The 71,933-nt window shown below is 43.6% G+C and overlaps 4 protein-coding genes and 1 long non-coding RNA gene across 11 annotated transcripts; 2 read left to right on the forward strand and 3 right to left on the reverse strand.

Annotated features, from left to right (window-relative positions):
- The first annotated feature begins 376 nt into the window (after positions 1–376).
- LOC138921998 (uncharacterized) lies at positions 377–1,940 on the forward strand. Its single transcript, XR_011435084.1, has 2 exons — positions 377–554; positions 1,287–1,940. It is a non-coding gene; the product is annotated as an uncharacterized lncRNA (long non-coding RNA).
- Positions 1,941–6,803: 4,863 nt separating this feature from the next.
- On the reverse strand, positions 6,804–29,263 carry ZNF182 (zinc finger protein 182). Of its 7 annotated transcripts, none has more exons than XM_070258600.1 (6): positions 29,119–29,263; positions 28,708–28,894; positions 27,530–27,587; positions 15,094–15,220; positions 14,688–14,783; positions 6,804–9,759 (listed from the first exon to the last, which is right to left on the reverse strand). In XM_070258600.1, the coding sequence occupies exons 3-6, from the start codon at positions 27,542–27,544 to the stop codon at positions 8,126–8,128; spliced, it is 1,872 nt and encodes a 623-aa protein (XP_070114701.1). In that variant the 5' UTR covers positions 27,545–27,587; positions 28,708–28,894; positions 29,119–29,263; the 3' UTR covers positions 6,804–8,125. The 7 variants fall into 7 exon arrangements, with proteins under 7 accessions (XP_070114701.1, XP_070114705.1, XP_070114703.1 ...); XM_070258604.1 differs by having other exon boundaries at positions 6,804–9,756; positions 14,688–14,780; positions 29,119–29,257; XM_070258602.1 differs by having other exon boundaries at positions 14,688–14,780; positions 29,119–29,257.
- Positions 29,264–34,000: 4,737 nt separating this feature from the next.
- Positions 34,001–36,631, forward strand: LOC100061578 (sperm acrosome-associated protein 5). The gene is made up of 4 exons (XM_023634050.2): positions 34,001–34,210; positions 34,660–34,818; positions 36,275–36,353; positions 36,457–36,631. The coding sequence occupies exons 1-4, from the start codon at positions 34,066–34,068 to the stop codon at positions 36,566–36,568; spliced, it is 495 nt and encodes a 164-aa protein (XP_023489818.1). The 5' UTR covers positions 34,001–34,065; the 3' UTR covers positions 36,569–36,631.
- Positions 36,632–38,715: 2,084 nt separating this feature from the next.
- On the reverse strand, positions 38,716–49,050 carry LOC138921776 (zinc finger protein OZF-like). Its single transcript, XM_070257130.1, is given in 5 exon segments — positions 38,716–39,034; positions 39,037–39,557; positions 41,153–41,244; positions 47,398–47,679; positions 48,886–49,050. Coding segments are annotated over 5 exon segments (1,296 nt in total). The 3' UTR covers positions 38,716–38,798.
- A 424-nt stretch (positions 49,051–49,474) lies between these two features.
- On the reverse strand, positions 49,475–49,630 carry LOC111771492 (large ribosomal subunit protein eL39-like). The gene has a single exon (XM_070258639.1). The coding sequence runs from the start codon at positions 49,628–49,630 to the stop codon at positions 49,475–49,477; it is 156 nt and encodes a 51-aa protein (XP_070114740.1).
- Positions 49,631–71,933: the final 22,303 nt, after the last annotated feature.

Here is a 71,933-nt window from a genome sequence, read left to right on the forward strand (position 1 = left end):
TGGTTTGTGTGGACACTGTGTCTGGCCTAACCCAAGCTTTCCTGTGTCACTATACAAACCAGACTACCACCACTAGGGGATTTGAGAAGCTGAGTACTATGGACGAATACCCTTGTTGAACAGACAGTGATCAGGGGTCACATTTCAAAGGTCATGATGTGCAAGACTGGGCAAAAGAACATGCCACTGAATGGAGGTTCCATCTCCCCTATAACCCGCAAGCAGCAGGGCTGGGAGAAAGGAAGAACGGAACGTTAAACCAGCAGATTAAATTACTAACAGGTAAAACCACCTTGGCCAGGTGGACTAAAGTACTGTCCCAGGCTTTAATACACTTGAATGATCAACCAGTAGGGTCTATTGTCCCATATGCCAGACTGGGGACCCTTGCCGAGACACTCAACACTGTCAAGGTATGGAAGTCGCAGGACATAGCCACTGCCCCGACCCTCACTGTGGATCATTGTGCTATGCTGCTGAGAACACCAAGCCCCATCCCGCCTGGGAAAGGCATTAACTACTGGAATTTGCAATAGGACATCCCACCGGGATGGGTGAGTTATTTCACACCCCTGGGTGAGGGGAACTACTCAATCCCCACTGGGATCCTGTTGTCTTGGTGTGAGCCAGACCTGTTGAAACGCACTCTGCCTGGAATGGAACGTGCACCATAGAAAGAGGGGAGAAGGCAGGAGTCCTAGGCCATATCCTCACACCTGACAGTGCTGCCTCCCCTGGCATGTATGGTGTGCAGAACTGGTCAAGTTCCTAATGCCCCCAACCTCCCTCTCCTCGAGGCCATATGGGCATGTTCTGTTTTCCACTGATACAATCATTTGGCTGTCATCTTTATCCCCTCCATTGGCCTGGAGGATGTCACAGCACACATAGAAGCCCTAACTGAATCTGTCCAATAAGCCTTAAATGATAGCCAGCAAACTCTGTCCTTACTGAACACTGAAATGTCTCTAAAAGCTGTCCTCCAAAGTTGGATGGCCTTGGACATTATTACTGCCCCACAAGGAGGCACCTGTGCCATTATCCAAACAATGTTGTGTGTTCATACCTGATGAGTCTGCTAATGTATCATCTTTACTAAATCACATGAGGCCACAAGTGAACGCCCTGGGGGATCCAACCCCCAGCCTAGGGGGAATTAACAAATCAGTGGTTTGGATCATGGGGCTCTTGGTGGAAAAAACTGTTACTTGTTTTGAGAATTATGTTAATCTGTGTTTCTCTTACATGTGCCTATACTGTTGCTGGGGCATCTGCCTCCGATACAGCCACATAACCTCCAAATGAGCCACCTATGCTCCATGAAACCCCTTGCTGACTGCTCAAGGCACATGGCAGAAGAGGGGAGCGTGTAAGATTGTAAGAGCTGGTCATGAGGGGTGGAGTATTGGAGGTCATGAAGAGGATGTGACCACTGGTTGACCCATGAGCTGGACCTGGACAATGGAAGGCTCCTTACCCCCTCCCCTGTCCTTGGAACGTACATTCTGCCCATCCCAAGGATGCAGCCTTGAGAGAGCAATGTGTTGCTGAGACCATCTGGATGGTGTATGTGATTGAACCAGTTATGGCCTCTATATGAACTTTTAAGATTCTGGCAGGCGGGAGGTAGAGATCTACTCACCTTGTGGCCGCCCAGGACAAACCTTATAAGTAAGCTCCTTTGCTTATTAAACCTGCCATCCAGGGGCCGGCCCCGTGGCTGAGTGGTTAAGTTCGCGCGCTCCGCTTCGGCGGCCCAGGGTTTCGCCAATTCCAGTCCTGGGCGCAGACATGGCATCACTCATCAGGCCACGCTGAGGTGGCGTCCCACTTGCCATAACTAGAAGGACCTACAACTAGAATATACAACTATGTACTGGGGGGCTTTGGGGGGGGGAAGGAAAAATAAAATCTTTAAAAAAACCTCTGCCATCTACCAATCTGGAGTGGTCTGCCTCTTTCTTTGGTCTCTCCTTCCCCTCCATATATGGGGGGCAAGCTTGCAAACCAACATCATCCCTGGGTGATGAGGAAAAGATGTATGGGATCTTCTTACCTCTGAAGAGCTGAAAATGTTCAGAGGTGAAAGATTCCTCATCCCTTTTGGATGCTGAAGGAAGTATTTGTTCTCTCACCTTCCAAAGGAAATGGCCAGACTTCACCAGGATATAATTGGGCAGCTTCATCGTGTAGTCCCTGAAGCTGCCCCTTCCTCTGTCTTCAGAGGCCCTTAGCCCAAGCAGGTGCCTTAAATCCTGATTCATGTCCTCTTACAGGGTGTCAAGTTACCAAACCAGACGTGATCTTCACGTTGGAGAAAGAAGAGCCTCGGATGGCAGAGAGAAAAATCTCAAGTTGCATAGGCGAGTGAGAACTAGAAAGATTGGGGATGGTGGATGGAAGATTCCAGCTGGTGAGGGGGAAGTTCCTTTGACATGCCATTGGTATTCCTTAACGGAGAGGAGGTAGGCCTCTGGTGGTTATAGGACATGGATGTGAGCTCCTCAGAGTAAATGACCTCTCCACATATCTCCTCCCATTCTTTGCTTAGCTTTGAGGAACAATTATGCCTGCCTTCTTTGTCCTCAGGATCTGATCCCTGCCTCCTTCAGCTGGAATGAGCCCTTCTAGGTCATTCTCCCTTTCCCTGGCCTTTTCATTTTCCCTTCGTCCAGTTGTCTTCAGTTCCTTTCCTTATGTATTCAGACATTTATAGATCTGTCCTTAGCTTTGTGACTTGTTTCTTTTATTCCCTTCTCTCATCCTTGTGAGAAGCCTCAGGGTGTTTTCTCCCTGTGTTTTACAATTGGCTTCCAGCCACATTTGAACTCCTTCTTTCAGGGATCTCTGTTGTATGGCCCCATCAGTTGTTTCTCTCTGTTCCCCCAGATTGAAGCTATGGTGTCTTTGTTTTCTAGTTGTTTGTTGTGTGTACAAAGAAAAACTTCTGTATTTGAGCTTATATTTAACAATCTTGCTAAATTCACTTATTCTAACAATTTATCTATAGATTCCTTTGGATTTTCTGTGTACACATATCATCTGCAGAGATTGAGAGATTTATTTATTCCTTTCCAGTCATTACTCCTCTTCTTTTCCTTGCTTTGTTTCACTAAACCCTCCAGTACAGTGTTGAATAGAAGTGGGCATAGCAGCCATCCTTGTCTCATTCCTAATCTCAGGAGGAAAGCTTTTACCATGTCGCCATGAAGTTTCACTATGTCTTTTTTTAATACACCCTTTATCAGACTAAGGAAATTGTCTCGTATTCCTAGTTTACTAAGAATTTATATTATGAATGGGTGTTGAATTTTATGAGATCCCTTTTTTCTGCATCTGTAGATTATGTAATTTTTCTCCTTTATTAATTACGTTGACTAAATTGTCAACTTTATTGGCATAAAGTTTTTTCATAATTCCCTTATTATGCTTTTAATGTTTATAGAATCTGTGGTAAAGTCCACTATGTCATTCCTGATTTGAAATTTTGTATTTTTTCTTCTTGATCAGTCTAGGGTTACTCACTTTTATTAATCTTTTCAAAGAACTTCCTTTGATTCTTCTCTATTGCTTGTGCTCTAGAGGACAGGAAAACAAATGTGTTGGAGGAAACCCATCAGAAGCATTAAGCATAGATAGTGAGTAAGCTAGGAGCTTAAGATATGAGCAAAACTCAAGACGTGTGAAGTAGAGATAATGAATAAGCAAGCAGCTTTTGAGACACAGGCAGAATTCATAAGGTGTGTTAAATATAGTCAACAAGGTAGCAGCTTGTAGGATACATTAAAAATAAATAGAATAAATGGAGTATATGAAGGAACAAACAAGAGTGTTACTTAAACATAGAAAGGAATGCAAAGATCAAGTCATAAGGTATCTTACCACCTGAGCCATCAGCTACATTTTATTCAAATCAGCCACCAATTGGTGACACTCAGTATTGTTCTATTGACCACAGATAAAACCCGTGACTGTGCAGGAGGCTAATTGGTGAGCTATAGCTGAGGCAAGTGGGGTGTGTCATTGTCCTGGGCACCTTCAGTCTGATTGAATCCCTTGTTCAAACCTCAAGTCTGGTCCTCGTAACCAATGAGGCTGATGCAACAGAGAGAGAGAGAGACACAGAGGGAGAGAGACGAAGACAGGATGTTCGAACATTACATAACAAAGGATTCAAGAAATGGGGCCCTTCGGCCTGTTTGCACCCTCTCCTAAGTGTGTTAACTTACCTCATCTCTTTCCCTTTGCATCTTGGTGGTTTTTTTAAAATATATTTTGTGTTTTTAAATTGATTTAATAAGCCACATGACTTGAGCATTTTATTTTGGTCTGTGAGCCTTTCTATTCTGAGACCTCTGGAATAGCTTGCCTGGTAGTATATTGCAGTCCATCAATATATCAAGGGAATTTTTCATATCAGATTCATAGTTTGAAGATTTTTCCTAAAGAAATAAGACAATAATACAACATAAGTGGTTAAAATATTGATGTCTCAGTACTGATCTGGATGGTTATAGGACCAGTCAAGGGTCACAGGGCTGAACTTAGGGATCCCAGGCTAGTCTTGAGGGTCCTAGAGAACAGGTCGAAGAGGGATCATAATGAGTATCACTTTAGAGGTTTTAGCTAAAGCAGTAAGACTCATAATTGGCAGAAATAATGGGGGGCAGGACTTGGGGCCAGCCTACAGGCACAACAGAGCTGATTTGGGGGAGGTATCAGGGACGTACTTGTGGTGGGACCTCTCCCTGAGTGTATATAAATAACGACAACAGGAACATGGAACACAGAGGGGATGTTCATTGAGCGCTGTGTCCCGAGCACAAGCTGTCTCATCCTGTATACCTGTGGTCACCGCGGGGTCCTTGGGGCAGCTCCTCTTTGTGCAGAAACCCAGTGACTACCTCCTGCCTCCTCCACTCACTCAGTCCTCACCAACTCATCGCCACCACCACGAGATCCTGCATCGCTGAGACCCCGAGACCCAACAGCCCGATCCCTGTTCCACACAGAGCGTTCGTCACTCTCCAGTGCCAGCGGTCTGCCCCACATTGATGGCCCTTACGCTTCCTCTCTGCACTCGCTAATGCTCTGCCACATTTTGCCACTTGCCTGACTGCTCTTTACTCTGCCCCATTCACCATTATTCCCACTGTGCCTCATATCACTCCCAGTTTACTCCATTCTGTCCACATTTCCAACACCCACTCTCTTAAACTCTCCTCACTCCCACTCTCCCCAGCATTACTCATATTTTCTGACGTTCAACTGTTTCTTCTCCAGTAACTCGCTCCACTGGATACTTCCCCCATTTCTCCCTACTCTTCCCTATTCACCTCTACTCTGCCCCTTATTACCCCGTTCCCCCACACTTGGCCCTTCATTACCCTCACCTCTTCCCCTAGTTCACTCCAGTTCATTTATCTACATCCTGCCATACACCCCCACTATTCCCCTCTAGGTCCATGTCCCACTCACCCACATGTGGCCCATCAGATTGGCATCTGTGTCCAGGAAGCAGGAGTCCAAGATTAACCTGAAATGGCAAGATCTGACCCCCATCCTCACCCCACTTCAGGATGACCTTTGATGGGCCTGAAACCCCAGGAATATTCCTTATCGCAGGAAGATGAAACGCTTCACTTCTAGCCCTTGGGCATCCTCTCAGCAGACTGCACCAGGAGCAAGGAAGTCAGCCCCACATTTCTTCCCCGAGCTTCCTTCTCCCTGGAAAGACACTAAATGTGACATGTCTGGCTTACATAGCTCATAAAAAAGTAAGCCCACAGCTTATTATCTTGCAGGGTAATTTAGGGGAAAAAATAAGGCCTAGGAGGGCAGAGGCAGGGTCTCAGGTCTGACTCACCCACCTGTTTTGTTCAGTCCAAACACTGACCATGCCCAGGTTTTACACAGCTTGAGCTGCCCAGTTCCACCACAGAGATGGCCCAGTGAAAAACCACAGAGGCACGAGGGCCACAAACACAGTCATTCACACAGCTGGACCTCTTGCTCTGGAGCAGACGTGTTATGTGGTCTTTGGCTGTGTCCATTCAGACCATGGCTCTCAATCTCTCACTTTGGAAAATGTTGTCACCAACAGTAGTGTGACCTGGGGGGTAAGTTACTCAACTTCTCCCTGGATTCATGCTTTCTCTCTCTTGTAAAAAGAATACACACACACATATGAATGAAGTAATTTAAATTATTTTGTTAAGATATGGAAAGACCTTGGTGGCCTTTAGTACAGGATATTTTCATAGCTCTCACTGTGCATACTAAAGAAGAAATGTGTTCCAGTTTCAATTATTTTAGGTTTGCATAATGTGGTCCCATCTGACCGGAGAATCACTTTATTTTTTTATTTCTTTATTTTTCTGTGAGGAAGACTGGCCCTAAGCTAACATATGTTGCTAATCTTCCTCTTTTTGCTTGAGGAAGACTGTTGCTAAGCTAACATCTGTGACAATCTTCCTCTATTTTATGTGGGACGCCACCACAGCGTGACTTGACGAGCAGTGCTAGGTCTGCACCCTGGATCCGAACCAGCAAACCCTGGGCTGTCGAAGCAGAGCACATGAACTTAACCACTACGCCACCAGGCCAAGAATCAGTTTCTCTGGCACCCTCAGGAAAGTAATGCCTGTGTGCCTTTGGAACTGATTGGTTATCTACTGTTCTCTATGACTGATTATTCAATTTATTCACTCCAAAAACTTAAACTCCACATTTAGCATATCTGCATTAAATATTATGAAATCCTGTATCTAGAATCTGACTTCATTATAACAGTGATAGAAATATGCTTTTTAAAAAGTTTTATTTATTGAAAAGGTAGTACATCCACATACTATCATTTTCAAAAGTTATCAAAGGGTATACAATTGTCTCCCTCCCAATTCCATCCTCCCAGCCACCCACTTCCCCTTCCCTTTCCCAGAGGTACTCAGGGTTCCCAGCTTCTCGTGTATCCTTCCCCAGATAGTTTGTGCATATACACTCAACTATGTACTTACTATTGGTTCTCCTTTTTAGATACAAATGGTAGCATATTATATTCATTATCCTGCACCTTGCTTTTCTCGCCTAATAATGTATGCTGGAGACCATCCCACATCACTACACAAATGGTGTCCAAGTTCTCTTTATATATTTATGCATTTTTGTCTACCTAGGAGTTTGCTGTATGAATGTACCAGGATTTCAGGAACCAGATCTCTGGTGGTGTCATTTGGACAGCTTTCAACCTTTTGTTTTTATAAACAGTGGATCAGTGAATACCTCTGTGTTCGTCATTCTGTACATGCATGAGTATATACATTCCTAGAAGGGGGACTGCTGGCTCACAAGCCATGTGCATTCATGGTTTTGATTACTTTGGAATCATTCCACTTTGAATAGTTTTTTCTGGACTTGATGTTTTCTGGAGGTTCATGTGGTAGAAGAAACAGGGGCCGCATTCTGGGCAGATCAGAGTTTTTCTTACAACTGGGATTTTTTTTTTCCATTTGGTAGTCGTTTCAACTTGACATCTCCCATGTCAGCAAACAGGGGCAGCTGTAGGGTCCTTCACAAGGAGCACTCCCTTCTCTTGCCCTAGCCCCCGCCAACTGCTCCTCCTGTGAGCACAAGCTACTTTCTGCAAGTATGGCTTGTCCGAGTGATTCCTTGTTGAAGCCCCTGCCTGTCTCTTCTCAGACCCCAAATGGGTCCAGGAGACCTCCTACCTCCCACCAGCCCATGCCCTCTGGTACTGCTGTTGTGTATGTGTATAGTCTTGCCCTCAGGGTATAGCCTGAACCCCAGCTAAGACTCCTTCCCAGTCCCGTCTCACATCTGCAGCCATGAGAGTTCTCTCTGTTCTGAGTCTCCTGTGCTGGTACTTGAGTTCCTCTGCCTCTGGCAGCCCTCTCATCAGGGTTTCAGCTCTCTTCTAATTTTGTCAGAGATTACACTTCTGCTGCTTTTTCCCCCTGTAGCTTTTGGGTGAAGCCTGAGATGAAAAGAAAAAAGGCTGATTTTACTCCCCATATTTAAACCAGAAGTCAGAACATACTTTTAAAACGTTAATTAAATCAACAAAGCTTTCCTTCAGTGTATGTAACAGGCACTGTCGATTTACTCTCTAGTGTGCAATGAGCTTTGACTTTCGGGTGTGGCCTTTCCCATGGGCCTTCTTTCCTGTATGTGTTCTCTGATGTACAATAAGGTTTGATTTTTGGGTAAAGGCTTTCCCACATTCTGCACACTTATAGGGTTTCTCTCCGGTATGAGTTCTCTGGTGTACTGTGAATGTTGATTTTTCTCTGAAAGCTTTGCCACACTCAGTGCATGCATAGGGTTTCTCTCCTGTGTGTGTTCTCTGATGTATTATGAGCTGTGACTTCTGGCTAAAAGCTTTCCAACATACAGGACATTCATAGGGTTTCTCTCCTGTATGAATTCGCTGGTGTATAATGAGCTTTGACTTTTCTCTGAAGGCTTTGCCACATTCATTACATTTATAGGGTTTTTCTTCTGTATGAGTTCTTTGATGTATAATGAGATATGACTTCTGGGAAAATGCTTTTTCACATTCATTGCACTCATAGGGCTTCTCCCCTGTATGACCTCTCTGGTGTAGCATGAGATAGGATTTCTGAGAGAACGCTTTCTCACATTCATTACATTCAAAAGGTTTCTCTCCTGAATGAGTTCTCTGATGTACACCAAGGTTTGACTTTTGGGTGAAAGTTTTTCCACACACATCACATTCATAGGGTTTCTCTCCTGTATGAGTTCTCTGATGCACAATGAGGGTTGACTTCTCATTGAAAGACTTCCCACATTCAGCACATTTATGAGGTTTCTCTCCCGTATGAGTTCTTTGATGTATAATGAGAGTTGACTTATCACTGAAAGTTTTCTTACACTCATTACATTCATGGGGTTTCTTCCCTGTATGAGTACTATGATGTATAATTAGATCAAGCTTCTGTATGAAAGATTCCCCACATTTAGTGCATTCGTAAGTCTTCTCTCCTGTGTGCGTTTTCTGATGGACAATGAGGTTTGACTTCTGAGTGAAGGCTTTTCCGCATTCATTACATTCATAAGGTTTCTCTCCTGTGTGAGTCCTGTAATGAATGATGACAGTTGACTTTTCTCTGAAGGCTTTTCCACATTCCGGACACTCAAAGGGTCGCTCTCCTGTATGAGTTCTCAGGTGTATGATGAGCTGAGATTTTTGGCTAAAGGCTTTTCCACATTCAGTACATCCAAAGGGTTTCTCTCCCGTATGAGTTCTCCAATGTACAATGAGGTGTGACTTCTTGCTAAAGGTTTTCCTACATGCAGTACATTCAAAGGGCTTCTCTCCATTTTTAATCCTCTGATGTAGACTAAGACCTTTCTTTCGCCTGAGGGCCTTTCCACACTCTTTATATCCATAGGGTTTCACTCCAGGAGTTGTTTTCTCGTACTCAGTATGGAAGAATAATTTTGCACATCCATTATCATGTTTCTTTCCTACAGAGCTTCTACTAAATAAGTCTAAATTATCTACCATATTATTTCCAAATGACTCATATTTATGGGGTCTTTGTATTGAAACGACAAGGTTTGTACTCAGGTGAAGTGTGCTTCCAAATTCATTATAGTCATGGTCACTCTTGGTGGTAACTGTTTTCTCATCAGGGAATCCAACTTGCATCAAGATACATTTATCTTCATCATCCTGGTGCTGTCTCTCAATCTGTTCATCAACTTGGCAGGCTTCTTCTAGAAAGAAGTACAGTAAACCATTTTTATACTTTAACATTATAGAATGGACCTTCTTTAGAAATGCCATGCCATATGAAAGCTGTTACTATTATCTCATTTTATCAGAGTTACTGGAGAGAGAATCTTGACCATCGAATCCTGTTCTTTTACTAAACTCCCACCTGCTAGCCTTTGTGTTACCAAGAACAATCTCACCCTGACGCCTCAGTCTTTCTTACCTCCACTTCTGCATTATCTCTGATTTCCATCAACTCTGAGGACCTTATCACCCCTTACCTTCGTTTATAATATGAACTCTTAACTGTACCTGACTTATACTATTTCCACCTAGGTAGAAATGCAACTGTGTGAATTGTGGACTCAAATCTTACAAGAATCCTGAATCCACATTCTCAGTAAATGAGAGAAAGATGTAGAATAATTAGTCTTACAAAACAAAGAAAAACCTAAAGATCTTTGCCCAATCTGGATTCACTTTTCTATCCATCTAAGCTTGCATTCACAGTTCTTCGACACCACCTTCTGCACCTGTCTACACTATTTCCACTGAAAACTATGTCTCTTATTAACTCCAAACCCTTCCGCATGTTCCACCACCGACATACCCCAGTCCTCCACATTTTGCTCTATTCAGAATATAGAAAACTTTCAAGAGGCAGTTCAGTCTTTTCAAAAAAGTTTACCCTGCTCTTGCTCTATAACTAACTTTTATTAACTTCTAAAGTAGTTGGTCATCTGTACCACTCATTTAGAAAATTAAAATTGCAAAGTGTTGCCTTTAATATACCATATTTCATCAATTGCAAGATGTATATTAGTCCACATTTTAACATATCTGAATCCAGATGCACCTTACAATCAATGACATGTCAAAAATTAACTGGTGGCAATTTTTCTTTCTTAGTGGTGTGTCTTAAATCCACGGTATCTTCAAGTTCATAAAATATGGTAAATACTTTTTGCACATATACTGAATTTTTATCCTTTTTTGTAGTTTACTCTTCTTCTCACTTCTCCCTAAAATTTTATATGACAATATTCAACCATACAGAAAAGTTGAAAAAAGACTACAATAACTACTCATATTACCACTTAGATTTAATAAGGATAACATTTACAATAGTAATACTGAATTTTAAAATGGATCATGCATCTGTGGTTTCTCTTCTTATTACTTCCTTTCTTTGGATAGTAAAGCACTAGTTCTAAACTAGGAGTGAAAATCAGAGTCACAGGAAAAGCTTTTACAAAATGCATTTGATGGGACCCAAGCTCCACCAAGGACCTACTGAATCTGGACTTCGTTGGGTAGTAAGAAGCAGCGTAGCAGGCGTGCTAGGCTCATGGGCTCTCTAGCCCAGGATCAAATCCTGCCTCAGCCTTTCACTTGCTCTGCGACCTTAGGCAGGTAATCTAACCTCTTTGTATCTTACTCTCCCACCTGGAAAACATGAATTATAACAGTGCCCACCCAAATGTTTATTAATGGGATCCACTTACTTATAACAGGGTATACATGACACATAGCAAGTACTTTCAAACGTTTACTAGAACAATTACTACATTACTACTACTACAACAATGACAACAACTACTACTACTATTATGATTATTAGGAGCCACTACTATAAAAAGAAATAAGGGATATCTCAATATGTTTACCATGTCCTTGAATATTAAGTGAAAAAAAGAAGATGAATAAAACTATGCATAGTAGGCTAACATTTTTCTAAGGAAGGAAACAAATATAGAGATATATATTTATATAGGCTCATAGTGTAAAAAACAATGGAAGGATAAACCTTTAAATTTTCATAAGTGGTTACCTTTGGGGGGAGGAAGGGAGTGGGATGGACAGGGGATGAAGCTGGACTTCTTGAATATACGTTGTTTTCGAGATTTGACTTTGGAACCAAGTAAATATTTTATAAATATTTCATATAATCATAAAGTAAAATTCAATATAAAAGGATCCCCTAATAATATTAAATACCCCTTCATCTGTATGTCCTAACAACCATGCTGAAAAGTCTTGATTCTCAACGGCACCAACGTGATTACTGCAACTGATTCCACCCACTATACACATTCAGCGGTCTCAGAATACTAACAGTACTACCATCAGATATAAGATTAGGAAATTAACAATCTTTAGGTCTAGAATTTGATTTGGAAATATCAATTTGAATACATGATGTATTTTCTCTTAAAAATCTTTTTTTATATAGTTCCTAGCTCGGTCAATGGAAAGGCCTAGAAACAATTCCCTAATATCGAAATTGTGGTCTCAAAACAGTATTTACCACTACAAAGAACCAGGGCTCCTCAGAGAAATGGCTGATTCCAGGTCAGAGACAGGAAATATATAAAATGAGCCTGGAACTCTTGTAACACCAGAAAGTAAAGAAGCTACCAAAGACTAAGGAAGCACTTTGAAGAGGTTTCCACTGGCCAGAGATGGGGCACTGTGATTCATAATAAGGATAAGGCAATGGATTAAAACAGAAAAATGTTTAAAGTCATAAGTCCATAAGTGATACTCAAAAAAAGACATACTGGTCACCTTTGAATGATGCTACAAAACCAACTCATTATTTTGAAAACTGGTAAATAAATGGAAAAACATATATAACTCATATGTTTACTATGTACCTATTCTGTACAATATGTAACTCATATGTAACTAACATCTAACCAAATAATAGATGGAGGGCAATCCCTCTTTATAGAAATATTCCAGCTAATAACAAAGAAGGAATGACAGAATTAGAATATCACCACTTTGCAACCATTAATTAATTAATGGATCTAAGCAATGCTCACCAATGACTCATAACATAGAAAAAAGAGACAACCACGCATTACAATGCCTCCTGATGGAAGTATGTTACACCAGCTAGGAAATGGTCTTGCTAAAAGAAAAAAATAAAACCCTAAATGTGATGAAGCTTTGAGATCTAACTACCAATTTACAAGAAAAAGAGGGGACAGAGGAATATGTCAGATACCACCATGGGGTACTTATGAGCTAAATCCAGAATGCAGAAAACTAATGACATGATTCAGTTTCTTAAAAAAATACAAGGGAGGGGCCGGCCCCGTGGCTGAGTGGTTAAGTTCGCGTGCTCTGCTTCAGTGGCCCAGGGTTTCTCGGGTTCGGATCCTGGGCGCGGACATGGCACTGCTAATCAAGCCACGCTGAGGCGGCATCCCACATGCCACAACTAGAAGGACCCACAACTAAAACTATACAACTATGTACCAGGGGGCTTTGGGGAGAAAAAGGAAAAATAAAATCTTTAAAAAAAAATACAAGGGGAAAAAGACAGATGGAGGGGAATCATCTGTCGATTCTAAGAAACAAGGACCCGAGTAGCTACGAGCACACCCAGCACCGAGTCCTCATTTCCCAGCACCATTCCTCACTAAAGGGACTGGGGATCCTGGGAGAAGCTGCTGATTCCAGCTCTGAAATGCAGTAAGTACACTGTGAACCCGCCAGAAAGTGCTCAAAGAATGATGGGGACATGTCAAAAGACAGAGGAGTCAGCTGAAGGGACTCCTACTAGCAAACTGAAGACAATTTGAACGTCAAAATGAATAACAACAGTAGACAGGAACGGATTATAACACACTGAAAAATAAAAACCTATGTGCCTATGCTGATACTAAAATTAATTAATTAATGCAGATAGGGCGAGGGAGAGTTCTTTACAGAAGAGCGCCAACTTACAAATGTAGAAGGAATGATAGAAAATTTACCATTTTTACCAACTATCTTAGTAATAATTAATTCAGGCAAGAATCATCAGTGAATGTTAAAAGCTACTGGGTAAAAATTTTGGAGGAACAGGATATTCACACAGTTTAGCAGTTCCACAAAATGTTAAACACACAGTTATAACGTGGTCCAACAATTCCACTCCTATGTATGTACTCAAAAGAAATGAACACATACATCACCACAAAAACTTCTACATGAATGTTCATAGCAGCATTATCTGTAATAGCCAAAAAGTGGAAAGAAACTAAATGTCTATCAACAGATGAACAGATAAAGAAAATGTGTTAACAAAATGGATAAACAAAATTATATCCATGCTACAAAATTATATACATGCTAAAATTATGTATGTTCCAAAATTATATACATCCTACAATATGGATGAACCTTGAAAACATGCCAAGTGAAAGAAACCAGACATAGAAGGCCACATTTTGTATGGTTCATTTATATGAAATGTCCAGAATGGGCAAATCCACAGACACAGAAAGTAGACTAGTGGCTGCCAGGGGCTGGAGGAAGGAGGGAATGGAGAGTGACTGATAAGGGATAGGGGTCTCTTTTTAGGGGTAATGATAATGTTCTAGAATTAGATAGTGGTGATGGTTGCACAACTCTGTGAATATACTAAAAATCACTGAATTTGTATACTTCAAAAGAATGAATTGTATGGTATGTGAATTATATCTCAATAAAGCTATTTTTAAAAAGAGATAAGATGTTTTAGGAGAGCAAATCTGATGGGACTATCTAAGCTAAATGGAAGCAGGTAGTCTAATCTAGACTTAGAACATTAGCGTCTAGGCCTGTGACTAATGCAGCCTGGCTTCAGATACGGCAGTGAGAAATGGGGCAGGGCTGGGGGACAAGGGGATTGGCATTTACATGACACTTACATACCGCGAAAAGGAGCTGTGCAGAAACTTGTGGGTGAGCACCACTTAAGGAGAATGGTCTGGAAGATGTGGGACGGGGGAGAGGGTGTCAGCCTTATGTCTGAGGTGTTCATGTCCCTGTCCTCCAACAGCATCAAAGGGCCATGACCTTTCCAAGATACTCCTGAAAGCCCTTTCAGAGACCCTCAGCCTTGACTGACAAGCTGGGACCTCATGTCCCCATAGCTTGGGTCAATCCCACTTACCTGGAAAGCTCCAAACTGGGATTTTTCCTTCTGCTGGGCACGGCTCTTCCACCTCCAATTTGAGGATGAGGTCTGGTTTGGTAACCTGCTGCCCTGCTAATGAGAAATGACAGTGATACCTCCTTGGTCTTCAGAGCCTCCGAGAAAGAGGAAGGGGGAGTTTGGGACAGCACAAGGGACCTATCACTTGACACAGTAGCAAGTCAAACCATTTCACCTGGGTTTTGAGCTCACAAACACCCTGACAGGAAAGCAAAGGGGGAAAAGGAACTTTAACCTCTGGAATTCAATGTCAAACTCTTTAAGCAGTTCAGAAACTTGTGAGTTCCGAAATTGAGAAAGGAAAGGCCCTCTATCAGACACAATAATAATAAACAGCGCAATTACCTGAGGGAGCCATTCTTACCCACGGAGACCACGTTGCTATAGGTCTCCAGCATCACATCTCTGTATAAGGTCCTCTGTGGAGGGTTCAGGTACTGCCACTCCTCCTGGGTGAAATCCACAGCGACGTCCTCAAATGTCAGAAGTCCCTGTAATTGCACATGCCTTTTATTCTAAAATGCTGACCACTGGGTGATGAGGATGGAATGTAGAGAAACTTCTGATTGAGTTCCCAGTTCACAATGATGACTTAACACAGGATGCCTACTTTGTGGGGAAATCACGAATCATAACAGAAAAACTATTCCATTAAGTAATAGAATATGTAAGACAATGTGGTATTAGCACAAGGATAGACAAATAGTCCAGTAGAACTAAAAAGAGAATCCAAATATGTATGGACACCTGAGTTATGACAAAGTTGGCATTGCAAAGCATGGGGAGAGGATGAGGATGGGTTCAAATAAATGTGGATGGGTTACTGGATATCTATATGGGAAAAATGATATTTAACCCCTAACTCTCACCATACACAAAACTCAGCTACAGGTAAATTATAAATCTAATGTGAAAGGTAACACACACATACACACACATTAAAAAAAGACTTATAACTAGGATATACAACTATGTAGTGGAGCTTTGGGGAGAAAAAAAAGAAAGGTAACACAATAAAGTGTCTAGAATATAATATAGGAAAATGTTTCCATAGTCTTGGGGTACGGAAAGAATTCTAAAACAAGACGTGAAAAGCACTACTCAAAAAGAAAAGACTTATAAATGTTACAAGATTAAAAGTACAAGAGAGGCCAGCCCCATGGCCAAGTGGTTAAGTTTGTGCACTCTGCTTCAGGGGCCTCGGGTTTCGCCAGTTCAGATCCTGGGCACGGACCTAGCACAGCTCATCAAGCCATGCTGAGGCGGCATTCCACACAGCAGAACCAGAAGGACCTACAACTAGAATATACAACTATGTACTGGGGGGCGCTTTGGGGAGAAGAAGACGAAAAAAAGAAAAAGATTGGCAACAGATGCTAGCTCAGGGCCAATCTTGAAAAAAAAAAGTACAACAGTAAAAAGGCAAGCTATAGATGAGGAGATTATCTGCAACATTCACAAGTGGTAAAGGGATCTGATCTGGAACCTATAAAATAACCCGTACAAATCAATAAGAAATATACAGACAACAGAGAAAAATAGACAAGAGATGTGAAGAGGTACTTCACTACAAAGAAAATCCAAATGACCAATGAACATAAGAGAATGCACTTAACCTCATTAGCATTCAGGTAACCACTGAAATGTACTCAACCCCCTTACTCAACCCACTCAGGTAAGTGAAAATTTAAGCCACACGCGGACACCACTATGCGTCTACCAGAAAAGTTATAATTAAGCAGATCAAAATACCATAAGATTGTGCTGAAATGGGAACTCTCACACACTGCTAGTAGGAATATAAACTGGTATAACTGCTTGAGGAAACAGTTCGGGCATTATTTACTGAAGTTAATGATTTGCATACACTATGACCCAGCAATTCTACTCTTAGGTACACACCTTAGAGAAAATCATGCACATGTGCTCTAGAAAACAATTTCTAATAGTAAATGGTGAAAAAATCCAAATGCCCCTCAACACCACAATGGGTAAATTGTGGCACAGTCATTCAATGGAATACTGTGCGGTGATGAAGATGAATGAACTACAACTGCATATCCAACAGAGATGATTCTCACAGATGTACTGATGAGTAAAAGAATCCAGATCAAAAGAGTACATACTGCATGATTCTATCTATACATAGTAAGGGAACCAGCAAGGCCAATCGTTGCAATGACGTTAGAAGTCAGGAGAGTGATTACCTTCAGGGGTGGTATTGACTGGGAGAGGGCATCAGTGGGCATTTGGAGGTCTTAATTATGTTCTGATGTTGACCTGGGGTGGCTACAGGGTGTATTCACTTTGTGGTAATTCATCAAGCTGTACACTTATAAACTGCACTTCATGTATGTTATAATTAAATGTACTTTATATCTTTCTACTTAAAAATTATTTTCAACAGAAGTGCAAAGGCAATTCAATGGAAAATGGGAGTTCTGAATTTCAACAAATGGTGCTGGAACAATTGGATAGCCATATGCAGGAAAAAAAAAGAACTTCAACGCATACCACCAAAATATATAAAAATTAACTCAAGTTGGATCACAGACCTAAATGTAAAATCTAAACCTACAGGGGTTGGCCCCGTGGCCGAGTAGTTGGGTTCGCGCGCTCCGCTGCAGGTGGCCCAGTGTTTCGTTGGTTCGAATCCTGGGTGCGGACATGGCACTGCTCATCAAACCACGCTGAGGCAGCATCCCACATGCCACAACTAGAAGGACCCACAACAAAGAATATACAACTATGTACCGGGGGGCTTTGGGGAGGAAAAGGAAAAAATAAAATCTTTTAAAAAAAAATCTAAACCTATAAAATTCCTAAGAGAAAATCTTTTTAACCTTAGGTTAGCCAAATATTTCTTAGATGTGACACCAAAATTCAAAAGACACTGTTAAGAGAATAAAAAGCCACGAATGGAAGAAAATATTTACAAATCACATATCCAGCAAAGAAGTTGTATTGAGAATATATAAAGAACTCTGAAAACTAAAAAACAAAAAAAGGTAAAAGAGAGATACTTCACCAAAGGAAATATACAAATGGCAAATAAGCACATACAAAGATGCCCAACATCATTAGCCATGAGGAAACTGCAAATTAAAACCACAATGAGATACCACAACACACCTATTAGAATGGGAAAAAAACCTGCTGGTGAGGGTGTGGGACAACTGCAACTCTCATGTATCACAGGCAGCAACGCAAAATGGCACAGCCACTTTGCAAAACAGTTTTCCAGTTTCTTATGAAATTAAGCATCTACTCCCATACAACCCTGCAATCCCACTCACAGGTATATTTACTCAAGTGGAATGAAAACTTATATAAACCCCCAAATCTGTACACGAACACTTATATAGCAGCTATATTTGTAATCACCCAAATCTGGAAACAACCCAAATGGTGTCCAACCACTGAAGAGAGAAACAAACTGGAATCCATACAGTGTGATGCTACTCAGCAATAAAAATGAAAGGACGAATGATACAGGCAACAGCATGATGCACCTCAGATGCATTACGCTAAGTCAAAGAAGCCAGATTCAAAAAGCTACATACTGTATGATTCCATTTATACGACATTATGGGAAAGGCAAAACTATAGAAACCAAAAGTATATCAGTGACCACCAGGGCCCAGGGTGCAGCAAGGGACTGACTACAAAGGGGAAGTATTGGGAGGCGACAGAACTGTTCTATCTTCATTGTGGTCGTGGTCACCTACTGTACGAGTTTGTCAGAACTTGCAGAACTGTACGCTAAAGAGGGTCTTACTGTATACAAATTATATCTTGTTTTTATTTAAAAAATTTTTTAAATAAAAGTTTTTTTATTTTAAAAAAATTAAGGAGTTTCTAGTTAATCTAGAATAACTGCATCTGTGTAAATCCAAATCTCGCCACATATCCTCCAAGACTATACAGACCAACATGAAGAACAAATAAAACCACACGTAACCTACACCTGCACTATAACTTGTAATAGAATATGGAGACTACTACAAATTTCTAATTACCTACGAGTAAAACACAAATACCAATTTCCAGCTCAGCTTGCCTTCAAACTACTGCTGTAAACCTTTCTGGAGTGTGAGAAGGGTCTGAAAAAACAGTCAAGCGAACAGAAGAGGGGAGCAGAGAGCCTAAGGATAAGCTCAAATCATGCTTAGAAAGAGAAAATCTGCCGTAAGTATGAAAATACTGACAAACTGGCCAGATCTAACAGAGCACCAGCTATAGGAAAGATGTGTAGGACCCAAGGTGGCAGTCACAAAAAAGCATTGCCTCTGAGGGAGCAGAGGATAAAAAGCAGCGAGGAAAAACCATTTGGAGATTGGGTAGTGAAGGGAAAAAACTAGAGGGAAGTTCAGGGTCACGTAAGACAAAGAATGACCAAAACAAATGAAAACAAGTGGGAGCATGCACAGTGGCGCTCCACAGTGCCCAGAGCGTCAGCCATTAAGGAAATTGCACTTTGCCTCACTGAGAAAAGAGGGTGCTCTTGAACTGAGAATCATGCAAGCCACCCCAACCTCCAACACTGTCCTCAAAACAAACAGGTGCAAACGGTCTGGATCCAGTCAAAGCTTTGTCAGGAATAACAGAAAATGAGAAAATATTTCGGGTGATGAGAAATTCACCCCCCACAATGACGTCAGCAAAATGACAGAGTAGGCAGCTCCAAGCTCTCATCCTCCCCCCAGAAACATCAAAAAACAAGCAGAAACTGTCAGAACCAACTTAGTCAGAACTCTGGAAAACAGTCAAAGGTTTGCAGCAATAAAGCGAACATGCAAACAAGAAAAAGGCAACCTAAAGATGGTGGGTCAGCCAGCCCTGACGGCCTAGTGGTCAAAGTTCAGTGCTCTCACCCTTTCAGTGGCCCGGGTTTGGTGCCCGGGTGTGCAACCACACCACTCGGCTGTCGGTAGCCATGCTGTGGTGGCATCCCACATAGAAGAACTAGAAGGACTTACAACTAGGATATACATCCGTGTACTGGGGCTTTGGGGAGGGAAAAAAAGAGAGGAAGATTGGCAACAGATGTTAGCTCTGGGTGAATCCTTCCCTACAAAAAAAAAAAAAAAAGACGGGCCGGCCCCATGGCCGAGTGGTTAAGTTTGCGCGCTCCGCTGCAGCAGCCCCCGGTTTGGATCCTGGGTGCGGACATGGCACCGCTCGTCAGGCCACGTTGAGGTGGCGTCCCACATCCCACAACTAGAAGGACATGCAACTAAGATATACAACTGTGTACAGGAGGGGTTTGGGGAGATAAAGCAGAAAAAAAAAATTGGCAACAGTTGTTAGACCAGGTGCCAATCCTTAAAAAAAAAAAAAAAAAAAAAGACGGTGGAAAAACCTCACAGCATTTTTACTTGCCCTTGCCCTACCCCTTTCCATGAGGGGCGGCAGTTTTACAGCAGCAGCAGGCCATGTTCCCAGGGTGGGACCCTGTTCCCTGGTCTGGAGGGAACAGAACAGACCTTCCTCACAAATTCGTGTGTCTGTTCTTACCTGTCTGGGGGCTGCCAGAGGGACTGATGAGGGTACCCGTCTCTGTTTTGCCTAACTCACAACTCCGGCCAGAAAAGCAGCAGCCTGCTCTAAGAGGCTGCAAGGCAAACTAACAACCCACAGATGCCTGGGGCAAAAGATTGCAGTCCAGACACACAATAGACTGCCTAAGGCTTGAGAGGGAAAGCTAAGAAAGATTCTTCAGGAAATTAGCACATTCAAACACATCCATGCACAGAGGACTCAGAAAGGCTTGTATGCCCAGGACAAGACTCATGCTCACAAAGACCTGAGAAGACTCTAAATGCTCTAATTCTTCCCAAGCATAGGAAATGAAAGCTTCCAAATTCTCACATGAATTGAGTATAAATTTGATATATAAACTCATTTAAGATTGTACAAAATAGGAAAACTACAGACCAATCTCACTTATGAACATCAGTGCAAAAGTCCTAAATAAAATATAAGCAAACAAAATCAATCAACACTAAGACAATAATACATCATGACCAAGTAAGATTTATTCCAGGTATATACTGATATTTCAATATTGAAAATTCATTAACATAATTCACTATTTAAATAGACCTAAGGAGAGAATTTATATGATTAATATAATTAATATAAGAAATGCTGATATAAAAATATTGAAACAGAATTCAATACCCAATCCTGATAAAAAACTAAAGAAGATTAGAATTGATGATAATTTCTTTAAAATAGCCAAAGATAGATAGATAGGGAAGGAAGGAGGGAGGGAAAGAAGGAAGGAAGGACTAAAATGGAAGGAAAGAAGGAAAGAATAGAAGAAAGGATGGACTGGAATGGAAGGAAGACAAGAAGAATGGAAGGATGGACTGGAGTGGAAGGAAGGAAGGACGGAAGGACATTTTTCATAGGGGCCTTGGGTCACCATGGATAGTGTAGTAATGTGATTTGTAGGGGTCTTTGGGTCACTCCAAGAGGGGCTGGAGACAGAGAGCCCCTAGGTGGACAATCATGCCTATAAAATGAAGCCCTAATAAAAACTCTGAACAGTGAGGCTCATGTGAGCTTCCCTGGTTGACAGAACTCCATGCATACTATCACATATCAATGCCGAAAAAGTCACACATCCTGACTCCATGGGGAGAGAAAAACAGAAGCTTTGTGTTTGGTACTTTCTTGGACCCTGCCCTATGCACTTCTTCCCTTGGCAGATTCCAATCTGTCTTCTCCCTCTAACAAGCCATAACCAGGAGTATAATAGACTTCAGTAAGTTCTGTGAGTCCTTCCAGCGAATTACCAGACCTAAGGTGATTTGGGGACCCCTGAACTTGCAACTGGTATCGGAAGTGAGGGTGGTCTCTTATGGGAACTGTTCCTTCTAACTTCATAGTTGTCAAACTCTTCACAGATAGAATGGCACAAAGTCACAAAGATGCAGTTATCCCTAAGTTAACGATAAATTTAATGTGATTTCAATTAAAAAACAAGCTTTTTAATGGCACTAAATAAGGAAATACTAAAGATCATATCAAAAAAAAAATGTGCAAGAAGAGCTAGAAAAACACTATAAAAGAAAAACTATGAGGGAGGAAGCAGTCCTACCAGACACCAGAACACACTTTGATACAGGCATTCTCTCAAAGCGCAAGGTGAAAGGCACACTTCTTAATACATGGTACTGGGACAACTGGAGAGCCATCTGGAAAAGGCTAAGCTGGATCCATACCTCATACCATACACAAGAATAAATGTCAAATGCATCAGGGATCTAAATGTAAAAAACTGAAATCACACAAAGTACTAGAAGAAAGCATGGGTGAATGCCTGTATAGCCTGGGTGTGAGAAAAGACTTTCTAACTGAATAAAAACCCAAATGTAATAAAAGATTGATAAATACAACTACAAAATATAAAAACACTTTTGCAAGTCCAAAGACATAAGTCCAAAGACAAATGACAAACTAGGGGGAAAAATCTGTTGCAACACATCTCAAAGATAAAGATTAATATCCTTAATATACTAACAAAAACTCTTAAAAATCAAGGGGAAAAAAGACCAAATACCTGATAGAAAATAAGGCAAAAAAAAAAAAACATAAAACAATTCACAAAACGATAAAATGTCTCTTAAATTTATGAAATTATATTCAATTTCGCTTGTAGTAAGAGAATTGAAACTGCACAGGGATGCCATTTCTTACCTAGCGGATTGGAAAAAGTTTAAAGTCTGACAACATACTCTGTTGGTGCAGCCACGGAGAAACAGGCACTATCATACACTGTTGGTGGGAATGGAAAACAGTGCAACCCCTATAGAAGGGAATTCGGAAATATCTAACAAAACTCCAATCTTATTTACCCTTTGACCCAGCAATGCCACTTGTAGGAATTTATATAGAAGATATATCTGTACAAAAAGGAAACAATATATTTCATTGCAGCCTTATTCTTAATTGCAAAATACTGGAAACAACCAAAATTCCCACGTACATAGAAGAATGGTTGAACACACTAACGGAATACTACGCAGCTATAAAAATGAACGAGTCACAGAAATAGAATAAACAATCCTAAAACTCATATGGAACCACAAAAGACTCCGAAAAGCCAAAGAATTTTAAGAAAGAACAAATCTGGAGGCATCATGCTCCCTGATTTCAAACTGTATCATAAAGCTATAGTAATCAAAACAGTATGGTATTGGTATAAAAAAAGACACATAGATCAATGGAACAGAACAGAGAGCCCAGAAATAAACCCAGCATACGTGGTCAATTAATTAACAACAAAGGAGCCAAAAATATACCATGGGGAAAGGACATCTCTTCAATAAACTGTGTTGGGAAAACTGGACAGTCACATGCAAAAGAATGAAACTGCACTACTATCTTACAGCATACACAAAAATTAACTCAAAATGGATTAAAGACTTGAATATAAGGCCTGAAACCTTAAAACTCTTAGCGCAACCAGAGGCACTCACAACTCACAACTAGAATATACAACTATATACTGGGGGGCTTCTGGGAGAAGAAGAAGAAAAAAAAAAAGATTGGCAACAGATGTTAGCTCAGGGCCAATCTTTAAAAAAAAAAACAAAAAACCTCCCACAAGAAAATAAAGACAGTGAGCTCCTTGACATCAGTCTTGGTGATGAGTTGTTGGATTTGACACCAAAACCAAAAACAAACAAATGGGACTACTACATCAAAGTCAAAAGCTTCTGCACAGCAAAGGAAATCATCAACAAAATGAAAAGACAACCTACTGAACTGGAGAAAATATTTGCAAATCATATATCTGATAAGAGGTTAATATCCAAAATATATAAAGAACTCATCAACTCAATAGCATAAAAACAAACAATCTGATTAAAAAATGAGCAGATGGGGGCCGGCCCGGTGGCGCAGCAGTTAAGTTCACACGTTCCGCTTCTCAGCGGCCCGGGGTTCGCTGGTTCGGATCCCGGGTGCAGACATGGCACTGCTTGGCAGCCATGCTGTGGTAGGCGTCCCACGTATAAACTAGAGGAAGATGGGCACGGATGTTAGCTCAGAGCCAGGCTTCCTCAGCAAAAAGAGGAGGACTGGCAGTAGTTAGCTGAGGGCTAATCTTCCTCCAAAAAAACAAAAACAAAAAAAACAGAAACAAAAAAAAAAATGAGCAGATGACCTAAATAGAAATTTTTCTAAAGAAGATATACAGATGGCCCACAGGCATATGAAAAGGTGCTCAACATCACTAATCATCAGGGAAATGCAAATCAAAACCACAACGAGCTATCACCTCACACCTGTTAGAATGGCTATCATCAAAAAGACAAGAAATAAGTGTTGGTGAGGATGTGGAGAAAAGGGAACCCTTGTGCACTGTTGGTGGGAAGGTAAATGGTGCAGCCACTATGGAAAACAGTATGGCGGTTTCTCAAAAAATTAGATAGAACTATCATATGACCCAGCAATTCTACTTCTGGGTATTTATCCAAAAGAAACAAAAACACTAACTGGAAAAGATATCTGCACCCCCATGTTCACTGCTGCATTATTTACAATAGCCAAGACATGGAAGCAACCCAAGTGTCCATTGATGGATGAATGGATAAAGAAAACGTGATAGATAGATATACACAATGGAATACTATTCAGCCATAAAAAAGAAGGAAATCTTGCCATTTACAGCAACATGGATGGACCTTGAGGGCATTATGCTAAGTGAAATAAGTCAGACAGAGAAAGACAGATACATATGATGTCATTTATATGTGGAATCTAAAACAAAACAAAACAAAATGATCTTACAGATACAGAGAACAGACTGGTGGTTGCCAGGCGGAGGCGGGGGTTGGGGAGTGGACGAAATAGGTGAAGGTAGTGAAAAGGAACAAACTTCCAATTATAAAATAAGCCAGTCCTGGGGATGTAATGTACAGTGTGGTGACTATAGTTAATAATACTGTAGTGTATATTTGAAAGTTGCTAAGAGTTGCTAAAAGTTCTCATCCCAAGAAAAAAAATTTGTAACTAAGTGTGGTGATGGATGTTAACTAGACTTACTATGGTGATCATTTTGCAATATATACAAATATCAAATCATTATTTTGTACACCTGAAACTAATATAATGTTATATGTCAATTATATCTCAATTTTAAAACTGTATGAGGACGATATTTGTAAATATACATGGAGCAATTTCCAAGATATATTGTTAAGGGAAAAAAGCACAGTGCAAAAGAGTCTATAAATCAAGTATAATACCTTTTGAGCAGTAAGGGGAAATTTTTAAAGTATACATTTATCTGCTTATTTTAAAAAGAAACATCATAAGCATAAATCAGAAACTAACAAGACTGGTTGCCTCCAAAATGGGGTAGAAGGTACAGTGGAGAGATGACAATTCTGTGTATATAATTGTATAGTTTTGTCTCTTCAAATCATATTAACATTTTACATATAAAGGTAAGAATAAAATTAAATCAACAAAAATAGAAAGAAATAAAATCTAAAATGGAATACAAACAAAAAATGAACCTAACTGTTGACCAAATAAATAACATAAGCATGCTGGATAGGAAAAAAAGAAAAGAAAAATGAAAAACCAATCCAAGTGACTTCTAAACAGAGTACTCTGATTATATATCCTCAGTATAAAAGGCATGCAAACAAACCATGTACTGTACTCAGTAGGTTGGTTTTTCACGGGTGTGGGTGCAGGAATTCTGATTCTACTTTCTGTATATTGCCAGGCTGAGCAAAAGAGTCAACATATTAATGCTAGGATCTGTGCACTCACTGTTGGAGAAGGGAGATGCAAATATGGAATAAGGGAAGACTGGGAAGATTCCTGAGATATTGTAAGAATTCAAAGTCTGTCTGTCTGTCTGTGTATGTATATGTCTGTGTGTGCATGTGTATAGTTATATATATATATACACACACATACACAGACATATAAATAGACACACATACAAATACAAAGCTCTGTTCACTGAAAGAACTTAGAAGTAATGACACTCCAGTGGCAATGAGCACACCTAGCACCCAGATTTTGGTTTCTATATATCATTAGCCACTAATAGGAACCAGTGCTCCTTGGAGAAATGGCCGATTCCAGGCCTGGGTCAGGGAAAGTAAAAGATGAGGGCGGGAACATCTTGTTTCATCAGAAAGTAAAGAAGTGCTCCAAAAATTATAGGAATGTGTCAGAAGAACAAAAAAGCCAGCTTAAATGGGCTCCCACTGGCCAACTTGGGGACTATTGAGCATCAAAATAAACAATGACAATAACGGATTATATTCCATTGAATAAAATAAAAACAAAAATTTTATATTACTGACATAAACAAGTAAATAAATAAAAGAGAAGAGGAAGCCCCACCTCCTAACACCATCATTAGGGCATTAGGATTCCAATATGTGAATTTTAGGGGAACACAGACATTCAGACTATAGCAAAGTTTAACAAACAAAAATCAATCATATTTCTATATACTGGCAATGAATATTGGAAACTGAAATTTAAAAAACAAAGCCATTTACAATAGCTTGAAAAATGAAACATGTATAAGTCTAACAAAACATGTTGTTATAGACTGAATTGTGTCCCCCCAAAATTCCTATGTTGAACCTCTAACCCCCAAGGTGAATTTATTTGGAGATGGGGCCTTTAAGCAGGGAATTAAGGTTAAATGAGGTCATAAGAATGAGGCTCTAATCCAGGAGGACTGGTGTCCTTATAAGAAGAAGAAACGCCAGAGATCTCTCTTTCTCTCTGCACAAGCACAGAGGAAAGGCCATGTGAGGACACAGTGAGAAGGCCACTGTCTACAAGCCAGGAAGAGAACTCTCACCAGAAACCAACCCTGATGGCACCTTGATCTGGGACTTCCAGCCTCCAGAGTGGTGAGAAAATAAACTTCTGTTGTTTAAACTACTCAGTCTGTAGCATTTTGTTATGGCAGCCTGAGAAGACTAATACACATGTGTAGGATCTGCATGTTGAAAATTACAAAATATTGATGAAATAAACCCAGAAGATCTAAATAAATGGAGAGACATACTACATTCATGGATTGGAAAACACAACATAATAAAGTTATCAGTGCTCCCCATACTTATCTACAGATTTAACTCAATTCCTATCAAAATCCTAGCAAGATAAATTTTTTTTAAAAAAAAAAGGCTACATACCATACGATTCCACTTATATGACATTCTTGAAAAGATCAAACTACAGATAAGATAAAACTCTGCCTCTTGGCCAAATGAGAATCAAAAGTCCAAGTGAGAAAATTACTTCGAGAAAATCATTTGAAAGACAAGCAAGTTCCCTACGATATTTCAGTGCCAAATTACACTTCAACATAATGTCTCCAGCTCACTGAGGAATGCTATAGGAAAGAGCTGCAGGAAACCAGGGACTGCGTTTCTCAGCAGGCTGTGGTGGAAGACAATTCCACCATCCACATGAAGACCCAGCAAAGAAATGCCTTGCAAGCAAGGGTAGGAAACCTTTACTTCCCTGAGGACTTGGTGTGCTCTCTCCTGACAAGTAAGGTGAGTCAGGTTACTGGTTACATTTTCTTCTGGCTGCCAGAAGCTCACAGAGAAATGTGCAGCTCAACATTAGTATCTGTCACACCTAAGTCTTCTACATTCTACCTTGGCCTCGAACTGCTCTCATTTCCCCTGTTCCTACTGCTTATCTACAATTTCCTATTTTATGTCACAGATTCCTACATAGCTCATCACATCCATGATAAAATAGAGGAAAGAACAGATAAACAACATACTTACCTGGGATGCAGCCATTTCCTGCTCTTCTGGGGAAAGGCAGAGATGTGTGAAGGCAGAGCTGGAAAAGTGGAGAACAGTAGAGCATATGAGAGACCCCATCAGGCTTCCAGTGCCCAGAATTATCTGCCTAGAAATCCCCTGACACGAGCTGTGCATGAGGCCGCTCTGCGGAGGTGTGGGCAACCACGTAGTTGTAACAACTACCTGTGTATTCTTGACTCTTTTCCTCATGTAAATATCTAACACAAAAAGGTGTTTTTTTGAGGAAGATTAGCCCTGAGCTAACTGCTGCCATTCCTCCTCTTTTTGCTGAGGAAGACTGGCCCTGAGCTAACATCGATGCCCATCTTCCTCTACTTTATATGTGGGACGCCTACCACAGTGTGGCTTGCCAAGCAGTGCCATGTCCGCACCTGGGGTCTGAACCAGCGAACCCTGGGCTGCCAAAGCGGAATGTGTGCACTTAACCGCTGTGCCACCGGGCCAGCCCCCAAAAGGTTTTATGTATGTATGTATATATACACGCTTGTATACTGACGCAGAAATTGTATTTCTAGATATTTTCCTTAATGAAATATTGTATCATAATTTCTCTGTAAGTACCTTCATCTCAGCACTGATTTTAACAATACCAAACTTAAATGATCGTAAATGACCCATAATACGGGATTAATAAGAAAATACACGGAATGAAATGCTATGTAGCTATTAAAAATAATGTATGGAACTGTACACTTATCTGTATACTTTTCTGTACATATATCTAAATTAAAAGTTTTAAATGTTATAAATTTTTAATCTGAATCAGAGTAAACTTCTAAGCAAAAAAAGGCAGGTTATAAAACTGCAGGAGCCCATTAGAAAACTATATGTTAAATGTTTACAAATACCCCTTATACACACTAAAAAATGTCTAAGAATGGACATTTAAATGTAGGGGCATAAAACTAGTTCCTTTTGATTCTTTTCCTCTATTTTCTAATTAATCCATAATTAAAATGTTTTACTTACTTATTAAACGCCAAAAAACCTGAACTTTAAAACTATTATCCCCTTGACGTTTTAAGCCCATCCCCCCAGATCGCGCAGCACCAGGCCCCGCCCACTCCCCCAGCCCCAACTCTGCGTGAGGCCCCCAGGCAGGTGAGTCGTCTCAGGTGCCTCTTGCTTCTCCTCACCTCACTGGGGCCGTCTTGCCCAGGAGCCGGAAGGAAGCCTTCGGATGCAGATTCACTTCAGCTGGAGCATCCACGCCAGGCCCCTACCTAGGGGCTGGGGCAAGGGGAGAGGAGCAGAGGGAGAGGCGGGGCGCTCCGAAGGAGGGGCCTGAGGGATGCGTAAGAACCCTCAGCGCAGGTCACTGTGCTGGAAAATGTGTAAAAGTCAAAGTTGAATAAGCCCCATTCAACCCTGACTAGCCCCATAACTTTGTCCACCACTGAGCCCACATACCCTCATTGACTGACCTCTCAGTCCCCCATCACTCACCCCACAAGCCCCCACGTCAATGACCCCCACAAATCCCCCTTCACTCGTCCCCTAGAACTCCCCATCACTCAGCCATCACCCCTAGCTCTCGCCCCCTCAACCTCTCTCTCGACAACAGATTTTCTGCTCGCTGCAGAGGAGACCGTTACAACACTGGCCCGGAGGAGCACTTCCGCTTCGGGACCGACTCGGGCTCGGCAGCCTGCAGGGCTGCAGCGGCCGGGTGTGCGCATGCTCAGTGAGGGCTTTGAGCCCGCGTTTGCCAGTAGTTAACATGGGGCCCCCTCCCGCCAGTCCGACGCGAACGCTATGGGGCTGCGGCGCAGGCGCAGAGGGAAGATGCCCGTGCTGGTGACGTCACTGCTCTGAGGAGCTGGCCGAGCCCACCGAGTCGCTTCTCCTCCAGGGCGGCAGCGTTTAGCAGGTGTTTACTTTGTTCTCTGGTGGCCGTCCTTCCTCAGACTTCAAAGACCAATTTCCTTATGGCGGGGCGGGCATGTGTCCAATTAAGGAAAATTCTAGCAGGCGGGAATTTGGTGTCTTGAAATTGGAGGGCAGCATCCGGTTTGCAGGTGTAATTGAACGGGAAGACGGGATGCGTGGCAGAATTGCATTGCATACACAAAGTGGGGAAAGGTCACTGGCTCTGTCCAGTGGCGAGGGCTGGGAGTTTACAGTCTAGCGTATGCAAACAAGAAGCTGAAGAATAAATAAACGGCGGCGTAGAACCCCCCACACACACTCTGGGGTGAAGGAGATGTGAGCAGTGGCTGACAGGTTGCTTTCTCTGGATGGGCAGGGATGATCTCTTTTCGTCGGAGGTCACAGTTACGCTGACTAAAAGAAGCCAGCCACATGACTATTTGAAGCAAAGAGCTTTCTGGTGGAGGGCTCTGCTGTTGCAAAGGCTCTGAAGGAGGACCTAGTTTGGCATGTCGGAGGAACAGAAACAGTGGCAGCGTGTTGGGAGTGTAGGAGGTGCGGGCAAGGGAGAGGTGAGTGGGGGCCAGATGCTGTAGAGCCTCCTCTGCCAGGGCCAGAGCTCATGTTTCATTCTGGACTTAATAGACACGATGAGAAGCCCTAAAGGGATCAGATTTCTAAAAGACCAGTCTGCAGCCATCTAGCATTATATACTAACGTTACAAATACACATATATTCAACTCTTGTTTATGGCCTGTCTTGCACCACTAGAACAGGAGCTCCACTGGAATTTGCTTAAGCATTTCCTGCATGCCAGCTAGGGTTCTAGACATTGGGACTATAACAGGGAAGAAAACAGAATCAAAAAAACAAAGTAACACAATGGAGACAGCCTGGTTTCAAACCCTCACCTACTAGCTGTGAAACCTCGGGCAAGACTCTTAACTTCTCTGTCCTAAGCTTCCTCATCTATAAAACGGGCATAATGACAGTGCCTACCTCATTAGGGTTGTGGTGACAAATGAATTGATCATTGTAAAGGCTTTAGAACAATGCCTGGCACAAAGCAAGTACTAAATAAGTGATTGTTATTATTATTATTATTATTTAAATAAAATTAGACGTGTATGTGTAAAACTTTTTTTTTAGTAAGAAGGAAAAAAATTAAAGGATGACCTGCAGGCTGCTTTGTGGAGAACAGACTGCAGAGGAAAAGGACGAAAACAGGAATACCAGGGAGGAGGCTCCTGCCAACAAGCCAAGCAAGTGATATAGGGGCTCAGACCGAGCTCAGTGTCTCCTATGTGCCAGGTACTGTGTGAAGCACATGACATGACCTGCCTCAGATAGTCTCCACTATCTGTAAACAGTCCCATGCACCCCCACTTGTCAGATGAGGAAACTGAGTCCCAGAGAGATTGAGTAACTTGCCCAAGGTCACACAAGTTCCCGAGGTAGGATCCTTAACTTCCACCCAGTCATACTCTGCTTATTCAATATCCCACAGAACGTCCAGAAAGTATCTGAGGGTCCTCATTCCAGAACCATTAAAACTAGCCAAGGAATGTTTTTCCCAGAAATATAGATGGAGCTTCCTAGCAGACAAAGCAAAGAGAGAAAGCAGGGGAGTAATACAGATCTCTTGCTCCCTGACGGATCAGTACCTCCTGGGTACAAAACTTGTCAGCTCTCCGAATGCACTAGGAGGTCAAAATAGGAGGGGCTGGACTTGTAGTCCTCGTCCAGCTTGCAAACATCATTTCCCCACCACTTTGCACATACACACTCCTATATGGGGGAAAATCCTTCAGGGTTGGTGGGTGTTGGGGTACAGTTATTACCAGATCCAGAAACGTTCCTGAGCCAGTGATACAGACCCTCAGAAACTGTCGCAGAGTTCACAGTGCACATCCACGAGCTCTGTGAGGCCAGCTTTTCTGCTGCACAGCTAGGACCCTGCCTCTCTCTCCTGGGCATCCTCTACCATCAGTCCCTACAGGTGTGACCTCCTCATACAGTGGCCTAAGCAGCAGCTAGCTAGGTGAAGGAGTGTGGAAGCTGACAGGTAGCTGGTCCCACCACAGAGTCTGCACGACATGACACTCCCACTCAAAGGCCCTCCCACCTCACCTGGTGTGTCATCATTACAATTGCTCTTAAGAGAAATTTTAGCAAAACTATGAAAGTGTTGCCAATTGTGAGCAGTCATTTTGGGCTCTGAGGTAGCAGGTGAGTTTGGCAGAGCAACAGCACAGAAGAAGTCAGTTCTCTGGTGCCCGTGGAGCTGCCATGCTGGCCCTGAACTACCTGCCTCCAAGAGAGGAGACCTCTTCCATCCTCTGAAGCCACTGGTATTTGTGATGGTGTTGGTATGTACAGCCAAACCAAATCCTGATTGATACATCAGACTGTTCTGTCCTGGCTGATGTGAGTGTCAGTAAACAGGAAACACATGAGACTGGTGGTGGTGGGGATAATGGTGAATAAATGACAAAGTGGGAATGAATGGGGGCAAGGAGAGACAAGGGCGATGGAATGGAGGTGAATGAGCAGTACCGTGGAGTGAATGTGGGTAACACAGGGCAGAGGGAGGGAATGACTATGCATCGATTTTTAATTAATTTGAAATTATGGAGGAGACTGAGTAAATGATAGGAAAAGGAGACATAGTCTAAGTGACAAAAAGTGAAAGTGGGAGCAAACTGAGTGAATGGGGCAATGAAAGGTGGTGAATGTGAATGGAGTTGATAAAGCATTAGAATTGATGTGAGCTCTAAGGATTAGAGTGTGAATGAATGTTTATGAGACACAGTGTGAGTAAAGAGAGGTGAATTTAGGGGGAAGGTAGTGAATGGAGGAAATGTGGGGCACAGAGGGAAGAATGGGGTACACAAGGGACAGAATAAGAGGGAATGGAGATGAATACATATGTGATAGAATGTGAATATGTGAGTCAGGTCAAGTTTCTCTGAGTGGGGATACTATGCGGGAGAAGGAGAGTGCCGAGGTGAATGAGGGGCAGACTGAGATTAGATAGGGTCACGCGGGGCAGTGTTCCAGGGACATACAGGGATCCCACTGTGAATTGGCCTGGGTGAATGAGCTGAAGCATGTGTATGAATGGAGGTCACATTGGGCAGAGTGAGAGGGAATGGAAGTAAAGAGCAGAAGAAGGTGAGTAACTGGGTTTTGTGAGGAAAGGGAGAGGGATTGAAGGTCACATGGCCCAAGGTGAGTAAAGTGGGTAAAATGGGGCCCAATGTGAGCAAAAAGTGGTGAATTCGAGGTAGAGTGTGATTGACTGTGGGTAATGTGGGACAGAGTGGGAGCAACTAGACATGAATCAGGAGCAGAACAGGAGTGATAAGTGGAAATAGGGGTTACATTAGGAGTGAATTTAAATGAATGGGATAATGAAAGGCAGAGTGAGAGTAAATGGAGACAATGAGAAGCAAATTGAGAAGGACTGGAGGTGACCAAGTGTAGAGTGAGTATATGTGAGTAACTTGAGCTAGTGTTTGGGAGTAACACGGGGCAATGTTCCAGGAAATGGGGGTAATATGGGAGCAGCATTTGAGAGAATAGAAGTGAAGAAGGGGCAGAAAGAGAGTGAATGAGAGAGAGGATGAGGCCAAGAGTCAATGAACAAAGCTGAAGCATGGGCCACGTGAGAGTGAACAGGAGTCATTTGATGCAGTGACAGGAAATGGAGGTGAAAGTAGCAAATGAGAGTCTGAATAAGAGTGAATGGAGGTGAAGAAGGAACATGATATGAGAGAATGTGTATAATGGTAAGTAGAGGGCTAGGGAATTGTGGTAATATGGAGCCCAGTGTGAATGAATGGAAGTGGATAAGAGGCAGTGTAAGTGAATGGGGGAGAAAAGAGTAGAATGAGAATGGAGGTGAAAAAGCAGTACGGTGTGTGTATATATATATGTAATATATCATGTGTAATATGTAATGTGGGGCAGAGTGTGACTGAATGGGGGTAACGTGGGTCAGATTCCGGTAAATTATGGTGGAATGGGGCGCAATAAGTGAAGACAAGTGCTGAGAAAGAGTACATGGAGGTAATGAGAGGCAGAGGGCAAGGGCATGGTGGTCATATTTTGCAGAGCATGAGGAATCCGAGGTGAGAGTAGGCACAGTGTAGTGAACAGAGCTGACTACTCAGCAGAGTTGGGGGAATGGAGGCGATGAGGGGCAAAGTGAATGGACATGAAGGTAACCAAGTGGTAGAACATGATTAGCAGGAGTAGAGTGGGGCACTGTTGAGGAATGTGGTCTGAGTTGTGAGGTATAGTCCTCGAGTCCTGTCTGTCCTTTGTATGTCCTCAGCCCCTCTCTCCTTGCATCTCTTTCTGACATCTCTGGGTTTCTCCCTGCTTTTGTCTCCTTCCACCTCTGTGTATACGTCAGTATATTTCTTTTTCCTTGTGTGTGTCTAACAGAGCTGACACTGGGGAAGATGGTGAGATGCCCAGCCCTCTGGCTTTTGTGTTCCAGAATCTATCACTTAGATCTTTGCTCACAGAGCCCAGAGTTCCAGAATGCCCCTAGTTCTGAATACTTCAGAGTGAGTCTGAAGCAAGGAGTCAGCTAGGAGGGCTTGTGGGTATCATAATGCAAGCCTGGGGCATGGCGGTGGTGACCCTGGCCATGTTGATGGTTGCCGCTGTGGATGCCAAGATCTATGAACGCTGCGACCTGGCAATGAAGCTGGAGAAGGCGGGCCTCAACGGCTTCAGGGGCTACAGCATTGGAGACTGTGAGACTCCAGTTGCCCCAAGTCCCACCCACACCCTGAGCTGCCCACCACACTCAGACCCAGGCCTCCCTTGTAATTTATCACCTCCCCAGGCCAGGCATGATCCTCTCAGTCACCCCCTGACTGACCGTGATGACTGGTTTAACTAACTCTAGTGTCATCACCATCACTGCCTTCACAACTATTACCCTCATCTCTACCATTACTGTTACTACCCTCATCACTACCATCAATGTCACCACTGCTATTATCACCATGAATACCATCACCACTACCATCACTGATATCTCACCAGAATCACCAACATCAACACCACCACCAAACCAAGATCATCACCCCTACAACTGAGATGACAACCATCCCTGTCCCCACCCCCCCACACATTTTACCCTCCCCCCCCAGTCCAAAGCACCCATGCCTACCTACTACCTCCCCTCTTCCTGCCCCAGGGCTGTGCATGGCACACTATGAGAGTGGCTTTGATACCTCCTTCGTGGACCACAATCCTGATGGCAGCAGTGAATATGGTATTTTCCAGCTGAACTCTGCCTGGTGGTGTGACAATGGTGTTACACCCACCCAGAACCTCTGTCACATGGAGTGTCATGGTAAGGCAGCACTGGGGATACCCTGAAGCTCTTCCTAGTCCCACTCCACAATACACAGGGGACAAGGTTGTCTTAGTCATAATCTCTAGTGATGATCAGAAAAATGATAGGGAAAAAGCAGTTTCCTGGGCTGTTAGAGACACCATCCTGCATCCTTACCCGGACTACACTGAGATGTTATCTAGGTCAGGGGAACTCAGAGCTCCCAAACCTCACCCAGAATGGAGACTGCAGTTTTCTGGGACTCAGGAAACAGGAAAGTTAGCTCCATATGGAATGGAGGAGGAGACTGCCCTGATTTTGAGTTGAGATTGTTCCAGCCCTGAGGGAAGAAGCAGGTATCTGGCAGTAGGAACAGAAACAAGGTACCTCCATGCAAAAAGGAGAGAACTTTCTAGACAAGAGTGTGGTGCTGTTGACGACAAAATTGAACAGCAGCAGAAATTGTTCAGAGTTGGCCAAAATGGTGTTTGAGGTGGTCCAAGACAGGCCAAAATGGAGACTGAGGTTATTTGGGGCCAGCCCAAATGAAGGTTGAGGTTGTCTAAGTCCTGCCACAGTGACAGAAGTCACCCAGAATTGGCCAGCTTGAAGGTTAAGGTTGTCCAAGATTGGCCACCATAGAGATAGAGGTTGTATAGGACAGGGTAACATGGGTATTAAGGTTTTTCAAGACTAGCTAAAATGAAGGTTAAGGTTGTTCATTTTGAACCAACATGGAAGTTGAGGTAGTCCAGTATTAGCTAAAATGGAAGTTGAGGTCCTAGACCAGTCAACATGGAGGTTGAAATTATTATAATCAGTCAAAATGGCAACTGAGGTTGTCCAGGACTGGTCAATATGGTGATTGAGATCATCAACTAGTCACCATGGCAGCTGAGATCATGTAAGACCAGGCACCATGGTGGCTGAGGTTGAACAGGACTAGCTAGCATGGAGATTGAGGTCATTTGTAACCAATCAAAATGTGAGTTGAAATTATCCAGGACCTGACCACATAGTGTTTGAAGTCACCAGGACTAACCAACCTTGCAGTTGAATAGCATCCCAACCAGTCGACATGGTGACTGAGTTGATATCGGACCAGTCACCACTGCAGTTAAGATCATTCATAACCACACAAAATGACAGTTGAAGTCATCTAGAACTGGCCAATGTGGAGTTTGAGGTTTTCCAGGACCAGCCTGGTGGTGGTTGACATTATTTATAACCAGCTAACATGACAGTCAAGGTCATCCAGGATCAGTCAACATGAGTTAAGGTTGTACAGAACCAGCCAACATGGCAGTTGAGGTAACTCATAACCAGCTGACAAGTGAATCAAGGTCATCCAAAATCAGCCAATGTGGTGGTTGAGGTTATTCAGGCTCCAAGAAACCCAGAACCCCTGGATCCTCCATACACTGTCATCCTGTCCCCAGTGCACCAGATCACTATGTCTCTCTCTTCCCCCTAGACTTGCTCAACCGCCATATTCTGGATGATGTCTTGTGTGCCAAGCAGGTGGTATCCTCACAGAATGGTATGAATGCCTGGTAAGTTCGTGGGGATGGCTTGGACTTTGGGCAGCTAGGATAGTGGCACTGCCACCTCATCGGTCTGTCCACTTCATCCTCCCTCTCTCCTTTCATTTCCCAGGGATTCTTGGACCCGTCACTGTGCTGGCCACGATTTATCTGAATGGCTCAAGGGGTGTAATCTGTATGTAAAACCTAATGCAAAGAAAGTTAATTCGGGTTCCCAGAGATAGAGATTTTATTTTCCTTTCTTCTGTGGATTTAATAAAGGATGGTATCTATAACAATGCAAGAGACCTCTGATGCCTGACTCTATTTTTCCAATGCCTGGAAGTACCCCCATTCAATCACTTCCTCCATATATTCAAAGCTCTAATCAGAGGACACGGGATCACTTGGCCAGGGGGGCATGGCGGGGTGGGGGCGGGGGATTGGAGGATAGTGTAGTGATTAAGAGCATAGGTTCTCCTGGGTTCAAATACCTTCTCTACTACTTACTAGCCGTGTTGCCTTGGGCGAGGCACTTAATTTCTCTCTGCCTGTTTCCTCATCTATAAAATGAGGATGATAATGATAGTAACTGTCTCATGGGGTTGTTGGGAGAATTAAATGAATGAATGTTTATAAAGCACATAAAGTGGTTGGTACACAAGGCAGTTATAGGTCTGGAGATAGAAGGGTGGGGGTGGGGGAGTATGAAATTTGGCTCCCCTTAAAAAGTATCACTCTCAGTTGAGGTCACTACAGGGTCTTTAATTAAGGCAGATACAGTCTCTTCAGAGGAAAATGGAATTGGTTTCAGCTTACCCAGGAAACTCAGTGGGAATTAGGAGTTTAAAGTATTCACATTCTCGCACATCCTCCTACATATTACCATTCTAACTGTCAGCCCCTCACTCCCTCTTTCATGATCAGTATCCTAAGTTTCAAATGACAGACTGGGAATTTAGGCCAGGAATTCAATGGATGCACCAGGTAACAATTTCCTTCTATAGAATGCCTGGGTTTCAGTCTATGCCTTGAGCAGGGAACGTAAGAATCTGAACTTGCCATTCTTTCTCTTTGTGCCAGCCAGCCCCATAGGAAGCAGCCACTGCCATGAGGTAGCAGTCTCTCATGTCCTTTGTACTCTTTCATTAGGAGTGGATACTCAACTACCCAAAGCCTTATGTTCAGTGTTTTACTTCATCCAGGTTAAGCACAGGTGACCATTAAAGCAGCTATCTGCTACTGCATGCCAAGGAATTCCTGAGCCCCCTTCATCAATGCCAGCTGGATTTCCCCTGCCTTCAGCCCCAACCAGCCTAGAGACCCAAATCTCACATTTCCCCAAGGCTCCATAAAGTATGCCATCACTCTAGGTACCAGTTTCTGAATGTGATAGTTACTCATCCAAAGCAGCAGAAATAGGGGCTGGCCTCGTGGTGTAGTGGTTAAGTTTGCACTCGCTTTGGCAGCCCAGAGTTTGCCGGTTCAAAGCCTGGGCACAGACCTATGCACCGCTCATTAAGCCATGCTGTGGCAGCATCCTACGTGGAGAATGACTTGCAACTAGGAATATACAACTATATCCTGGGGCTTTGGGGAGAGAAAAAAAAAGAGGAATATTGGCAACAGATGTCAGCTCAGGGCCAATCTTCCTCATCAAAAAAGTATTACCTTAAAAAAATAGCAGCAAAAATAAACTCTGGCAAATTTAAGTAAAAAGTGGATCTCCTAAAAGCCTATCAGATGGCTCATAGTATTTCTGGGAAGACTGCAGACCAAGCTCAGACAGGGGGAGGTCCACATGTAGAAACACAGCAGAAATCTTGACCATGGAACAGGTTGGGGCAGAAATACTGGCATTATCAACTGTTGCTACTTCTGGAAACTGGATTTGATGCCCTAATGTTGTTTCCTCTACATTGTTCTGTTTATGCATCTTTTCCAACAATTTATAACATTTATAGTATATTTATAACCATTGTTCCTTTAGTGGTTATCTTTAAATCTATAACTTTGTATCATTTAGCATACTCTTTTTTCTTTATTCCCCATTATGAGAGATGTCAAAACAGCTATTCCTAATAATAGATTTTATTAATTTTTTTCTATGAGAGTTTTGTTAAATCTGGATTATTTCTCTTATATCATTTCCATGGGACTATGTTTATTGAAATTCATTAAATTGGGTTTCTCTTAATACCTGTGCCCAGGTTTACAGTGAGGTCTGGCTTTCAGCTGAAGGCTCTCATACATTCAAGGCTTCAAAAGATTGCAGTTTTGAACAACCTCTCTGATGTAAAATAGTCAGTCAATATACACCCATGATAACAAATACACAAGCCAAGTTTTTTTGCATCAGGACCTTGGCTCTTGCTATTCCTTCTGCCTGGAATGTTCTTACCCCCATTATTGCTGACGTCTCATTTTCGGGTCTAAGCTCAAACGCCATGCCCTCAGAAAGCCCTTCCCTGTTAACTAAAGCATGACTCCCTGCTTAACCTTTTTCTTTTTCTTTGACTTTTCTATGAAGGATTTTCTATTTTCCATTTTCAGTTCTTTCACAGTTTCTCTTCTCTCTGAGCTCTTTAATTCATGACAAGCTTTAACTTCTGGAAGAAGGTCTTCCTCGTATTCAGGACAGGCATAGGGTTTCTCTCCTACATGAGTTCTCTGATGTACAATGAGTTTTGACTTCTCTCTGAGGGCTCTACACACTTATCATGTTTATAGGGCCTCTCTCCTGTATGAGTTCTTTGATGTATAATGAGATATGATTTCTGGGAGAAAGCTTTATCACGTTCATTACACTCACAGGGTTTCTCCCATGTGTGAACTCTCTGATGAATAACGAGATATGATTTCTGGAAGAAAGCTTTATCACATTCATTGCATTCATAGGATTTCTCAAATTTTCGTCCTGTATGAGCTCTCTGATGTAACATGAGATATGACTTCCGGGAGAAGACTTTTCCACACACAGTACATCCATCAGTTTTTTCTCCTGTATGAATTCTTTGATGCACACTGAGACTCAGCTTAAGGGTGAAGGCTCTTCCACAGTCTGAACACACATAAGGTTTCTCTCCTGTATGAGTTCTTTGATGTCTATGCAGTGTTGATTTCTCTCTGAAGGACTTGCCACGTTCATTACATTCATATGGTTTCTCTCCTGTGTGTGTTCTCTGAGGTACACTGAGGTGTGCCTTTTCTTTTTTTTTTTGAGGAAGATTAGCCCTGAGCTAAAATCTGCTGCCAATCCTCCTCTTTTTGCTGAGGAGGACTAGCCCTGAGCTAACATCGATGCCCATCTTCCTCTACTTTATATGTGGGACGCCTACCACAGCATGGCTTGCCAAGCGGTGTCATGTCCGCACCCGGGATCCGAACCAGTGAGCCCCGGGCCGCTGAAGCAGAACGTGCGCACTTAACTGCTAAGCCACCCGGCCAGCCCCTGAGGTGTGCCTTTTGATGGAAGGTTTTTCCACATTCAGAACATTCATAGGGTTTCTCTCCTGTGGGAGTTCACTGATATATGATGAGCTTTGTCTTCTCTCAGAAAGTTTTGCCACACTCATTGCATACATATGGTTTTTCACCTGTATGAGTTCTTTGATGGATATGCAGTGTTGATTTCTCTCTGAAGGATTTGCCACCTGCATTACATTCAAAGTGTGCATTCTCTGATCTACTGAGGTGTGCCTTCTTGTTGAAGGCTTTTCTGCATCTGTACATTCATAGGGTTTCTCTCCTGCATGAGTGATCTGATGAGCAACAAGGAATGAATTCTTGCTCAGAGTTTTTCTACACTCAGGAAATTCACAGGTTTTTCTCTCCAGCTTGACTTATAGTATGCTGAACAAAGGATGAGTTATGACTACAACTTTTCCCACCTGCATTATAGTCATGCTGTTTCATTCCATTATTTCTCTCATGCCTGCCATGAATTAATAATTTCCAATATCTATTACATCCATAACATTTCTGAGCTTCAAAGCCTCTATTATGACTGAGTAAGCCTAAATTATCTTTAAAACTCTTCCCATATGAGTCATATAGGGGTACGTGTAATGAAAAGATCACCCACGTGCTCCGAGGAAGTGGGTTTACAAATCCACTACATTCATGACCTCTCTCTTCTCATTCATGCATATGTCTTGCCTCAGGTGTCTGTTTTGGTTTTCCTCGTGACTCTCCAGCTGGTCAACTTGCCAGACTTCTAGGAAGAAGAAGAAGAAACCATATCCTGTGAATACTCCTTTTGTCAGAAGCAGCCCTCTGATGGCGTTGACTTTTATTTTTTTTCAAATCTAGAGACCAGTCAGAAAGAAATTTGAAGTACATGTCTCTCCTACACTCTGAGCTTGAGGGGGAAGAAAGCAAATTTCTCTATGAGACATTGGAACAGGAAAGTAACAATAAATATAAATGACTTTGATTGTTTAAGAAAAATACCTTAGAATCGAGGAGAGAAGGTGAAAATAGGTTTAGGGATTCATGAGTAGGAAAAAAGGATTTTGAAAAGGCAGCAGCTCCAGGATTCAGAGGGAGGGGACTCCAACAGAATGGAAAGAGCCTCTCAGGAAGGCTGGAAACAACCGAGGTGACCAAGAAAAGCAGCAGAAGGACAAGGCCAGATTGTAGTCTAGTTCCTCCCCATCTCGTTCCAAGATTACCAGGAGACAGTAACTCATAAAATTAAAAATTCGGAGTTAGCAAAAAAAGTTTATATCCTTTAGGAAGATATTTCTGAGCTTTCAGAGATGTCCAGCCCTCACTGACCCGCGGGGCTCCTATTCTCATCATCTCCCATCTGTTCATTTCTTATTTACCTGTACAGCTTGAACTTGAGATTTCTCTCTCTATGATCCAAAGTCTTCTCTTCTCCAAAGAGGCAATCGCATCTGGTTTGGAACAGGATACCCTGTAATGGGAAAGGATACAAGACCTGGGGACATGTGTGTGGCCTTCAGGGCCTCAAAGTAATTAGGAAGGTACACTTTAATAAGCATAAATTTCACATGGGAGATGGAAATGCAAACACCTTGTTAGTCTAAGAAGAATTAAGAATCTTTAGTCCCTGGAACTTGAGGCCAAAGTATTGAAATACTTCAGAGATGGCAAGTTATTCTGTTAGGTACACTGTAAATTACTCAGGGAAGCCAGCCTCACCCAGAGACCAAGTAGCTACAGTTCTCTAGCACTACACCTCTGTACAGGGTCCTCTGAGTATGGTCCAGATGATTCCACTCCTCCTGGGTGAAGTCTACAGCCACATCCTCGAATGACACCAATCCCTGTAATTGCATACTTCTATTCAATCGGTTTGATAGAAATTAAAGTAATAATATTTTTTATTTTTATTTTTTTAACTTTTTTTTTTAATTAAGGTTATGATAGATTACAACCTTGTGAGATTTCAGTTGTACATTATTGTTAGTCATGTTGTGGGAACACCACTTCACCCTTTGTGCCCACCCCCCCACCCCCCCTTTCCCCTGGTAACCACCGATCAGTTCTCCTTGTCTATATGTTAACTTCCACCTATGAGTGGAGTCATATAGAGTTCGTCTTTCTCTGTCTGGCTTATTTTGCTTAACATAATACCCTCAAGGTCCATCCATGTTGATGCAAATGGGACGATTTTGTCCTTTTTTATGGCTGAGTAGTATTCCATTGTGTATATATACCATATCTTCTTTATCCAATCATCAGTTGCTGGGCACTTAGGTTGCTTCCACGTCTTGGCTATTGTAAATAATGCTGCGATGAACATAGGGGTGCATGGGACTCTTGGAATTGCTGATTTCAGGTTCTTAGGATAGATACCCAGTAGTGGGATGGCTGGGTCATATGGTATTTCTATTTTTAACTTTTTGAGAAATCTCCATACTGTTTTCCATAAAAGTAATAATATTTTTTAAGATAAAGGGAATATTCTTCAGAGAGAAGCTACTGTTTAATAATTTCAAAAAAGCCTTCTCTGAGACATTTGCAATACCTCTATCTAGCAAATGACTTTTATACTATAGAAACTATAAAGGGGGCTGGCCCCGTGGCTGAGTGGTTAAGTTTGCGCTCTCTGCTTTGGGGGCCCTGGGGTTTGACCATTCAGATCCTGGGTGCGGACCTATGCACCACTCATCAAGCCATGCTGTGGCGGCATCCCACATAGAGGAACTAGAATCACTTACAACTAGGATATACAACTATGTGCTGGGGCTTTGGGGAGAGAAAGAAAGAAAAAAAAGAGGAAGATTGGCAACAGACATTAGCTCAGGGCCAATCTTCCTCACAAAAAAATAAATACGTAACATTTAGGAATGTATTTTTTTAAAAAGAAACTATAAAGAACTCCTACAAATCAATAAGATAAATATAGACAATCCAACAGAAAAACTAGAAAAAGATTTGAACAGACACTTCATAAAAGATGCTATCCAAATGGCCAATAAACATAGGAAAAGGTGCTCAACATCATCAATCATCAGGGAAATACAAATTGAAACCACAATGAGATACCACTATTTACCAACAGAATGGCTAAAATTAAAACCAAAAACCCAAATGTTGGCGAGGATGTGGAGCGACCACAACGCTCATATATTGCTGGTGAGAGTAAAATGGTCCAGCCACTTTGGAAAGCATTTTAGCTGAATCCACTAATGCTGAGCACACCCCTAACCTGGGACCCAGCAACCCCACTCCTAGGTACATATCCAAAGGAGACGCACACATATGTTCACCAAGACATGTACAAGAATATTCACAGAAGTATTATTTGGAATAGCCCAAATAGAAACAGCCATCGGCAGAATGGCTCAACAATTGTGATATATTTATACAATAGAATAGTACACAGTAATGGAAAGAGAACAACATACCGATACATGAAATAACAAGGATGAATCTCAAAAATATTATGATGCATGAAAGAAGCCAGATCCAAAAGAATAATAATATATGATTCCATTTTTTTTTTGAGGAAGATTAGCCCTGAGCTAACATCTGCTGCCAATCCTCCTCTTTTTGCTGAGGAAGACTGGCCCTGAGCTAACATCTGTGCCCATCTTCCTCTATTTTATACATGGGACGCCTACCACAGCATGGCTTGACAAGCGGTGCCATGTCCACACCCGGGATACGAACTAGCGAACCCCAGGCCGCCGAAGCAGAATGTGTGCACTTAACCGCTGCGCCACTGGGTCGCCCTTGTATGATTCCATCTATATTACATTCGAGAATAAGCAAAAATGATCTATGATGATAGAAATCAGACAGTGGTTACCCACGAGTCGGGGGATAGTGATTGGAAGTGGCATGAAGGAGGCTTCAGGGGGCTTAGCATTTCCTGTTTCTTGATTCAGGTACTGGTTACACAGGTGTTTCCAACTTGTAGACATTCATGAAACTGTCTATACATTATATACTTTTCTCTATATGCCGTGTTTCAATAAAATTTCTACTCCAAAAGATTTTTATCTAAGTTATAGTTCCATGAGAGGTTTAAAAAATAGGAAGACAGATAAACAATAACGTACACTCGAAATTACACAATGTTATAAACCATAAAAAAAATAGGAAGACAGGGGCTGGCCCCGTGGCCGAGTGGTTAAGTTCGCGTGCTCCGCAGCAGGCGGCCCAGTGTTTCGTTGGTTCAAATCCTGGGCGCGGACATGGCACTGCTCATCAAGCCACGCTGAGGCAGCGTCCCACATGCCACAACTAGAAGGACCCACAACGAACAATATACAACTATGTACCGGGGGGCTTTGGGGAGAAAAAGGCAAAAGTAAAATAAAATCTTTAAAAAAAAAAATAGGAAGACAAAGATGTAAGAACCCACAGGAAAAAAGAGCAATGTATGTAAAAGAACAGTTCACAAAAGAAATTTAAAAAGGAAAAAAAATACGAAAAGATACTCAACCTCATTGATAATAAACACAAACAAATAAGAAATGAGGTATTTTCAACTATCAAATGGCAGGAATTAAAAACATGACAAAAGGATTAGAAAGGATATTTTCATTCATTATTAATGGGAGTATAAACTTGCACTAACTTTTCAAAAGGCAATTTGGCAATGTCTACAAAAGTTCAAAATGTGCCCACCTTTGGAACCAGAAATTCTAGAAATGCTCACCACAGTATGCAATGATAGATGACAAGAAAGATCACGGCCATGCTGGGACAGAAATTACACAGAAGTCCTTGCATATGGGGCTGATTAATAAATCGTGGCCCATGCATACAAGAGAAAAATATCCAGCTGTTAAAAATATCTCTGATATTTCCTGATAGTGAAATATCTTCTATCAACAGGTATTCATTGAGTAGAGACTATCCCAGCTATGCCAATCACCAGCTGTGCAAGCCCTTGGCACTTGCTTATCCACTCTGGGACTCAGTTTCCTCATCTGTAAGATGTGGACATTAATGGTTCCCACTTCTTAGGTGGTTGTAAGGAGTAAAGTGGTCATGTGTATAAAGTGCTTGGTGGAGTGCCAGGTGCAGTGTGAGCTCATTACGTGTTAGTTCCTGTCAATGCCACTAATATTATCATTCTCATCATCATCTGTATTATCATTACTACTACTACCATTATCAATATTTTTATGTAAAGGGGAAACAGGGAGTTGCAAGACAGTTTGTATATTATGAGCACATTTTAGCAAAAGGGAGACTTACATTAACCATATGTTTATATGTGTATGTAACTTTAAAGAACAAGAGAGAGAAAGAGGTGTATCGATGGAAATTAATCAAATCCACCATAGAATCAGTCATCCGGAATGAGTGGTGATATGAGATCATGAGATATTTTCTCTCTTTAGGTTGTACATTCCTAAAAGAGTTTGAATTTTTGGTGCCACTTTGATATCACTTTTGTAGTGAGAGAAAAAATAAAACAATATAGACTTTTTTCAAAAGGGCAGAAGGGAAAGAACAGAATATAGTCAGAGACATCATTAATTATCAGCCAGAAAAGGAAAAGGGCAGACCTATGGATAGCTCAGGCTGTTCTGAAGTCCCAGATGAGAAAAAAATGTATTGGAAAATAATTTGAAGGGCATAAGGTTTACTGATTCTTCCTGACCACCCAGGTTTTATCCCTGTATTGAGCCAGAACATAAGAGAGCCACTTGTGGTTTCCTGAAGAGTCACATCCCTTTAGCTGTGCCCCAGCAGCACACCTTTGGCTGACATGAAGACATATTTTAGGTCACACACAGAGCAATCCTATCCTTGCATTTATCACAAGATTGCTGATGAAGACGTGGCTGACCCATCAGTGAAATGTCTTGAAACCTCGACATCAGGAAATCTAAGTTTCTGAGGAAGTGGCTACTTTGTCTATGATATAAGAAAATTTTTATATACTGAGGTGTATGGAGAAGTCATTCTGCTTTAAACTTGAAATTTTATTTGAACCAAAAGGCCTGACTTGCGCCTTGTGAAACATAGATTGTACATCAGCTTTAATCATTATCCTAAGTAAAGAACGTACTCTTTGAAGACAAGAATTGATGCCTCCCTTCCTATGGCGCCAGCATTCTTTGAAGATAAGACTCCAGCGTCATGCTGGCCTGCTGTGTACATGCTAATCGGTAACAAAATATCTCTTGGAACTCCTGAAAGAATGGACCCCTGTCATGCTTAGTGTATGCCTCTTGTTTGGAAGTGGTATACAACTGTGCTGAAAATCACTCTTCCCTGGAGCACTTTCTTCCTTGTGAAGACTGCCCCTCCTGGGTTACAGTCCTCAGTTTGGCTTGAATAAAACTCTCTCTCCCTTTTCTTTTACAATAGAATGATTACTGATTATTTGCATTGACATCTATATGGATGAGATAAATAAAACAAGTGAGTGTTTCCTTCCGTTTATGTCATAGCTTCCAGGAAGCTCAGAAAAATAACTGTAGCTCAACTTAATTATGTAGGATCCTATGATCTACATATATACATTTCAGCCTTGCTTTGGTCTTGCTCTACTTCCCTAATCCTAACTTTTTATGCATTTTATAGTATAAATAATATCTTAATAACATATAATAATAATATCAAGCCCATATATAAGGATTATTATGTGTGTGCCAGGCATTGTTCTAAACACTGAATATTAACTTAACTGGTCTTCACAACAACTATAAAGGTGTAGGTATTATTATCATCATCATCATCGCCATTTTAGAGATGAGGAGGGCCAGCCCCATGGCCAAGTGGTTAAGTTCACGTGCTCCACTTCGGTGGCCCAGGGTTTTGCCACTTCGGATCCTGGGCGCCGACATGGCACCACTCCCTAGACCACGCTGAGGCAGCGTCCCACAAGCCACAACTAGAAGGACCCACAACTAAAATATACAACTATGTGCTGGGGGGATTTGGGGAGAAAAAGCAGGAAAAAAAAAAAGAAGATTGACAACAGTTGTTAGCTCAGGTACCAATCTTTAAAAAAATAAAATAAAATAATAGAGATGGGGAAACTAAGACACAGAGAGGTTGAGACTTGCCTAAGCTCACAAAGCTATTAAGGGAACTTTGGCCCCAGAGTCTGCGCTCTTAACCACCACACACTGGTTTCTTACTCCTAAGTGTCCTAACATAGGTTAGGGGGAGGGGAGAAAATAAGAACTAACCTGGAACTTAGTCATGTCTGACTTGTGGAGAGAGGGCAGTGGCCTAAAAAGGCAGAGCTGTTGAGATAGGGGAGAAGAAAAGAGAAGAGTTGGAGATGGCATGGAAAACTCAGATCAAAAGTTCACCAAATCAGACTAGAAATCCATAAACGCCAGCTGGTAAAATGGCCACGCTGCAGCCAAGAAAAATGGGACAGAACATTGCTTTCCCCACAGATCCCCATCATTCAGCAACACTGCCCTACTGCGGACATCTCAGAGCTCCTAACACTCACCCTCACCCATCACTGACTCCAGAGACCCTCCTCTCACACACCCCACAGACACCCCTCTCACCCCAAATACCCCCATCATTCACCCCAGGGACCCCATCACTCACACCACAAATGCCCCATCACTGGCCCCAGAGACCTCCCATCACACACACAACCATCATTTACCCTACAGGCTGCATCATTCATTCCACAGCCCCGGTCACTGACTCCACAGACCCCATCAATCGGCTTAAGGCCCCCAGTCACGTCGACACTCTCATTAATCATCTCAGAGCCCCCCTCCAAGTACTCACTCTGTACATTCGCGTCTTTACAAAGCCCACACTCTCCCGGGTCATTCCGCCCGCAGACCACCAGCCCTGTCTCACTGCCGCTCTGAGTGAACCCTCTCCCCTTCACCTCCTGCTCTGATGTTAAGTCCTGAATTCCTATACTGGCGAGGTCTGCCTGGTGTTTCCAAAATCAGTCACAACTTCCTCCGACAACCACTTTCTTGGTCCTTTACCACACCATCTGTACAGTCCGTGACTATTCCTGCTCATGCGCAGTTGCCCTTTCTGAAGTCAAGGGAGCTTGTAGCCAGTAGCATCGGTAACTTCAACGACCGTAATTGGCCGGCCAGAAAAATGGCCGCACCAATAAACCGGATTGTCAAGGGAACAGACATCTTTACCGAGGTCACCATTCCGTACAGCAGAGAAACGTGCCTCTTAAAGTTTAGAAGAGACGGATTTCAGGAGGAATTTGAAAACTTGCAATAAGAGTGGGGCCCTTTGTGCAAAGGCTAGTGATGGGCGAGTTATGCGCGTGTTTGGGGGGTTTGATAGGAACTGATATCTACAAATTTAGAGCTGAGGACCACGGCGCGGGGCGGGGCAGATGCCACTGCGGAGATGCAGGAGGGAGGACAAGAATAATACAGTTCTGCTTGGGAACCATTAACGGGAAGAAGAGACGTAAATCCAGGAATGATGCATTCCTCTACAGATCGGTACCACTGGGGATATGGGGAGAAGGTGTGGGGGTGGCAGTCCTCTCAAGGAGATAAGATTAGGGAGATGGGGGGAAGCGGAAGGTAGCAGAGTCCTTTTGATAACTGCTATTGGGCTAGCGGTATTGATGGCCCCGGTTGGTACAGTGCTCTGTGGGAGATGCCACTGGTGCAGATGGGGGAAGGCCAGGGGTGGTACAATTATGTCCTCAGGGAAAGAGATGTGTGAAGAAAGTGACACCGGAGGGCCAGTCCGTGGCCAAGTGCTTAAGTTCGCATGCTCTGCTTTGTCAGCCGGGTTCGCGGGTTGGAATTCTGGGTGTGGACCTACACACTACTCATCAAGCCGTGCTGTGGTGGCATCCCACATAAAACTAGAAGGACTTACAACTAGGATGTGCAACTGTGTACTGGGGCTTTGGGAAGAAAAAGAGGAAGATTGGTAACAGATGTTAGCTCAGGGCCAATCTTCCTCACCACAAAAGCATTAAAAAATTTTAAAAAGAAAGTAACACCAGTAAATATAAGTGCAGGGAAAGTCAGAGACAGAAGCCCAGGACAGATTTGGGAGAAGTGGGGGGTCCTAGTCGAAGACGCAATGAGAAGGCAGCTCTCTGCAAGCCAGGAAGAGAGCTCTCCCCAGGAACCAAACCAGCTGGCACCTTGGTCTTGGACTTCACAGCCTCCAGAACTGTGAGAAGTAAAGTTCTGTCCTTGAAGCCACCTTCAGTGGTATTTTGTGGTGGCAGCCCACGCTGATTAACATAGGGGCCTTTGCAGTCATCCCTTTCCTGGAACACAAAAGAGGGGGCGGATTTCTTCACCATCACTGCTTTCCAGAAGCACAGGACTCACTCAGATATAAAGTGCAACACTGCCAGTCACCTCTGTTCCAGTTCACTCTGCCCTTTGTGGCTCCCATTCCTTCCTACTCTATCAACATTCAAATCTATTCCCTCCCGCTGTGCTCCAGATTTCCCCCATCTGATCACACTGTTTACTCACTTCCATTCACTCTGCTTCATGGTCATGGTACCCCATATTAACACATTTTTTTCAAACCAAAGCTCTCACATATGTATTACTGACCCAACCTGCTAGTGCAGAAGCATAGAAACAAAGATAAAAGTCATTTTCCCAATAAAGCATGTCCAACTGTCCAGATAACGGTGATGTTTTCAGCCTGATATGCTAAGATGCTAATGACCTTGATAAAGCTTGAATATGTGTGCCATCTCATGTGCGATTTTTTTATAGAACCAGCATGGTTCTTCTCCCATGTCTCCTCTTGGAGTTGTACCTGATTTTCTTGCCAGTTTTCATCCGAATCCATTGGTGAATGGGACGAGTCAGCTTTGGTTCCTTGGCCAGGAATCGCTTAATCCTGAAAGTCGTGTGAGAAGACATGGAGAGGAACAGAGTCAATCAGACACATCACTATGGCAGAGACACGGAGAGCGAGTTAACACCTTTTTATTGTCATAACATACACATAACATGAAATTTACTATTTTAACCATTTTAAAGTGTATAATTCAGTGCTATTTAGTCCACTCACAATGCCGTGCAACCATTACCACTATCTAGTCCCAGACCATCTTCATTACCCCAAAAGGAAACCCCATACCCATTAAGGAGTTATTCTCCAGTCCCCCCTGCCCCCAGCCCCTGGCTGCCACTAATCTGCTTTCTGTCTCTATGGATTTGCCTATTCTGGATATTTCATATAAATAGAATCATACACTATGTGGCCTTTTGTGTCTTTCCTTCACTTAGCATAATGTCCTCAAGATTCATCCATGTGATAGCATGTATCAGTATTCATTCGTTTTTCTGGCTCTATTGTGGGGATATACCACATTTGGTCTATCCATTCATCAGTTGACAGACATTTGGGTTGTTTCCACCTTTTGACTATTGTGAATAGTGCTGCTATTAATATTTGTGTACAAATTTTTGTTTGAACACCTGTTTTCAATTTTATTGGGTATATACCTAGGAGCGGAATTGCTGGGCCCTATGGTATTTCTGTGTTTAACTTTTTGAGGAACCTCCAGACTGTTTTCCACTGTGGCTGCACTGTTTTACATTCCCACCAGCAATGTAGAAGGGTTCCAATTTCTCCACATCCTCCCCAACACTTGTTTTTATTCTAGTCATCCTAGTAGGTGTGAAGTGGTATCTCACCGTGGTTTCGATTTGCATTTCCCTGATGAGTAATGATGGTGAGACTCTTTTCATGTGCTTATTGGCCATGTGGGCTATCTTCTTTGGAGAAATGTCTTTTCAAGTCCTTTGCCCATTTTTTAAAATGAATTTTTGTCTTTTTGTTAAGTTGTAAGAGTTCTTTATATATTCTGGATACCAAACCCTTATCAGATATATATTAGCAAATAGTTTCTCCCATTCTCTAGGTTGTCTTCACTCTCTTGATAATGTCCTTTGATGCACAAAAGTTTTCAATTTTGATAAAGCCCAATTTATCTATTTTTTCTGTGGTTGCTTATGATTTTGGTATCATATCTCAGAAACCATTGCCAAATGCAAGGTCATGAAGATTTACCCGTATGTTTTCTTCTAAGAATTTTATAGTTTTAGTTCTTATATTTAGGTTGATACATTTTGAGTTAATTTTTATATGTGGTCTGATGTCAAGATCCAACTTCCTTTTTTTGTATGTGGATATCCAGCTGTCCCAGCACATTGTTGAAGAGACTGTTCTCTCTTCCATTGGATTGTCTTGGCACCCTTGTTGAAAACCAATTGACCATACATGTATGAGTTTATTTCTGGACTTTTTATTCTGTTCCATTTATCTATTAGTCTGTCCTTGTGCCAGTCTCACACCGTTTTGACTACTGTGGCTTTGAATTAAGATTTGAAATCAGGAAGTGTAAGTCCTCCAATTTTTCTTCTTTTTCAATATTCTTTTGGCTTTTTGGGGCCCCTTGAAATTCCGTATAAATTTTAGGACCTGCTTTACTTTTTTAAAGTCAATTCATTTTTTTTTCTTTCTTTCTCTCTCTCTCTCTTTTTTTTTTTTTTTGGTGAGGAAGATTGGCCCTGAGCTAACATCTGTTGCCAATCATCCTCTTTTTTTTTCCTCTCCAAAGCCCCAGTACATAGTTGTATATCCTAGTTGTAAGTCCTTCCAGTTCTTCTATGTGAGATGCCACCACAGCATAGCTTAATGAGCAGTGTGTAGGTCTGCACCCAGGATCCAAACCAGTGAACCCTGGGCTGCTGAAGGGGAGCATGTGAAATTAACCACTATGCCACTGGGCCAACCCCCAGGATCTGCTTCTCCATTTCTGCAGATAGAGTCTGGTGAAATCACACTGATCCTGCCAAGACTCGATTTTAGGCTTTGTTGAGGCTGGTCTATTCCAGTTAAACCCTCACTCATAGGACATAACCCTTACTCCTGAATTGTAGCCCTTACTCCTAGGGCATGGCTCTTCTGGGTCTCATCCAAAAGCCTAGAGTGCTTGCCAGGGTCTCTAACTTAGTAAGGTTTGAACTCCATCCTTTGCCTCTCCAGCACCAAACAGCTGCCAAAATCTCCACTCATCTGTTTATTCTCCTAGCTGCAGTTTTCTGTTAGTTTTCCTGGAGTGTGTCCTGCACACATTAAGCTTAAGAGTCAGACAAAGGGGTATTTGTACACAGACATTTTGGCTCCTTCTCTGCAGTGCCTTCCTCTCGGGGATTTTTTGCCCCTTAACCCCAGCTACTTTGGCAAGCTAGTCACTTTTTGATTGGTCTATTCCCTCTTATTGTCCTGCACTGCCATTTGGAAAAGGCCTTCAGGGAAAATGCCAGGGTAAAAGTAGAACTCCATGGGCTTCCCTTCTCTCAAGAATTGTGGCTCCTCAAGTCCTGCATGTATTGGTTAGTTTCCAGTGCCTTCAAACAAGTTTTATATATATTTATCCAGCCTTTATAGTTGTTTTAGCAAGAGAGTCCAGTACAAACTACTCCATTATGGCCAAAAGTAAAAGATCCCTCACACTTTAACCTCTACTTTTAGATCTTGGTTTTCTTTTCATTTATTTATTTATTTATTTATGTAATATTGGTTTATAACATTATATGAATTTCAGGTGTTCATCATTATATTTCCACTTCTGTATAGACTACATCATGTTCACGACCAAGTCTGTTTGCCATCTGTCACCGTACAATTGTCCCCCTTTACCCCTTTTTCCCTCCCCTCATCCGCTTTCCTTTCTGATAACCACCAATCTGTTCTCTGTATCCATGTGTTTGCTTGTTGTTATTATTGTTTTATCTTCCACATATGGATGAAATGATACAGTATTTTTTCTTTCTCCCTCTGACTTATTTCACTTAGTATAAAAAACCCTCAAGGTCCATCCATGTTGTCACAAATGGCAAGATTTCATGCTTTTTTATGGCTGAGTAGAATTCCATTATATATACCATATCTTCTTTATCCCATCATCCATTGATGGACACTTAGGTTGTTTCCAAGTCTTGGCTATTATGAATAATGCTGCAATGAACATAGGGGTGCAAATATCTTTTCAAATTAGTGTTTTCATGTTCTTTGGATAAATACCCAGCAGTGGAATAGCTGGATCATATGGTAGCTCTATTTTTAATTTTTTGAGGAATCTCCATAATGTTTTCCGTAGTGGCTGCACTAGATCTTGATTTTCTTATCTCTGAATTCTATTGAATGTGAAAAGTTTTACAGTGATCAGCCTGACACACAAAGCTTTACATAGTCAAGATTCACTCATGCCTCTAAGCTGGCATTACACAAGTCCCCAACAAATGTCAGGTTTCACCTATTCAAGGACACACATTTTTATTCACACTTTAGCATCTGTGAAATCAGGTTGTCTTACTATTGATGGCAAGAAATGATTCCTTTAGCAGAGGAGATTTTTTTTTCCTTAGAGGTACATAAAATAACATTGCATCTTACAATTTATGGTAGCTTAAATTAAATGAAATAAAGTAGCTTCTGTTACGATGTGGCCAGAATATCAGTTCTCCCCTACCAATAATGCCTTGTTCATTACTAATTACAGCCCTTTGTTTATATACATTTGCTCCCTCGGTTTGTTCTTCACCTTTGCTCTGTTAATAACTTCCTGACATCATTTAGGCAGTAGCTACTTATCAAAACTTTCAAAAAAGGCCTTCTCCAATCTCTCCATGACACCTTAACCTCCATTTTTCAGGAACTTCTACAGCAAATACTGTATTTATTTTGAGTTGGTGCATTACACTGCAATAGAAAAGTTACATAGGCAAGTGTTGACTTTTTAAATTATTTCACACAGTTTTCACACTGTATAAATCAGGAGTCTGAACTAAAATCTAAAATAAAATCCCTCTGGAATGACCTTAAAACTGGGTTTCTGTTAACTCTTCCACCATCAAGCTCCTTCTGATTCCACCTTGAACCAGGGGTACTGTCCACATCAATATCTCACTGGTAGAGATCTTGAATCCTGGAACTTTCCTAACTGTTCCATCAGCACTCCTCTGGTCTGAACTACAACTTGAGCCTGTTTCAATTATTCTACTGTCAGTGCTCATCTAGTTGAAATTCAGCCTGGGTGTATGTTAACTCATCCACAATCATTGCTCCTACGGTCTTAAAATCAAACCTGAACTTTATTAATTATTGCATCATTGGTGCCTTTCTGGACCATCAATGAACCCTGGCTTGTCCTTGTCCTCTGTTCACTATTCCACCGCTAAAACTCCTCCAATGTGAGATTTCGGTTGTCTATTACTATTGTAACAAATGACCACAAAACTTAATGCCTTAAAGCAACAACCATTTATTATTTTTAAGGATTCTGAGTGTTGACTGGGCGATTCCTCTGCTGTTCTCACCTGGGCTCACAACATGCAGTCGCACTCAGCTGAAAGGTCCAAGATGGCCTCTCTCACATGTCTGGGCCTCAACTGGGATGACTGTAATGACTAGGATGGCTAGGCCTCTCCTCTCCTCTTAGATTTCCAGCCTGAATTTCTTTACATGATAGAGGAAGAGCTCCACAAGGGTGAAGGCAGAAGCTGCAAAGCTCAAGCTCTTGATATTTGGGCCATAACTGGCATGTAACATCACCTCTGCCACATTCTACTCGTCAAAGTAAGTCACAAGGCCAGCCCAATGTAAGAATGAGAAGAACTGAAAAGGATTGTGGTCATTTTTTACTTTGCAATGTGACAAAGAAACAAGACCCCTGCCAACTTTTCCAATGTCAATGCCCATCTGATCTAGATCTCAAATCGAATTAGCTGTCAACTCTTCCACCATCAGTGCTTCTCTGTTTCTCAGACTCGTGAATCTGTTAACTATTCCACCATCAATATCCCTCAGGTCTAAACTGTATCTTTGGTATTGTTTTTTTTTGGCGGGGGGGACAGTTTTTTTTTGTTTTTAGAAGATTTTATTTTTCCTTCTTCTTCCCAAAGCCCCCTGGTACATAGTTGTATATTTTTAGTTGTGGGTCCTTCTAGTTGTGGCACATGGGACGCCACCTCAGCATGGCCTGATGAGTGATGCTTGGTCCGCGCCCAGGATCTGAATCGGCAAAACCCTGGGCTGCCGAAGCAGAGCCCGCAAACTTAACCACTTGGCCACGGGGCCGGCCCCTTTGGTATTGTTAATATTCCCCCCATACTACCCCTCTAAACTATGCAGAGAACCCAAGCCTCTCTTAACACTTCTACCATCAATGCTCCTCTTGCCTGAACATCAAACATAGGTCTCATATAACCATTTCACAATCAATGACTCTCTGCTATGGATCGCAAAACTGTGACTTTGTTAATTCTTTCATAATCAAAGTGTAGATCTCAGATAATGAGTCTACTTCTCCATCATCAATATTGATCAAGTGTGTTCTTGAATCTATTCTGGCTTCTGTTAATTCTGTCAGAGACTTTGGATTACAAGACAGGAAGATTGTAGGTGACAGGCAAAGACTGGCCTTGGCAGAGCTCAGAGGAGCCAATGAGGCTGGAAGGATACTAACACAGGGTACTATGAGTGACAGGCTGGAGTGAACTATACCCATTTGAGGGGCCAACAGGAGGCCTGGGCAGTGACAACACTAGGCTGAAAGTGACAGGCAGGGGCAGACACTGGGCAGACATGGAAGGCCTGAGGGACAATGATCCTGGGGCTATAAGTGACAAGTAGGAGTTGACTTTGCCCCATTGAAGGGCCAGTGGGAGGCCCAGAAGGCAATGAGAATGGTGACACTAAAGCTGTGAATGACAGGCTGGGGTGGGCCCTGTCACAATGAAAAGCCAATGGGAGGCCTGGAAAGTGGTAATGCTGATGCTGCGAGTGACAGGCAAGGGCTGACTCTACCAGCATTGAAGAGTCAATGGTAGGTCTGGAGGGTGGCAGTGCCTGGGGTTTGAGGGTCAGGTGAGGTGGGCCCTGCTAGCACTGAAGGACCAATGGAATCCACGATCAACACCTTTCTTGTCTAACCTTGAACCTAGGTTTTTGTTACATATTATGCCATTAATAGCTTTCTGGTCTGATGTCAATTGCAGTCCTTTACGAACTATCACAAAACCTCTTTTGGTATAAATCTTGAATCCAGACTGCTATTAAAATACCACCATCAATACACCTCTGCTCTAACGTTGTATCTTGCCCTGTGTTAACCATCTCAATATCATTCTCACTTTATTCTGGATGCCAAATCCCAAGCATCAAACAACTCTTCCATCATTAGTGTCCCCCTACCTTGACTTCCAATTCAGGTCTCTGTTAACTCATCTACCATCAATTTCCTTCTTTTTCAGATCTTGTCCTTGGTTCTATTACCTCATCCCTGATCAATTCCCCTCTGTTCTATAATGAGAATAATGCCTCCACTAAATCTTCTAATATCTCTGATACTCTAGACTGACCTCAAAGTTAGCCTCTCTAAACTACTCCACCTAGACCTTGAAACTATCTCCATTAACTCTTCAACAACTAGTGCAATGCAAAACAATCAATGCCCTTGGGTCTAGGCTTCAAATCCTGGGCCTCTGTCAATTCTTCCTTCATCAACGCCTCTCTGCTCTGAAATCGAGAATAGCTTCTGTCAACTTCTACACTGTGAGTATCCATCTGCTGTGACCTTGAAGCCAGGCTGCTTTAAACTACCACCATTAATGCCTCTTGAGTCTGACTTTGAATGTGAACTTCTGTTAATTATTCCTCCATCAGTGTCACTCAGCTGTAACTGCAAACCCAGAACCTTGTTACCTCTTCCAACATGAATGTCCCTCTGAACTGACATGAAACTCAAGTATTTGTTAACTATTGCACCATCAATGTCTCTGTGGTCTGACCTTAATCCCACGCCTCTGTTAATTCCTCCACCGCAAATTACCTTCTGGTCTAGATCTCAAATTTCAGGCCTCTGATTTATCGTCCTCTATCAGTTTTCTTCCAGTTCAACTGTAAACTTTGGTCTGTAAATTTTTTCAACATCAGTGCCCATTTGGTCTAGATCTAAAGTCATGAGCCTCTGTTACCAATTCTATTATCAATGCTCTTCTCAAACCAGGGCCTAAATTAATGCTTTTACCTTCGAATTCTCTCTGGACTCATATTGAACTTGGACACCTGTTACCTGTTCCACATCAATGCTCCTCTATCCTGTAACCCATGTGTCTAACTATTCTTCCATTAATGCCCTCCTAGTCTAACCTTGAATCTGAGTTATTGTTAAATATTCTAATATCCACCTTTTGAGGTCTGAACTTGAACCCAAGCTTCTGAGTTTTTTTCCCAGCTTCCTTGTGGCATAACTGACAAATAAAAATTGTATATATTTAAGGTATACCCATGTGATGGTTTGATATACATATAAGTCGTGAATGACCCCCACAATTAAGTTAATTAACACATCCATCACCTCATATACTTACCTTCTTTTTTTTTTTTTTTGGTTTGTTGAGAACACTTAAGATCTTGTCTCCTAACAAATTTCAGGTATACAACACAGTATTATTAACTATGGTCACTATGCTGTAAATTAGATCCCCAGAACTTATTCATCTTATAAAAAGTTTAAACCCTTTGACCAACATCTCCCCATTTCCCCCATCTCCCAGAGCCTTGCAACCACCATTCTACTCTCCGTTTCCATGAATTCAACATTTTTAGATTCTATTTATAAGTGATACCATACAGTGTTTGTCTTTCTCCGTCTGGTTTATTTAACTTAGCATAATGTCTTCCAGGTTCATCTATGTTGTTGCAAGTGGCAAGATTTCCTTCATTTTATGGCTATATAATATTCCATGGTATATATATGGAAGATGCCTGACTTACAATGATTCAACTTATGATTTTTTTTACTTTATGATGGTACAAAAGTGATACATATTCGGTAGAAACCATATTTTAAATTTTGATCTTTTCCTGGGCTAACGATATGTGATACAATTCTCTCTTGTGATGCTGGGCAGTGGCAATGAGCCGCAGCTCCCAGTCAGCCATGCAATCACGAGGGTGAGCAATCAATACACTTACAACCATTTTGTACCCATACAACCATTCTATGTTTCACTTTCAGTACATGAGATATTCATAAATTACATGAGATAGTCAACATTTTATTATAAAATAGGCTTTGTATTGGATGATTTTGCCCAACAGGCTAATGTCAGTGTTCTGAGCACGTTTAAGGTAGGCTAGGCTAAGCTATGATGTTTGGCAGGCTAGGCGTACTAGAAGCATTTTTGACTTACAACAGTTTCCATTTACAATGGGTTTATTGGGACATAACCCCATCATAAGTCAGAGGAAGATCTGTATACCACATTTTCTTTATCCATTCATCCATCAACAGGCACTTAGGTTGTTTCCATACCTTGGCTACTGTGAGTAATGCTGCGCTGCACATGGGAGTGTAGACATCTCTTCAAGACTCAGATTTCATTGCCTTTGAATGTATACCCAGAAATGGTAGTACTGGATCAATTTTCAATTTTTTGAGGAATCTCCATATTCTTTCTCATAGTGGCTATACCAATTCACATTCCCACAAACAATGTATAAGTGTTCCCTTTTCTGCACACTCTTGCCAACACTTATTATCTCTTGTCACCTTGATAATATCAAGCCTTTTTTTAATATTGCACCATCAATGCTGCTCTGGGATGACCTTTATCTTGGGCTTCTTAAAATTATTCCACCATCAATGACCCGCTATTCTACACGTTGAACTTGTGCCTTCATTCACTCTTATACGACGAGTGCCCTTTGATTCTGAACTGGAGCTTATGTCTCTGTTAACTATGCCAACACCAAATCAACAGCCTCTCTGGTCTAACTTTGGGCCGCTGTTTCTTCCTCTATCAATGTCTTAGTGATGGTTAATTTTATATATCAACTTAACTGGGCCATGGGGCACCCACATATTTGGTTAAACATTATTCTGGGTGTGTCTGTGTGGGTGTTTCTGGATGAGATTAACATTTGAACTGGTAGACAGAGTGAAGCAGATTGCCTTCCCTAATGTGAATGGGCCCCATTCAATCCATTGAAGGCCTGAATAGAACAAAAGGCTTAGTAAAGGGGGATTCACCCTCTCTGCCTGATTATCTTTGAGCTGGGACATCAGTCTTCTGCATTCAGACTGGAACTTACACCATTGGCTCTCTTGGGTCTCCAGCTTGCTGACTGCAGATTGTGGGACTTGTCAGCCTCCATAACCGTGTGAGCCAGTTGCTTTATAACAAATCTCTTTATACATACATGCACTATTGGTTCTGTTTCTCTGGAGAACCCAGACTAATACAGCCCGCTTGTTCTGATTTGGGACCTGGGCCCCTGTTAACTATTCAATCATTAAACACCTCCCTGGTTTGACCTAAAATCCAGGCCGCTGTTAAGTATCCCATCATTACCAGCCCTCTGCTATAACCTCAACTTGGGCCTCTGTTAACTCTTCCACCATCAATGTCCCTCTGGTCTGGCTTCAGTCTCAGGCTTCTTCAACTTTTCCACCATCGTTGCTACTCTGATCCAGGCTTCTGTTATTTATTCCATCAGCAGTTCTCTTTTGTGAACCCAAACCCTTGTCTCTGTTCACTCTTCCACCATCAATCACTCTCCTTTGTCAACTTAACTTTGGGCCTCTTTTTCCTCTTCCACCACCATTACCCCTTTGCTCTGACTTCCTATGCTGGGCTTTATTAACTCTTTTGCTACCAATGCTCCTCTAGTCCACATTTTGGACCCTTCTGCTAACAGTTCCATTATCAATGATTCTCTAACCTAGACGTCAAATCCTAGGCTCCTGTTTATACTTCCCCCATTGTGCCCCTCTACTCTGATTGCAAATCTAGGCTGCTCTTAACTCTTCTACTATCAATGGCTCTTTGGTCTAAATCTCAAAGTCTGGGTCTCTGAGATCTTGTAACATCAATGTCTCTCTGCCTTTATTGTGAATTCCCCTTGTATGCTCCTTAGATAAAACCCCTCTGGAGCTTACCAAGACCCTGCTCTTTTTGGTTTGAATTTACCAATCCAGCCTTGGCTGGGGAACCCCAAAGCACTCCACCCACAGACCGTAATAAAGGCATGTGCCCCAGGTCCTGCCTCTCTCTTTGCCTGCAACCTGCCTTGACCTCCCCATGTGGCCCTTCAAGGTGTGCCTCCTTCAGAACCTGTGAGTAAGAAACCTCCGTATTTCGATTTCTCTGGTGGTCTTTTGTTGAACCTTGGCTCACCGTCTGGCTCCTTGGGGCTCTACTTAACAAATGTTAATTTAACAAAGTCATAACAAGGAGGCATCTTATTTCGTGGGTCGATATAACCAGCTTTCACTTATGGATACTGCAGATGCTATGAAAATTAGAGTGATTCACAAAATAATGGAGAACTACAAAAGGGAGAGTTAAGGACTTGTCCAAGCAGGGTGGAAATCTTTAAACGCTTATTAAGAAATGGGATTAATACAGTGGACATTGATGACACCAAAACCAAGGTGTTAATGCAGCTCTACTGGAGGTTGGGTGGGCCGCCAGGACCCTCTGCTAGCCCCCCAACACTGAAGTGCTCCAAACAAATCCACTCTATTCTCCCTAGTTTGGGGGAATTTTAAAAGTCAGAAAGCAAAGATAACGATGGGAAAACTGACCTCAAGTTGCTGGGGGTGATGGTTTGGCAAATTAGTCAGGATGAGGATTGATAAAGGAGCCACAAAATCTCTTGACCTAATCCTTGGCCTGGGGACCCAAGGCCATATGCACGTGTGTGAGTAAAATGACCAGGAAGGAGAAGAAAATTTCTGGGACTCCTTGACATGGAAGCCCAATGCACAGTTATTCGAAAACCTATTGATGAAGTCCTAACAGGGGCTACAGTTAGATTGGGAGGATATAGGGATGCGATAGTTGAGATTAAGATAAAAGTTTGGATGAAAATTGAAATGTGTGACTGGACTTTGTGTGAAGTGGTTGCAGCTCCCTTACCTGAATGTGCTATTGGGATGCTGTCTGACTGGGGAACACTTCTCCTACCTAGTACTGTAAAACATAAGGCATGTAAGTTCACTCTTCAGCCAGGACTAATTGACCATGCTAAATGGGAACTTACAGAATTGCTGGAGACCACACAGGCTGTGGATGTGAAATAGTGTAGGATACCTGGCAGACAAAAAGAGATAGACTGGGGTTTATGGCAAAAGTCCATGAGTGCCACCCCATGGCAACCACTGGGATTTTGGACCAGAAAATTTCCAGACACAGCAAGTACAGTAGATATCGGTTGAGAGACAATTATTAGCTAGCTATTAGGCGTTAATTAAAACTGTTCCTACGACTGAAGGACGTAAAATAGTCTTGAAATATGAAATACCCATAATGTCTTGGGTAATGTCAGAGAAACACTCCAAGAAGGAAGGCAGTACCCAGAAGTTCCGTAATAAAATGGAAATGGTTTATATAGGAACATGCTACCAGAGGAATGCAAGAAATCATATTCACAAGCAAGTAGACTCTTCTCCTTAGGGCTGACTTTGGAATAACCTGAGGAGCTGCCAAATCCTATTGCCACTGGACAAGAAACAGCTGCTTAATTGTAGATGGCAGTTCCGAGGTGGACCAATAACATCGTGTTTGGAAGGCCACCACACTACAACTGACTGATGAAAAAAACTCCTATTGAAGAAGGTGAGAACAAATCAGTTCAGTGGGCTGAACTGCATGCTGTTTTCCTTGCAGTGATGGAAGAATTGAGCAAGGAGAATAGCTTCTATGTCTGAGATTTTACCGGCTAATGGGTAGTTGCCAACGGCCTGACCATACGGTCAAGCAGATGGGCAATAGAAAACTGGACTATTAAAAGGATCCCCACATGGGACACAGCCCTGTGGAAATCACCAGGGAAATTTAAATGGTGCAAAAAAGTAGAACATGCCGATCCTATCAGAAGAACCCCTTTCAGGATTCCGAGGAGCTGGCAAGTGGATATCCTGGTGTGCTTGCTTGGGGTGGCCACCTGGGTCCATGAAATGAGTGGACATGGGAGAGATCCAGCAACGCGGAGGTGAGCCGATCATTGACATGTTCCTCTAACACCCACTGAGATACAAAATGTCAGTAAGAACTGTACTGGCTTACAACGAGAGAGACAGAGACTTCAGACGATTGTGGGGCAGATTCCCTGGGGCACGGTCCTACACATAGCTGGTAAGTAGACTATGTGAGACCACTGCTGGTAGTTCCAGAAGGCTATAAATGCATCTTTATTTTTTTAAATTGAGATATAATTGACATATAACGTTATGTAAGTTTAAGGTGTACAATGGTGTTGATTTGATGCATTTATGTACAGTCATGTGCCACATAATGACGTTTTGGTCAACGATGCACTACATATAAGACCATGGTCCCATAAGATTAGTACCAGGAGGCCTAGCTGTGTAGAAGGTATACCATCTAGGTTTGTGTAAGTACACTCAATGCTGTTTGCACAAAGATGAATCGCCTAACGATGCTTTTCTCAGAACAGATCCCCGTCGTTAAGCAACGCATGACTGTGTATTGCAATATGATCACCACTGTAGTGTTAGCTAACACTTCTATCACATCATATAATTATAATTTCTTTTATAAATGGGTCTTGACAGGAATAGACACTCTGTACTGGGCTTTGCATACTCAGTGGTAGATGCAAATATTCAGAATACTATAAAAGGACTGGAATAGAAGATACTGTAGTCATTGGGACTACTCAGTTACTTTTTTTTAGACCAAAGAACACACTTTACAGTTCATAGTGTCCAACAATGGGCAAAGAGATAGCACGTCAAATGGATACATCATGTTGCATATCATCCTCAGAGTACTGGTTTGATAGAGAATTGAAACAGGCAATTGTCTAAAACAGAGGAGATAAAGGAATGAAGAGCTGGCTTACACCCCTTCATGAATGTATGCTCACATTTAATATGATAAGGGCCGAGGGAGAGTCCCCACTAGATAGATTCCTCCATTTTTCTGAGAGGTCTGAGGCAGAGAGGGGAGGGAAGATGCTGGTACTAATATACAATTCTTTCCCCACATCACCTCAACTTTCTTCTTTCCTACTGATGCAGTGGTCCTGGGCCCAGGGCTGCAAATGCAGGTGTCAGAAGCACGGATAATCCCTAACTGAGAAACTGCAACTATACTTTTTAACCTTTGTGCCAGAATCCTAAGAACCTAACGGGATGGATTGTGCCTTCACATGTTATATAAATGGGTCAAAGATGGCCTCTGGGGATTGGCCCCTAGGTTGCTTATTTCTTTACTGCAGGTTGAGACCCAATAGCTCAAAAGCCCACTGTTCCAAACTTAAATTTGTACACATCCAATTATTTTACAAATAGCCCAAACAAGCAGATTTTTCACCACTCAGAGCCTACCTGCTTTGCATACACCATGAGACCTCACCCTACATCTGCTGGCAATAGATAAGGTGAGCCCCAGGCTACAGAAGACCCAAGCCGCTGCTGCCCTTCAGAGCTCCCACCCAGAGACTCCCCACTTTGCTGCTGAGTGACGTCACCTAGACATATAAGCTCCCTCTCTGGTCCCCCTATCTCCTAGCAGTTCCCTTGCTGCCCTCTCCTTCTGCGTAGTGACCCTTGGCCACAGCCCCTGTACAGACTCCTGCTGTGATGCACTTCCTCTGCCTGAAAACCCTGTCGTGTCATCCAACAAACCTTGTGTGTGCTACTGCCACCCCTTGGTCATATATTTTTCCTTGATCAGCCCCCTAATACCTCAAACCCCTACAAGGCAATGAGGAAAACGAGAGGATTTCCGGAGATGATTAGCAAAGAGATATGGGACCACCCAGTCAGTAGGACAATCAACTGGCAAAAATCCTCGATGGCCACAAATGGCTGGCATCCCAAATTTAGACAGCCACTGCGCCAGTTTGCTCTGTGCTGTATTATACGCTATATGTTTTTGTGGTCTCACACCTGTTCTTCAATAGCATGGCCAAGCGATACCATCAGTATTTGAGTGAAGCCACACCACTGGAACTGATTTCGGGGGTCAAAGGTACCAAGTGGCATGGGGTAGGAAGTCAGTCCACCCCCCCTGAGTACCCATTAGGCAGGTGGTGGACATCGTAAGACCCGTGAGCCTCAACAGAAAAGGGGGAGGAGTGCCCACGCCCGGACTGAGGGTGGGCTAGCCCTACCCCATAATGGGCTATAGTGGGAGGAGCTCCCTAACACTGGCCAGTGATTCGGGGGTACTCTGAGACAAGAGGACATCCTGGTCCCTGGTACCACTATGGCAGCTAAACAAGCCTATGAGGCAGAGACATGAGGCCAAGGCTGGTCTCCTAAGTGCAGTTGGGGGAGGCACCTCTGCAAACAGCGCGCCTGACTCTGATGCTGTTGCACTCGGACCTGCTGTTACAGGGGCCATCATCCTAGCCCCTCCCCGGAGGGTCAGACCCCAACCCCTGGGCTGAAGAGGCTAAAGTGTTACTTAAAGTGACTAAACACGAGGAAGTTTGCATTCCTGACCCTCCCAGGACTCCTAAACAGGGGGCTGTCCTGCTGAACAGGGGCTCCCAACCATGAGAGGTGCACTAGGCCTTCCTTCCTCTTGGAGGCTTCTCACCAAGATGCAGCCAGGAGAGGAGGTAGGAGCATGACTCCTGGGGAAGAGAAGATGGAGGGGAGGGCCGTGGAGAAGGGGATTGGTCCCTCAAGAGCACAGACAGCATGGTACCACCGTGACAGTGGTGAGGATAATCTACCCTCTGCTGGGGGGACTACCTGCAAGGGAAAGAGGGAGGGTCAGGAAGGAGGGGCCGGTTCTGATTTGGAGGAGAGCATCCTCTCTCGCCCTGAGGCCCAGTCCCTCCTTAAGGACCTGCCCCAGGAACCAAATGAAGAGGGGTGCCAGGCTGCACAGTGTGTCTGGTGGGGAGCGAGCTCCGCCTAACAGGGGCTGGCATCAAACAATGGGCTGCACGGGATGGGATGGAAGACTGAGCCCCTGCTAAAGGATCCTGCAGTGAGTGGGCAAGGTGGGAAGGGCCCCGAGAGGCGGCTTTGGACCCCGAGCCACATATACCTTGTTGATGTGGATTTTTATGGCTCGGAGGGCCCCCCACCCTCCAGGAGGCCTCACCACCACCTGTGCGGGCTGTCAGTGGAAAACACCAGCTGAGGCCAAAGATCTCCATCAGCTGCGGACGCTGGAGTGGGCTTATCAGGTAACAGATGGTGTGCAGGAGGGTGACTTGGTAAGTCAGAGGAGGCGGAATTGAGTCCAGAGTCCACGCAGTTGTTTCTCAGTGGGGAGGGCTCCTGACAAACACAAGTCCTCGCCACTAACAAGGATGGCGCACGTTAAAACTGTTCAAGAGGCCATGGCTGCCCTGGATTTAATACAAACTCGGGAAAGACAAACTCAGAGCCAGGCATGCAGGCCACCTGGCCTAAATCAAAATTGCCATCAGCAGCGCAGCCACCCCCCTCCTAAGGCAAACAAACCACCTGCAGCCAGGCCTCCGCTTAAAAGCGTGAACCTGAGAAAACAAGATAGGTTATGCATTAGTCAGGATTCTCCAGAGAAACAGAACCAACAGGATGTATAGAGAGAGAGAGGGATTTACCGTGAGGAATTGGCTCCCGTGGTTTGGGGGGCTAGCAGGTCCCGAGATCTACGGGCCTTAAGCTGGAGCCCCCTGAGAGCCAAAGCTAGAGTTCCAGTCCAGAGACTTGCTGGCTCCAGGCCCAGGAAGCGCCACTGTCTCAGTTTGAGACCAAAGGCAGGAAAAAACCAAAGTCCCAGCTCAAAGCGGTCAGGCAGGAGGAAATCCACTCTCACTCCTGGGAGGTTCAGATTTTTGTGCAATACAGGCCTTCAACTGATTGGATGAGGCCCACCCACAATGGGGAGGACACTCTGCTTTACTCCGTCTACCACTCAAGTGTTAACCTCATCCAGAAACACCCTCACAGACACACCCAGAGTAATGTTTCACCAAAGTTTGGGCACTCTGTGGTCCAGCCACGTTGACACATAAACTTAACCATCACAGATTATACTGAACCGAAAGGGACAAGAGGGTCCCAAATTAGATGTTCTGATAAATCAGTGGAGCAACTACAGTCCTCACTAGGGCTGGATCACGAGCTGCCACAGGCTTCCCCTTCAGGGGCAGCCTCCCTTTCAGGACCTGCCTCTGGTCTCGGCCAGTGGCCCGGGCCAGTCCCCACTCCGGGATCCAGCAGCCACGGAAGTGGGGCCCCTTGTGGAAGGCAAGCTCTTTCTATCACATTAACTGTAGTTTGGGCTCCAAAACCTAAACACACTGGCTGGCCCTGCTGGACACGGGTGCTCAGACCTCCCTAGGCCCAGGGAGCACGCAGGCTTTAAAGGGGCGCCCCGAAATGGAAATGACCAGCTTGGGAGGGGAATTAACTAAAGGGACAATTACGCACTTAACTATTAAATTGGCCCAGATTTGCTAAAAGATGCTTCTGTCCTGGTTGTTCCCCTGGAGACCATCCCTGTCCCCATTACTGGAAGGGACCGCCCCAGTGAGCAGGTAACCTCATGGAACAAGCCTAAGGCTTGTACACTGTCGGTGGGTGCCACCCTGTGGGAGCGGGTTAGCATCCCCTACCTACCGACCCAGGTGGGTGGTAAATAGGCCACAGCACCAGCGACATCAAGGCACTCAAGGATGATGGCCTGTGACGGCCGACGTAGCTAAAGAAGGGGCACCCAGCATGCCACCTTTCGATTCCCTGCTGTGGCCTTGCTACCGCCAGCGCTAATTGGTGGCGGCCAACCACAGCCTGTACCAGGCGCTGCTCCACCAGGCCTCAGTGCCTCGACGAACGACGTTCAAAGTCCCGGTAAGCGGTCTGGGCTTCCAGACTCGGCCAGCGCGTTCCCGCAGTGAAACTACCACAGGAGAGTCAACCACAGTCCGCCTTCGCCTTGGGCTCGGCAGTGCGCCCTTTCTGGACGCCTCAGGGGACTCTGGTGGTCCTGCCACGGCACGCGGGCTCTGCAGACAGGACCCAGACGCCGGCCCTGCACACCCACCAAACACAGCTTTGGCGTCCCATCCATGACTTCCTCCTTCCCCGACCCGGGCAGGGCTCCGTGTCTGGGGCGTCACAACCCCGGGCAAGCCGTCCCTGAGAGGGGATGGGCTGTTGCCCCCCACACTCAGGGCACAGGGCCCTGCCAGTCTGTTAAGTTGGGGGCTGCGTGTGGAACCGAGAAGGGTGAGCTATTTCCGTTCTGGTGAAAGGTGAGCTCCCAGGGCCCCCGCCCCCGCGTCGGAAAGCAGGCCCAGCATGTGGCAGAAAAGTTTGGCTTCTGCGCCCAGCACTTTCCTCACTGCTAATATTTGCGGGAGCCCGTCTGGGGGGTCACCCGTAAGTCTTCCATTTTCAGTGGGGACCTGAGCCACCACCAGATAGATAAAGGAGGCCAGCACATCGGCTGCCCTACTCGTGCCCCAAGGGCAGGACTTACAATTAGAAGTTTCTGCCACCTCCAAATTCACTTCCTGGGGCCTCTGGACCAAACCCCTACCCACAAGCTTTTGCTGTAAGGGCCTCCGAGTCTCAGGCCAGACATGCCTGCCACTGGAGACGCACCTCCTGGCAGCGCACACGGCACTTGTGGAAACTGAGGCCCTTTCTGGGGCAGAGCCAGCGACCCCCCAGACCCAGATTCCGAGCTCGCCCCAATAGTGGAGAAGCTCCCCGGGGAACTGGCTCAGACTCAGAGGCCTCCTCCTCAAAGTGGAAACGGTATCTACAGCGTCGCCCTAAACCTGGCCCTGCTAGAGTGCCACCGAGTCCATGAGGAAACAGCCACCACCCTGCCACTGAGGCTACCTTGCCTAAACCCCAGAAATGCCCCTGCCCCTTGCAATGGGGATGCCAGGGAGGAGGGTCAGTACTCTCAAAACAAGGAAAGCAACGGTCCTCCTTTCCCGAAGGAGTGAGCACAGGGTGTAAGGGACCGGACACCAGACAACCGCAGCCTGTCACCCCCAGTCGAACGCTCCACAGTCCATACGGGGCACAGAGCAAAGGGCCCCGTGGGCTGAGCTGGGCGCAAACTCCCAGCAATGCCATGGGGGGGTGACAAGCGTGTGCCCACGGTTCACATCTTACTGACTCCTGGTCGGCGCCTGAGGAGCTAAGGCCTTGGTCAGGACCTTGGCAAAATCTGGGCCGGAAAATACAAGCTGAGGCATCCAGGATACAGAGGGCTGAGGAAATACCACACTGGCTCCCGCTCCGCCCTCTGGGTGCACCACACCTCGGCCCATCCCCAACAAAACACGGAGGAGGCAGGAACCCACGCCAACCTGATGGATTAACCGAACCGCCAAAGGAGGTGAGCCTCTGGGAGGAGGGGGCCCAGGTCTTGGGAGGAGCCACCTTCCCCTCTCTGCTGGTGGGCACGCGAGCAGTCAGGGCATTTGGGCATGACAGGTGATGAAAATGGATTGTGAATAGAAGAGCTGACGTGGCAGAGAGATGTTTAAACAAAGCCCTTAGCGAATGTACCAGATGCCGGGAACCTAGACACGGGGCCTGCTGCTTAGGAGGAAAATTTACAGAGGAGGAGAGCCACCTCAGAAGTGGCAAACAGATTTTATCGGGGCGCTCCCTGTAGCGGTGGGAGCTATTCAATATGCTTCAACAACGGTAGATGCAGACACAGGCTTTCCATCGGCTTAGCCATCCAGGGCACCAACCTCAGCTAATGTCACTGCAGGGTTAACACGCAGGCCTCCCAGCTTCTGAGCGCCAAGGGTCACACCGTCAGATCAAGGCTCCTACTTCACTGCAAGGAAATGCAACGATGGGCGTGACAACATAACACCTCTTGGTTTTCCACCTGCCCTGTGGTCGTGCAGCAGCAAGTCTCATAAAAAGACGTCCCGGTATTTTAAAGCAAGGGTTCCTGGGCACCTGGAGGACAACGGACCCCCAAGTTCAAAAGTACTGCCCACAGTTCTGACTACGTTAAATCCACAGTCCTATGGCGTAACTGCGTTGTATCCAAATTCATGACAAATGTAGAGACCACCAACAGGGTCACTCTGACCTCGGCCGGTGTACACACCCGCCCTGGACACAACCCAATTACCAGTTTTCACGGACAGGGGAGCCCTGACATTGCTGCCCACAGCAAAGGAACACCCTCCTGATCCTTTCACCTCTCCCTTCTCCCTCGTAGAAAGTCCAGAGCCTGGCCATTCCCCACCCTCAATCCCGGCAGGCCCCTGCCTTGGGCCCCTGACTCTGGGACGATCCTCTGCCTGCCGCTGCTCCCCATGCAGTGTGAGCTGAGCAAACCTCTCACCACCATCTGGAGAGAGAGGCGTCCGCATCTGCTGTCCACGTACTCCACTAAGAGCCCCCGGAACAATCCCGGACCTGCTCCTGACAGCCAGGAGGCAGACCTAACTACCCCCAGGCCCGTAACACCATTGGGCCTGTTCCCAAGGGACAATCAGGTCTCCTCCTGCTGTACACAGACGACTCCCAACTTTCCCCCTACTCTGCTGCTGTGCCCCTTCCCTACCGGGGAAGTTCCTCCCTTCGCCAGGGCCAGCTACTCACCCATTATCGGATCACCTGCCCTGGCAGTCTACACCCGCTGCCGACAAGGTCTGTCCAAAGAAAACATGCCACATGCACGCCACAGGGAAACACACAATGCGGGCCAGGATGGGGACCACAGGAACCATGCTGCTGGTTCTTCAGGTCAGTCAGTCCTACCAACATGACCACAGACACCAACAGAGAGGCTAGCCCTCCGCCTCTCCTCCCTTCTCTACTCTGACCAGCAGCACCCATTCTGGCTGAGCCAGACTCCAGCACAGGGCTTGTGACTCACAGGTGCCTTCTAACCCTATGGGCCAACTTTTACTTTGAATATGTGGCCAAATCACAAGCTGAGCCTATAGCCAATTCAGTTGACCCAGATGCTGAATATAAAGCGGATAGCATGCACGTTTATTTAGCTCTAATGTTATAAGGTCCTATTAATACTACCTGGAGTTGCACTAAGCCACACAATTTGCCTTCACAAGAACACAGAATACAGGGAACAGAGGGAGCCTGGTGGGCCTGTAAGGGAACCCCTTGTAAAGGGATTCCCCTATTACAAGCTTCCCCTCATCTGACACTGGACACTGAGTTTGACTCAAAATTCCAGTGGACTTTAACTCCGCAGTAGAACCCCCAAGGACTTGCCCACACCAACCACACTAGCCACAACTCCCCAGTGCCACAAAGAGCTTTCAAAATAGTCCCCTGATACTAACCACTCTAGGATCACAAATTTGGGAGGGAGCAGTAGGAACAGCATATGTGCAGGACACCAAACAGCAGTGAAAAGAAAAACAGATAGCCATGTACTAGGAATTAGCCACACAAATTAAATAAATTGCCCAAGGACCGGAATTCTGGGCTGAATGTCACCCTACTTCAGGGGCCATTGTGTTAGTTAAAAGCATAGCCCTAAATTACCTATTTGTTGATGAAAGAGAGGTCCGGGCCCTTATTAACACATCTTGCTTCGTGTTTGCTGTCAAAGAAAAACAAATCGGGACTTAGTAAGAGAAACTTTTTTCAAAAGGATATTGCAAGGGAGGGAAAGGTACTATTGCAATGAGGGAGGGGGATGGCTCCAATAGGGAGAATGCTGTGACCATGAGGTCTGCAAGGGTCTCAAAATCAAGCAGAAAAAGGCTTTTCTTTTATAGCGTAAGAAGAAGGCAAGCAGAGATAAGCAGAATCTTTGGAGGGGAAGTCGGACAAGCAAGGGGAAATGACTAGTGGTGTCTGACAGGAAAGTGTCCTGCTGTTCTCGGCTGATTCTCAGGAGAAGCTGAGAAGGGGGGCACATTCCACTTTTTTTGTGTTTTCTCAGGCTTGGGAGCAAGCTGAATTCAGGAACCTGTAGGAAGAGAGAAGCCTGACTAAAGTTTGGTCAAGACAAAGCAGAGGGTAAGCAATGGGTAATTGTGAACACTTAGTCAGTCCCCCCGTCATTTAAGGACAGACTTTGTCCTTAACTTCTATTAGGGATAGTAAAGCTAAGTCTTTCCTTGAACACTATTAGGGATGGAATAAGAGTCATTGGGAAGTTGAGTTTGGTCCAAATAGCTTTCAAGAGGGTGCTGGCCTTCACGTTCTTGTTACTCCTGAAGGACTGACTACTGTATCATCTGTTGATTGTGCTGTCAGGCTGACAGCTGTTAGAGGGTCTTAGAGATCAGGCATTTAACAGGAGATCCACGTAGGAATAAAATAAAATAGTAGTTATTCAAGGTTGAATAAGGGAGTAAAACCAAGATTTAAGGTTTAGAGAGAGCCAATCAAAAAGAGTCCTAGACTTTGGGCCCGAAGCGTATTCAGATAGTGGAGTGAGGATGACAGTGGCAATCTGAAGAATTTCCTGGAATGTCTGAATGTTTTTGGTGACAGCATAGACAACAGAGCAGTTTCAGGGAACACATGCACAGCAGTGGTTTCCGACCGTTGCACAAGCGCCCCCTTGAGAAGCCAGGATCACGTCCAATGCCAGACGATTACGAAGGACCACTCACCAGAGTTTCTGTAGTTCTCTGGCAATGATATTGCTGGTTTGGTCAGATTGTCCACAGTCATGGTTATTTACCGTAGCTGAGCATGGAAGATGCAAGACTTCCAGTGAACTTCTGAGTGGCCCACACACAGCAGCTCTAGGCATGCAGTTTGCCAATACATGATTTGCTGCAAGAAATTTTTTAGATTAACTCCCAGTCTCTCAGTCTCTTGTTCTAAGGCTTCTTGAGAACCTGATGAGAAAAGAAGGCCATGGACTCCTCCTGGGGCTTGGATTCTGCCTAAGCTTGTAGTTGTAACATGTATCTGTAGAACTTTTGGCTCATCTCCAGTCTAGAAAACTTAAATCAGAGGTAATAGAGTAGTTAAGGTGAGAAAAGAAGGCAGTCTGGTTAAGCATAGATTGCCCTTTTGGAAAAGCAGTGAGCTTGAAGCAAATTCCTTTTGAATTCTAAGGAGAAAATCTAAAAGGCCCCTGAATGACAGCACAAAGGATGCCCTTAAATCTGAGATGGCATAGGAATTTAAGGGAAGCTGGAGACTTCCAAAGAAAAGGCAGCACATAACTAGCAATCAAAAAT

This window comes from Equus caballus, chromosome X (genome assembly GCF_041296265.1).
Source record: "Equus caballus isolate H_3958 breed thoroughbred chromosome X, TB-T2T, whole genome shotgun sequence".
Classification (NCBI taxonomy): Eukaryota; Metazoa; Chordata; class Mammalia; order Perissodactyla; family Equidae; genus Equus; species Equus caballus.

Coding starts and splice junctions, on each gene's coding strand:
- ZNF182 (XM_070258600.1), bottom strand. Junction 14,784..15,093: donor TAGCAACGTGGTCTCCGTGG/GTAAGAATGGCT, acceptor ATTTCTCATTAG/CAGGGCAGCAGGTTACCAAA. Junction 9,760..14,687: donor CCCAGTTTGGAGCTTTCCAG/GTAAGTGGGATT, acceptor ACTTCTTTCTAG/AAGAAGCCTGCCAAGTTGAT.
- LOC100061578 (XM_023634050.2), top strand. CDS start 34,066: ATGCAAGCCTGGGGCATGGCGGTGGTGACCCTGGCCATGTTGATGGTT. Junction 34,819..36,274: donor CTGTCACATGGAGTGTCATG/GTAAGGCAGCAC, acceptor TCTTCCCCCTAG/ACTTGCTCAACCGCCATATT. Junction 36,354..36,456: donor CAGAATGGTATGAATGCCTG/GTAAGTTCGTGG, acceptor TTCATTTCCCAG/GGATTCTTGGACCCGTCACT.
- LOC111771492 (XM_070258639.1), bottom strand. CDS start 49,630: ATGTCTTCTCACACGACTTTCAGGATTAAGCGATTCCTGGCCAAGGAA.